Genomic DNA, 70,957 nt, shown 5'->3' with positions numbered 1-70,957 from the left:
GGTAGCAGGATCAGAAAGAGCATAACCAAGTGGAGCAGGGCCAGGGGTAGCAGGACACAGGGGAAGCTGGGCAAGGGGATGCAGGGCCAGGGGTGCAGGTTTTAGAGGAGCAGGGCCCAGGGGAGCAGAGCCAGTGGGAGCTGAGCCAGAAAGAAAAGGGCTAGAAGGAGCAGGGCTAGGAGGAGAAGGGCCCAAGGAGAGCAGAACCATGGTGTGCAGTGCCTGGGGGAGGTGGCCCAGGGGAAGCAGGGCAAGGGGATTAAGGGCTAGGGGGAGCAGGGCCCAGCAGAAAGAGGGACATGGGGAGAAGGGACTTGGAGAGCAGGGCCCATGGGGAGCAAGTCCATGGGGCACAGTGCTCAGGGAAAGAAGGGCCCAGCGGGATTAGGGCCCAGGAATACAGGGCCACGGGGAACAGTGCCAGGGGGAGCAAGGCCAAAGAAAGCAAGGCAAAGGGAAGCAGGACCAGGGGGAGCAGGGCTGAGGGGGAGCTGGGCCCAGTGGGAGGGGAGCCAAGGGGGAGCAGAACAAGAGGGAGCAAGTTCTGTGGGAGCAGGACCAGGGGGGAGCAGGATGAGAGGGTGCAGGGCCAGGAGGAGAGGGACCAGGGAATCAGGGCCAGGGGAGCTGTGCCAGAAGATTAGGTATAGGGGAAGAAGGCCCAGGGAATCAAGACCAGGTGGAGCAGGACCCAGGTGGAGCAGGGCCCAGGGGGAGTGGGGCCCAGGGAAATCAGGGCCCAGTGGGAGCAGAACCAGGGAGAGTAGGTCCCAGGGGTAGAGGACTGGGGGGAGTTGGTCCCGGGGGAGCAGGGCCTGGTGGAACAGGGTCCGGAGAGAGCAGGACCTGGGGGAGCAGGGCCCAGAGAGAGGAGGATCAGGGGGAGCAGGGCCCAGGAGATCAGGGCTAGTGGGAGCAGAGCCCACAAGGTGTAGGGCCAGATGGAACAGGACTAGGGAAGCAGGGCCCATGGGGAGCAAAACCAGGGGGACCAGGGCCCAGGAGCAGGATCCAAGCAAGCAGGGCCAGGAGGAGCAAGGCCCAGGGGAACAGGATCAGAGGGAGCAGGGTCGGGGGAAGAGGGCCATGGGGAACAGGTCCAGAGTGAGCAGGGCCTAGAAAACCAGGACCATGGAAAGCAGGCCCAAGGGGGAGCAGGACTCAGTGGGAGCGGAGCCCATGGGGGAGCAGAGCCCAGGTTGGAGCAGGGCCCAAGAGACCATGCCCATGAGGAGCAGGGCACATGTGAAGCAGGGATCAGGGGTAGCAGGACCCGGGGTAGCACCACCCATGTGGAGCAAGCCCATGGGGAGCAGGGACCACAGGGAGGAAGCCCCAGGTGGAGCAGGGCCCAGGGGTGAAGGACCAGGGGAAGCAGGGACCAGGAGAGCAGGGACCTGGGGAGCAGGGCCAGGGGGAGCAGGGCCAAGGGATTAGGGTTAGAAGGAGCTGGGCCACGGGAAGCAGGACCAAGTGGAGCAGGGCCCAAGGAGAGCAGGACCATGGGATCAGGGCCAGGAGGATCAGGACCCATGGGGAGCAGTGACAGGGGGATCAGGGACCAACAAATCAGGACCAGAGGGAGCAGGGCTCAGGGGAGCAGGGCCTAGACGAGCAGGCTTAGAGGGAACATGGCCATGGGGAGCAAGGACAGAGGGGACCAGGACTCAGGGAGAGTGAGTTCTAGGGTGACCAGGGCCCAGGAGGAGCAGAATCAAGGGTAGCAGGGCCCAGGGGAGCAAACTTGAGGGAGTAGGGCCCAGGGGAGCAGGGCCAGTGGAGCAGGGCTAGGGGGGAGCAGGACAAGGTGGAGCAGGACCAAGAGATAGGAGGATCAAGGGGAGCAGGGCCCAGATGAGCAGGGCTAGTGGGAGCAGAGCCAACAGGGAGTAGGGCCAGGGAAGCCGGACCCATGGGGAGAAGGGCCAGGGGGATTGGGGATATGGGGAAAGGGACCAAGAGGAGAAGGGCTCCGGGATAGCAATATCATGGGGAGAAGATCCAGGGAAAGCAGGGCCCAGGGAAGCAGGGCCCAGGGGAACAGGGCAAGGGGGTGCAGGTCCAAAGAGAGCAGGGCACAGGGAAGCAGGACTAGGAGGAGTAAGGTCAAGGGGGAGCAGGGCCCAGGGAAAATGGAGCCCAGGGTGGAGCAGGACCTAGGGGAGCAGGGCCCAGGGGGAGCAGGACCAGAGGGAGCATGGCCCACGGGAGCAGGGCAAGGGGGAGCAGGACACTTGGGTGCAGGGCCCAAAGGAGCAGGGCCTGGGGGAGTAGGACACATGGGGTCCTGGGCCAGGGGATCATGGCCAGGTTGAGCAGGACATATGGGAAACAGGGCCCAGCGGAGCATGGCCCAGGGGAGCAGGTCTCAGAAGACCAGGGCCCAGGGGAACAGAGCCAGGGGGAGCAGAGCCAGGGAGAAGAGTGCCAGGGGGAGCAGTGCCATGGGGATAATGGCCCAGGAAGAGATGTACCATGGGAAGCAGGCTCAGAGGGAATAGGGTAAGAGGGAGCAGGGCCAGGGGAAGCAGTTAACAGTGGGAGAAGGGCCCGAAGAAGAGGGCCCATGGGGAGCAAGACCAGGGGGAGCAGGGCCCAGGCAAAGAAGGGCCCAGGGGGTAGTAGAGAACAGGGGAGCAGGGCCCAGGAGGAGCATGGACCAAATGAGTAGGGCCAGGGGGAGCAGGGCAAGGGGATTAGGGCAAGGAAGAGCAGGGCCCATGGGGAGGAGGGCCAGGGGAAGAAGGACAAGTGGATGCAGGGTCCAGAAGATTAGGGCAAGGGGGAGTAGGGCCTGGGGGAGCATTGTCCAGGGAATCAGGGCCATGGGGAGCAGAGCCATGGAGGAAAGGGCCAGGGGGAGCAGACCAGGGGACAAGGGCCCAATGAGAGTAGTACCAGGGGCAGGAGGTCCCAAGGAGCAGGCCCATAGATTCAGGGAAAGGGGGAGCAGGGACAGGGGTATTATGGAAAGGAAAAACAGGAAACATAAGGAGAAGGGCCCTTGGGAGAATGTCCCATGGGGATCAAGACCAGCCGGAACAGGTCACAGGGGGATAAGGTCCCAGGGGGATAATGGACTAGGGGGATCAGGGTCAGAAGAGCAGAACCTATGGGGAGCAGGGCCCAGCAGAACAGGCCCAGGGGAAGCAGGGATCAGTAGACAAGGGCCCAGGGGAGCAAGGCCCAGGGGAGAATGGCCAGAGGATTAGGGCCAGTAAGAGCAGGGCCCACAGGGAACAGGGCCATGAGGACCAGGGTCCAGGAAAGAAAGACCAGAAGAATCATGGCCCAGGGGAGCAGAGCCAGGGGGAACAGGATCAAGGGGGAACAGCACCGAGAGGGAGTGGAGCACAGACGGGAGCAGGGCCCAGGGGGGAGCAGGGCCCAGACGTTTAGGGCCGGGGGTGGGGGGCCGTGGGGAGCACGGCACAGGGGATTAAGGCCCAGGGAACAGGGCCATGTGGACAAGGGCCAGGGGGAACAGGGCCCGGTGAGTAGGGCCCATGAGGAGCAAGACCAGGGGAGCAGGGCCCAAGGGAAGAAGGGCCAATGGAGAGTAGGGCACAGGGAAGCAGGGCCCAGGAGGACCATGGGCCAGGGGAGCAGGGCCAGGAAAAGCAGGGCCCAGGACAGCAGGGATAGGGCAAGCAGGGCCAGGGGATTAGGGCCAGGAAGAGCAGGGCCCATGGGGAGCAGGGCCAGGCGAAGCAGGACACAGGGGTTGCTGGGCACAGGGGTGCAAGGCCAAGGGGAGAAATTTTCAGGAGGAGTAGGGCCCAGGGTAGCAGGGACAGGGCGAGCAGATCGCAGAGGAGCAGGGTCCAGAGGAGCAGAAGCAGAGGGAGTAGAGCCAGGGATACAAGGGCCACGGGAGCAGGGTCAGAGGAGAAGGGTCCAGGGAGAGCAGTACCAAGGGGAGCAGGGCCTGGGGAAGCAGGCCCAGGAGAAGCAGGGAAACGGGGAGCAGGGCCAGGGGGAACAAGGCCCTTGAGAAGCACAGTAAGGGGTTACGGGACTGAGGGAACAGGGCCCAGGGAGTGAAATGGACCAGGGTGAGCAGGGCTCAGGAGAGCAGGGCTCAGCAGGAGCAGGGCCCAGCAGAGCAGGACCAGGAGAGGAGCGCCCAAGGGAGAAGGGCCTTAGGGAGCAAGGCCTATGACAGCAGGACCAGAGGGTGCAGTGCCTAGGTTAGCAGGGCCCAGGGGAGCAGGGCTAGGGGGAACACAGCCAGAGGGAGCAGGGCCAAATGGAGCAGAGTCCAGTGAAGCAGGACCAGAAGGAGCAGGGTCAAAGGAGTGCAGGGCACAGATGGGGAAGAGCCTATGGGGAAGCAGGACCAAGGGGAGCAGAACCATGAGTATCAGGGCCTAGGGGAAGCAGGACAAGAGGGAGCATGGCCTAGGGGAGCTGGGCCAGGGTATAGCATGGCCCAGGGGAGCAGGGCCCAGGGGAGCCAGACACAAGAGTAGCAGGCCCCAGGGAGCACGACCAGGGAGACAAGGTCCCATGGGAGCAGGGCCCAGGGGAGCAGAGCTAGGGGGAGCAGTGCCTAGGAAAGCAGCACCAGAGAGAGCAGGGGCCAGGGAGAGCAGGGCCAATGGGAGCAATGGCAGGGGGAGCCACGCCCAGGGAAGCAGGACCAGAGGGAGCAGGACCCAGGGAGGAACAGGACCCAGGGGAGCAGGGCCAAGGGGAACAGTGCCAGGGGAACAGGGCCAGAGGGAGCAGGGTGCTGTGCAGCAGGACCAGGGGGAGCAGGAACCAGGGTGTCAGGGGCCAGTGGGAGTGGAGCAAAAGGAAGAGCAGGGCCCAGAGGAGCAGGGCCAGAGGGGAGCAGGGTCCAGGAGAGCAGGGCTAGAGGGAGTAGGGTCTAGGGGAGCAGGGCCAGAGGGAGTGGGGTCTGGTGAAGCAGGACCAGGGGGAGCCGGATCCCGGGGAAGCAGGACCAGAGGGAGCATGGCCCAGCGGAGCAGAGCCCATGGGAGCAGGTCCTGGGGGAGCAGGACACAGGGGTTGCGGGGCCAGGGGGGCAGCGCTAGGGGCAGCAGGTCCCAGAGGAACAGAGTTATGGGGAGCACTGGCCAGGAAAGCACGACCAGAGGGAGCAGGGCCCAGGGAAGCTGGGCCCATGGGGAGCAGGGCAATGGAGAGCAGGAATAGGTGGATCAGGGCCCAAGGATAGCATGACCAGGGGATTAGGGCCAGGGGAACCGAGCCTATGGGGAGCAATGCTATGGGGAGAAGTGCCCAACAAAGCAGGACAAGAGAGAGCACAGCCCTGGGAAGAACATGGCCGGGGGAGCAGGCCAGATGGTGCGGGGACTGGGGAAGCAAAACCAGGGGGAGCAGAGCCAAGGGGGAGCAGGGCCCAGGGAGAGCTTAGCACAGGGAGGAGCAGGGCTCAGGGGAGCAAGTCCAGGAGGAGGATGGCCCAGGGGAGCAGGGCCGGGGGAGCAGTGCGCAAGAAAGCAGGACCATGGGGTCAGGACCAGGTGTAGTAGGTCGCAAGGAGAGCAGGACCAGGGGATTAGGGCCAGGGGGATCAGGGCCCAGGAAAGCAGGACCAGAGGGAACATGGCCTAGGGGAGCATGGCCCAGAGGTGCAGGGCCAGAGGAAGCAAGACACAGGAGAAAAAGGGCCATGGAAAGCAGGTCCCAGGGGAGCAGGTCCCAGGGGAGCAGAGCAAGCGGGGAGCAGTGCCAGGAAAGCAGGACCAGAGGGAGAAGGGTCTATAGGAACCAGGCCCAGGGAAGTAGAGCCAGGAAAAACACGGCCAGGGGGAGCAGGGTCAGAGGGAGCAGGGCCACAGTGAGCAGGGCCTGGGAAAACTGGACCAGGGGGACAGGGCCAATGGGGAGCAGGTTCCAGGGAGAGCTGAGCCCAGGGAGGAGCAGGGCCCAAGGGAATAGCACCAGGAGAAGCAGGGCCCAAGGGACACAGGACCAGAGGGAGTAAGGCCCATGGAGTATGGTGGGGGGGGAGTAGAGCCCAGGGAATGTAGGGTCTATGGAAGCAGGGCCCAGGAGGAGCAGAATCAAATGGAGAGTGCCCAGGGGAGCAGGACTGGAGGGAGTAGGGCCCAGGGCAGCAAGGCCCGAGTGAGTGGGGTCAGGGGGACCATGGCCATTGGGAGCTTGGCCCAGGGGAGCAGGGGTTGTGGGAGCAGGGTCCAGGGAAGCAGGACTCAGGGGATCAGGACCAGTGGAAACAGGGCCAAGGGGGAGCAGGGCTCAGGGGGAGCAGAGTCCAGGGGGAGCAGAGCCCAGGGTGAAGCAGGACCCGTGGAAGCATGGCAAGGAAGAGCAGAGCCCAGAGGTAGCAGGATCAGAGGGAGCATAGCCAAGTGGAGCAGGGCCAGGGGTAGCAGGACACAGGGGAAGCAGGGCAAGGGGATGCAGGGCCAGGGGTGCAGGGCCAGGGGAAGCAAGACACAGGGGAAAAAGGGCCCAGGTGAGCAGGGCCATGGAAATCAGGTCCCAGGAAAGCAGGTTCCAGGGGAGCAGAGCAAGGGGGGGAGCAGTGCCAGGAAAGAAGGACCAGAGGGAGAAAGGCCCATTGGAGCCGGGCCCAGGGGAGCAGTGCCAGGGGAAACACAACCAGGGGGAGCAGGGTCAGAGGGAGCAGGGCCACAGTGAGCAGGGCGTGAGGAAATTGGACCAGGGGGACAGGGCCAATTGGGAGCAGGGTAGAGGGAGAGCTGAGCCAAGGGAGGAGCAGAGCCCAGGGGAATAGCACCAGGAGGAGCAGGGCCCAAGGGACGCAGGACCAGAGGGAGTAAGGCCCATGGGAGCATGGCGGGGGGGATTAGGGCCTAGGGAAAGTAGGGTCTCTGGAAGCAGGGCCCAGGAAAAGCAGAACCAGAGGGAGAGTGCCCAGGGGAGCAGGACTGGAGGGAATAGGGCCCAGAGGAGCAAGGCCAGGGTGAGTGGGGCTAGGGGGACCATGGCCATTGGGAGCATGGCCCAGGGGAGCAGGGGTTGTGGGAGCAGGGTCCAGGGAAGCAGGACTCAGGGGATCAGGACCAGTGGGAACAGGGCCAAAGTGGAGCAGATCCTAGGGGGAGCAGAATCCTGGGGGAGCAGAGCCCAGGGTGAAGCAGGGCCCGTGGAAGTATGGCAAGGAAGAACAGAGCCCAGAGGGAGCAGGATCAGAGGGAGCATGGCCCAGGGGAGCAGGGCCACGGGTAGCAGGACACAGGGAAAGAAGGGCAAGGGGATGCAGGGCCAGGGGTGCAGGTCTTAGAGGAGCAGAGCTCAGGGGAGCAGAGCCAGGGGGAGCAGAGCCAGGGAGAAGAGTGCCAGGGGGAGCAGTGCCATGGGGATAATGGCCCAGGAAGAGATGTACCATGGGGAGCAGGCTCAGAGGAAATAGGGTAAGAGGGAGCAGGGCCAGGGGGAGCAGTTAACAGTGGGAGAAGGGCCCGGGGAAGAGGGCCCATAGGGAACAAGACTGGGGGAGCAGGGCCCAGGCAAAGAAGGGCCCAGGGGGTAGTAGAGAACAGGGGAGCAGGGCCCAGGAGGAGCATGGCCCAAATGAGCAGGGCCAGGGGGAGCAGGGCAAGGGAATTAGGGCCAGGAAGATCACGGCCCATGGGGAGCAGGGCCTGGGGAAAAAGGACAAGTGGATGCAGGGCCTAGTGGAGTAGGGCAAGGGGGAGCAGGTCCCAGAGGAGCAGTGTCCAGGAAATCAGAGCCAGCGGGAGCAGAGTCATGGAGGAAAGGTCCAGGTGGGGCAGACCAGGGGACAAGGGCCGAGTGAGAGCAGTACCAGGGGGAGCAGGTCCCAAGAAGCAGGCCCATAGATTCAGGGAAAGGGGGAGCAGGGACAGGGGTATCAGGGAAAGGAGAAACAGGAAACATGGGGAGAAGGGCCCACGGGAGCAGGGCCCATGGGGAGCAAGACCAGCGAGAATAGGGCCCAGGGGGATAAGGGTCTAGGGGGATCAGGGAGTAGAAGTGCAGAACCGATGGTGAGCAGGGCCAAGAAGAACAAACCCAGGGGAAGCAGGGATCAATAGATAAGGTTCCAGGGCAGCAAGGCCCAGGGGAGAATGGCAAGAGGATTAGGGCCAGTAAGAGCAGGGCCCACAGGGAGCAGGGCCAGGGGGAGAAGGGCCCAGGAAAGAAAGATAAGAGGAATCATGGCCCAGGGGAGCAGAGCCAGGGGGAACAGGATCAAGGGGGAGCAGCACCGAAAGGGAGTGGAGCACAGACTGGAGCAGGGCCCAGAGGAGCAGGGCCCAGGGGGGAGCAGAATAAGAGGGATCATGGCCCAGAGTTGTACGGCCGGGGGTGGGGGGCGGTGGGGAGCATGGCACAGGGGATTAAGGCCCAGGGACCAGGGCCAGGGGAACCAGGGCCAGAGGGAACAGGGCCCGGTGAGCCTGCCTGGCCCATGAGGAGCAAGACCAGGGGAGCAGGGCCCAAGGGAAGAAGGGTCCATGGAGAGTAGGGCACAGGGAAGCAGGGCCCTGGAGGACCATGGCCCAGGGGAGCAGGTCCAGCAGAAGCAGGGCCCAGCAGAGCAGGGACAGGGCGAGCAGGGACAGAGGATTAGGGCCAGGAAGAGCAGGGCCCATGGGGAGCAGGGCCAGGCGAAGCACGACACATGGATTGCTGGGCACAGGGATGGAAGGCCAGGGGGAGAAATACTCAGGCGGAGCAGGGCCCAGGGTAGCAGGGACTGGGCGACGAGGTTGCAGAGGATCCGGGTCCAGGGCAGCAGAACCTGAGGGAGTAGAGCCAGGGAAACAAGAGCCAGAGGTAGCAGGGTCAGAGGAGAAGGGCCCAGGGAGAGCAGTACCAAGGGGAGCAGGGCCTGGGGAAGCAGGCCCAGGAGAAGTAGGGAAAGGGGGAACAGGGCCAGGGAGAACAGGGCCCAGGAGAAGTAGAGTAACGGGTTAAGGGACTCAGGGAGCAGGGCCCAGGGAGAGAAGGGATCAGGGGGAGCAGGGCTCAAAGAGCAGGGCTCAGCATGAGCAGGGCCCAGCAGAGCAGGTCCAGGAGAAGCAGGCCCAGGAGAGCAGGGCCCAAGGAGAATGGCCTGAGGTAGCAAGGCCCAGGAAAGCAGGACCAGAGGGAGTAGGGCATAGATGAGCACGGCCCAGGGGAGCAGGGCTAGGGAGAACACAGCCAGAGGGTGCAGGGACAAATGGAGCAGGGTCCAGTGAAGCAGGACCAGAAGGAGCAGGGTCAAAGGAGATCAGGGCAAAGATGGGGCAGAGCCTCTGGGGAAGCAGGGCCAAGGGGAGCAGAGCCAGGGGTATCAGGGCCTAAGGGGAGCAGGACCAGAGGGAGAATGGCCTAGGGGAGCTGGGCCAGGGTATAGCATGGCCCAGGGGAACAGGGCCCAGTGGAGAAGGGCCAGGGGGAGCCAGACACAGGAGTAGCAGGCTCCAGGGAGCAGGGCCAGGGAGAGGAGGTATCAGGGGAGCAGGGCCCAGGGGAGGAGAGCTATGGGGAGCAGTGCCTAAGAAAGCAGAACAAGAGGGTGTAGGGGGCAGGGAGAACAGGGCCCATGGGAGCAATGCCAGGGGGAGCAGCACCCAGGGAAGCAGGACCAGAGGGAGCAGGACCCAAGGAGGAACAGGGCCCAGGGGAGCAGGGCCAAGGTGAACAGGGCCAGGGAAACAGGGCCAGAGGGAGCAGGGTGCTAAGAAGCAGGACCACTAGGAGCAGGACCCAGGGTGTGTAGGTCCCAGGGGGAGTGGAGCACAAGGAGGAGCAGGGCCCAGGGGAGCAGGGCCAGAAGGGAGCAGGGCCCAGGGGAGCAGGGCTAGAGCGAGTAGGGCCTAGGGGAGCAGGGTCAGAGGAATTGGGGTCTGGTGAAGCAGGACCAGGGGGAGCAGGATCCTGGGAAAGCAGGACCAGAGGGAGCATGGCCAAGGGGAGCAGAGCCCATGGGAGCAGGGCAACGGGGAGCAGGACACAGGGGTTGTAGGGCCCAGGGGAGCAGGGCCAGGGGGAGCAGGTCCCAGAGAAACAGATTTATGGGGAGCATTGCCCAGGAAAGCAGGACCAGAGGGAGCAGGGCCCAGGGAACCTGGGCCCATGGGGAGCAGGGTCATGGGTAGCAGGAAAAGGTAGATCAGGGCCCAAGGATAGCAGGACCAAGGGATTAGGGCCAGGGGAACAGAGCCTATGTGGAGCAATGCCATGGGGAGAAGTGCCCAGCAACGCAGGACCAGAGGGAGCACAGCCCTGGGAAGAACATGGCTAGGGGGAGCAGGGCCAGAAGGAGCAGGGACCGGGGAAGCAAAACCACGGGGAGCATAGCCAAGGGGGAGTAGGGCCCAGGGAGAGCTTAGCACAGGGAGGAGCAGGGCTCAGGGGAGCAAGGCCAGGAGTAGGATGGCCCAGGGAAGCAGGGCTGGGGGTGCAGTGCGCAGGAAATCAGGACCATGGGGTCAGGCCCAGGTGTAGTAAGACGCATGGAGAGCAGGACCAGGGGATTAGGGCCAGGGGGATCAGGGCCCAGGAAAGCAGGACCAGAGGGAGCATGGCCTCGGGGAGCAGGGCCCAGGGGAGCAGAGCCAGGGGAAGCAAGACACAGGGAAAAAAGGGCCCAGGGGAGCAGGGACATGGAAAGCAGGTCCCACGGGAGCAGGTCCCAGGGAAGCAGAGCAAAAGGGGAGCAGTGCCAGGAAAGCAGGACCAGTGGGAGCAGGGCCCATCGGAACTGGGCCCAGGGAAGCAGGTTCAGGGGAATCACGGCCAGAGGGAGCAGGGTCAGAGGGAGTAGGGCCACAGAGAGCAGGGTCTGTGGAAGCAGGACCAGAAGACAGGGCCAATGGGGAGCAGGGTCCAGGGAGAGCTGAGCCCAAGGAGGAGCAGGGCCCAGGGGAATAGCACCAGGAGGAGCAGGGCCCAAGGGACCCAGGACTAGAGGAAGTAAGGCCCAGGGGAGCAAGGCCAGGGTGAGTGGGGCCAGGGGGACCATGGCCATTGGGAGCATGGCCCAGGGGAGCAGGGGTTTTGGAGCAGGGTCCAGGGAAGCAGGACTCAGGGGATCAGGACCAGTGGGAACAGGGCCATGGGGGAGCAGGGCCCAGGGGGAGCAGAGTCCAGGGGGAGCAGAGTCCAGGGTGAAGCAGGGCCCGTGGAAGCATGGCAAGGAAGAGCAGAGCCCAGAGGTAGCAGAATCAGTGGGAGCATAGCCCAGGGGTGCAGGGCCAGGGGTAGCAGGACACAGGGGAAGCAGGGCAAGGGGATGCAGGTCCAGGGGTGCAGGTCTTAGAGGAGCAGAGCCCAGAAGAGCAGAGCCAGTGGGAGCTGAGCCAGAAAGAAAAGGGCTAGGGGCAGCAGGGCTAGGAGGAGAAGTGCCCAAGTAGAGCGGAACCAGGGGGTGCAGTGCCCAAGGAAGGTGGCCCAGGGGAAGCAGGGCAAGGTGGTGAAGGGCCAGGGGGAGCAGGGCCCAGGAGAAAGAGGGACATGGGCAGAAGGGCCTGGGGGAGCAGGGCCCATGGGGAGCAAGTCCATGGGGAGCAGGGCTCAGGGAAAAAAGGTCCCAGAGGGAATGGGGCCAAGGAATACAGGGCCACGGGGAACTGTGCCAGGGGGAGTAAGGCCAAGGAGAGCAAGGCAAAGGGAAGCAGGACCAGGGGGAGCAGGGCCCAGGGGAGCAGGGCCAGGGGGAGCAGGTCCACAGGGAGCAGGTCACAGGGAAGCAGGACTAGGAGGAGTAAGGTCAAGAGGGAGCAGGTCCCAGGGAAATTGGAGCCCAGGGTTGAGCAGGGCCTAGGTGAGCAGGGCCCAGGGGCAGCAGGACCAGATCGAGCATGGCCCATGGGAGCAGGACAAGGGGGAGCAGGACACTTGGGGTACAGGGCCCAGGGGAGCAGGGCCACGGGGAGCAGGACACATGGGGTGCAGGGCCAGGGGAGCATGGCCAGGTGGATCAGGACATATGGGAAACAGTCCCCAGAAGAGCATGGCCCAGGGGAGCAGGTCCCAGTAGACCAGGGCTAAGGGGTACAGAGCCAGGGGGAGCAGAGCCAGGGAGAAGAGTCCCAGGGGGAGCAATGCCAGGGGGATAATGGCCCAGGAAGAGATGTACCATGGGGAGCAGACTCAGAGGAAACGGTAAGAGGGAGCAGGGCCAGGGCGAGCAGTTAACAGTGGGAGAAGGGCCCAGAGAAGAGGGCCCATGGGGAGCAAGACCAGGGGGAGCAGGGCCCAGGCAGAGAAGGGCCCAGGGGGTAGTAGAGAACAGGGGAGCAGGGCCCAGAAGGAGCATGGCCCAAATGAGCAGGGCCAGGGGGAGCAGGGCAAGGGGATTAGGGCCAGGAAGAGCAGGGCCCCTGGGGAGCAGGGCCAAAGGAAGAAGGACAAGTGGATGCAGGGCCAAGGGGAGTAGGGCAAGGGGGAGTAGGTCCCAGAGGAGCAGTGTCCATGGAATCAGGGCCAGGGTGAGCAGAGTCATGGAGGAAAGGGCCAGGGGGAGCAGACCAGGGGACATGGGCCCAGTGAGAGCAGAACCAGGGGGAGGAGGTCCCAAGGAGCAGACCCATAGATTCAGGGAAAGGGGGAGCAGGGTCAGGAGTATTAGGGAAAGGAGAAACAGGAAACTTGGGGAGAAGGGCCAACGGGAGAAGTTCCCATGGGGAGCAAGACCAGTGGGAACAGGTCCCAGGGGGATAAAGGCCCAGGGGGATAAGGGCCTAGGGGGATCAGGGCGCAGAATAGCAGAACCTATGGGGAGCAGGGCCCAGCAGAACAGGCCCAGGGGAAGCAAGGATCAGTAGACAAGGGTCCCGGGGAGCAAGGCCCAGGGGAGAATGGCCAGAAGATTAGGGCCAGGAAGAGCAGGGCCCACAGGGAGCAGGGCCAGGGGGAGCAGGGTCCAGGAAAGAAAGACTAGAGGAATCATGGCCCAGGGGAGCAGAGCCAGGGGGAACAGGATCAAGGGGGAGCAGCACCGAGAGGGAATGGAGCACAGACGGGAGCAGGGCCCAGAGGAGCAGGGCCCAGGGGGGAGCAGGGCCCAGACGTTTAGGGCCGGGGGTGGGGGGCTGTGGGGAGCACGGCACAGGGGATTAAGGCCTAGGGACCAGGGCCATGGGGACCAGGGCCAGGGGGAACAGGGCCCGGTGAGCAGGGCCCATGAGCAGCAAGACCAGGGGAGCAGGGCCCAAGGGAAGAAGGGTCCATGGGCAGTAGGGAACAGGGAAGCAGAGCCCTGGAGGACCATGGCCCAGGGGAGCAGGGCCAGGAAAAGCAGGGCCCAGCATAGCAGGGACAGGGCGAGCAGGGCCAGGGGATTAGGGCCAGGAAGATCAGGGCCCATGGGGAGCAGGGCCAGGAGAAGGAGGACACAGGGGTTGCTGGGCACAGGGGTGCAGGCCAGGGGAGAAATACTCAGGGGGAGCAGGGCCCAGGGTAGCAAGGACAGGGTGAGCAGATTGCAGAAGAGCAGGGTCCAGAGGAGCCGAACCAGAGGGAGCAGAGCCTGGGATACAAGGGCTAGGGAAAGCAGGGTCAGAGGTTAAGTGCCCAGGGAGAGCAGTACCAAGGGGAGCAGGGCCCAGGGAAGCTGGGCACATGGGGAACAGGGCCATGGGTAGCAGGTAAAGGTGGATTAGGACCCAAGAATAGCAGGACCAGGGGATTAGGGCCAGGGGAACAGAGCCTATTGGGAGCAATGCCATGGGGATATGTTCCCAGGAAAGCAGGACCAGAGGGAGCACAGCCCTGGGGAGAACATTGCCAGGGGGAGCAGGGCCAGAGGGAGCGGGGAGCGGGGAAGCAAAACCAAGGGGAGCAGAGCCAAGGTGTAGCAGGGCCCAGGAATAGCTTAGCACAGGGTGGAGCAGGGCTCAGGGGAGCAAGGCCAGGAGGAGGATGGCCCAAGGGAGCAGGGCCGGGGGAGCATTGTGCAGGAAAGCAGGACCATGGGGAGCAGGACCAATTGAAATAGGGCCCAAGTAGAGCAGGACCAGGGGATTAGGGACATAGGGAGCTGTGCCCAGGAAAGCAGGACCAGAGGGAGCATGGACTAGGGGAGCAGGGCCCAGTGGAGAAGGGCCAGGGAAAGCAGGTCCCAGGGGAGCAGGTCCCAGGGGAGCAGAGCAAGGGGGGAGCAGTGCCAGGAAAGCAGGACCAGGGGGAGCAGGGCCCATGGGAACTGGGCCCAGGGGAGCAGGGCCAGGTGGAATACGTCCAGGGGAAGCAGGGTCAGAGGGTGCAGGGCCACAGTGAGCAGGGCCCAGGGAAGCAGCAACAGGGGGACAAGGCCAATGGAAAGCAGGGTCCAGGTAGAGCTGGCCCAGGGAGGAGCAGGTCCCAGGGGAATATCACCAGGGGGAGCAGGGCCAAAGGGATGCAGGTCCAGAGGGAGTAAGATCCAGGGGATCAAGGTTGGGGGGGTAGGGCCCAGGGGGTGTGGGGTGTATGGAAGCAGGGCCCAAGAGGAGCAGAACCAGGGGGAGAGGGCCCAGGGGAGCAGGATTGGAGGGAGTAGGGCCCATCCGAGCAAGGCCAGGAGGAGGATGGCCCAGGGGAGCAGGGCCGGGGGAGCAGTGCACAGGAAAGCAGGACCGTGGGGTCAGGACCAGGTGTAGTAGGGTGCAAGGAGAGCAGGACGAGGGGATTAGGGCCAGGGGGATCAGGGCCCAGGAAAGCAGGACCAGAGGGAGCATGGCCTAGGGGAGCATGGCCCAGAGGTGCAGGGCCAGGGGAAGCAAGACACAGGGGAAAAAGGGCCCAGGGGAGCAGGGCCATGGAAAGAAGGTCCCAGGGGAGCAGGTCGCAGGGGAGCAGAGCAAGGTGGGGAGCAGTGCCAGGAAAGCAGGACCAGAGGGAGAAGGGCCCATGGAAACCGAGCCCAGGGGAGCAGAGCCAGGGGAAACACTGCCAGGGGGAGCAGGGTCAGAGGGAGCAGGGCCACAGTGAGCAGGGCCTGGGGAAACTGGACCAGGGGGACAGGGCCAATGGGGAGCAGGGTCCAGGGATAGCTGAGCCCAGGGAGGAGCAGGGCCCAGGGGAATAGCACCAGGAGGAGCAGGGCCCAAGGGACACAGGACCAGAGGTAGTAAGGCCCAGGGGAGCATGGCGGGGGGGAGTAGGGCACAGGGAAAGTAGGGTCTATGGAAGCAGGGCCTAGGAGGAGCAGAACCAGAGGGAGAGTGCCCAGGGGAGCAGGACTGGAGGGAATAGGGTCCAGGGGAGCAAGGCCAGGGTGAGTGGGGCCAGGGGTACCATGGCCATTGGGAGCATGGCCCAGGGGAGCAGGGGTTGTGGGAGCAGGGTCCAAGGAAGCAAGACTCAGGGTATCAGGACCAGGGGGAACAGGGCCAAGGGGCAGCAGGGCCCAGGGGGAGCAGAGCCCAGGGGGAGTGGGGCCCAGGGTAATCTGGGACCAGGGGGAGCCGAACCAGGGAGATCAGGGCCCAGGGGTAGAGCACTGGGGGGAGTTGGTCCCAGGGGAGCAGGGCCAGGTGGAACAGGATCCAGGGTGGGCAGGACCGGGGGGAGCAGGGCCTAGAGAGAGGAGGATCAGGGGGAGCAGGGCCCAGGAAATCAGGGCTAGGGGGAGCAGAGACCAAAAGGAGTAGGGCCAGGTGGAGCAGGTCTAGGGAATCAGGGCCCATGGGGAGCAGGACCAGGGGGAGCAGGGCCCAGGGAGCAGGGCCAGGTGGAGCAGGTCCCAGGGAAGCAGGGCCAGGAGGAGCAAGGCCCAGGGGAACAGGATCAGAGGTAGCAGGGTCAGGGGGAAGAGGGCCAAGGGGAGCAGGGCCAGAGCGAGCAAAGCCTGGAAAACCAGGACCATGGAGAGCAGGGCCAAGGGGGAGCAGGACTCAGGGGGAGCGGAGCCCATGGGGGAGCGGAGCCCAGGTTGGAGCAGGGCCCAAGAGACCAGGGCCATGAGGAGCAGGACACATGAGAAGCAGGGATGAGGGGTAGCAGGTCCCGGGGTAGCACCACCCATGTGGAGCAAGCCCATGGGGAACAGGGACCATGGGGAGGAGGCCCCAGGGGGAGCAGGGCCCAGGGGTGCAGGACCAAGTGGAGCAGGGCCCAAGGAGAGCAGGACCATGGGATCAGGGCCAGGAGGATCAGGACCCCTGGGGAGCAGGACCAGGGGGATTGGGGATAGGGGGAAAAGGGCCAAGAGGAGAAGGGCTCAGAGACAGCAATACCAGGGGGATAAGATCCAGGGGAAGCAGGGCCCAGGGAAGCAGGGCCCAGGGGAGCAGGGCCAGGGGGAGCAGGTCCACAGGGAGCAGGGCACTGGGAAGCAGGACTAGGAAGTGTAAGGTCAATGCGGAGCAGGGCCCAGGGAAATTGGAGCCCAGGGTGGAGCAGGGCCTAGGGGAGCAGGGCCCAGGGGCAGCAGGACCACAGGGAGCATGGCCCAAGGAAGCAGGGCAAGGGGGAGCAGGACACTTGGGGTACAGATCTCAGGGGAGCAGGGCCAGGGGGAGCAGGACACATGGGGTGCAGGGCCTGGGGTGCATGGTCAGGTGGAGCAGGACATACGGGAAACAGTGTCCAGGGGAGCGTGGCCCAGGGAAGCAGGTCCCAGAAGAGAAAGGTCCAGGGTAGCAGAGCCAAGGGGAGAAGAGCCAGGGAGAAGAGTGCCAGGGGGAGCAGTGGCAGGGGGATAATGGCACTTACTGAATGGAGGGCCAGCCCAGAGGTTCTGGGACGAGGATCCGCCTTTCCTGAGGTACCCAGAAGCCTTCAGACTCCCTTGGTCTTCTTGCAGGCAGCTCTGCGCTTCCAGACCGCCCTGCACCCTTCGCGCATGCGCACGCCCTTCGCTGAAGGCACTTTGGCGCTTGCGGGCTGCCATCCAAGGGCTCCAGTGTCAGTTGGGGCTCTGGCGTCCGTTAGGGCTCCAGCAGGGCAAGGCGCAGGCGCGATCGCAGAGGGCAGTTTCCCAACGGCTGGCTGGGCTGCCATGGAGGCGTCCAGACTCAGTCCCATAGGCCCGGAGGTACTGGCCCCTGCGAACCTCTCCTGTCCACAGTGTGTCCCTGCCTGGTTCTGTGCTCCCAGGGCAGCCCAGGAGCCTGCCTTGCCTCCCCTAGGACGCGGACCATCAGCACCAGACCCAGAAGTGAGGGGTGTGTTGTCCAGTGCTACGTCGAGGCATCGTCCATTCATGTCCTTTACAGCCTGTGCGGTCCCTGGGTTTCAGGGCACCTGTGCGGTGCTTGAGAAGCAGGGTCTCAGTCAGCAGGTCCTCGACTTGGCTCCTGTCGATGTCAGAGGAAGTGGTGATGATCATCTTCTTGTTCCCTGTGAAATCTGTGAATGTTGGGGACACTGTCAGCTGACATCTGGGTTGTTAGCTGAAGGACACTCTTTTCCTGTGATCTTAGCGACTTTGCACAAGGGAAAATACTGAGCCGAGTTTTCTTAGTGGCATGTGGTCACACCGTGACTGACTTGCTGTCATAGTTTAGCTGTTGGTGCGAGCCTCTGGACAGAGCACCTGAATAATGATGGGAGAACAGTGTGACCACAAGTGGTGTACAATAAATAGAGTCATGTTTTATTATTATTAAATTTTGTGGTACTCATCTTTTACATGAGTAAAGTTATGTGTTCTTTTTTGTAAATGTTCATTGGCACTGAGGTGTCAGAGTTTGGTTTTGGGGATGCTAATACGTTTTGATTTTGCCTTTGCCTACTGTGTAAGAATTGTGGGGTGCATGGTTGCATCTGACTATATTGCAGACTTTTTTCCTTCTTGGGGATTGTGGAAATTTAGAGGCCATGAATTTTTGGTTGCATGTCCATTTTGAAGATGGTATTCCTAATGTGTTATTTGCATTTATAGTTTTGGGTTAGTTATGTTTCAAGTTGGCTGGTGAGAATATGAGATTTGTATGTGTCTGGATGGATTATTGAAAGTTGTATCTCTAATGAGAGAGTAGGACTGGTTACATTTGGAGGGTGTGGGAAATAATACATATAAACTCAGGGAGTTTGGTGTAGGTGTTTGTATTTTGGCTTTGGAGTATTTCACCTGTGGTTCTCTGCAGTCCCCCCTCCCCCCAGTGCTGCAATTTTTGTTTGTATCATGGGTTATTTGGAAAAGATATGTGTATGTGCATGTGCATATGGGCAATGTTAAGTAACATCATTGGGTGTATTTTTCGTGGGTATATAGTATATTTTTGGAAATGCAGTGGGAATGTTTGCCTATTCAGGATATCATGTATAGTTGTGGGTTTGCTTGTTGTTGTTTTATGGATTTTTGTATTTCCTTGTGTGAGGTCAGGTCTATGGCTAATCTTGAGTGGCAATTGAATATGTGTGATTGTGAAGTGTATGTTATTCTCCATTTTGGGAGATGGATAATTTATATCTTTGTGAATATCTGGAAAGGTGTGACTTTGTATATGCAGATAGTGTGAAATAATAGAATATTTGCATATTTATATGTAGCTATTTGATGCTTGTGGAGATTTACATGTGTATTGAATTTGTAGTTACTAGCATTCCTCAGGTGTCTGTGGGGTGTTTTAGGATCTGAGTTGTGTGAAGTAAGATTGTTCAGGGGACATGGGTAACAAGTATTCGAGGGGTCTGGCAGTTTTGATGAATATCTTCTGGGGGAATGTGTTTTAAGTGGGGACTTACTAGTATGTAACTAGGAAGTAAGGCTGTCTGATTCTGATGGAATGCTGGGCTTGTGCATTTATGCTAAAAAGTGGGAATTATTTTTGTACGTATTACAGGAATGTAATATGCTACAAGTATTTCTTACTATTTGGGGGATGTAGGAGCTGGTTTATATTTTTAAAAATAAAAATTTTTTAAAATTTATAAGTGGTTTGATGTATATTTTTAAGTGGCATGCTAGAGAATATTTTGGGTCTTTGGCATGTGTATTACTTTATGTATATTGATCTATGGGGTGGATGAATCACGTAAGTTTATTTTCAGAAATGTGGTTTTTATATCAAAGTGTATTTGTTTGGAGAATGCTGGGGTGTCTACATGTTTGTGGAAATATTTGGGGATAAGGTTTATGTTATGTTCTGAAGATGTGGAATGTGGAAGTGTTTGAGAGAGGTCTCTTATATTTCAGATATTGGGAATGTTTGTGTATATGTGTTAGTGTGTGGGAGTTATGTGTGTATTAGTCATTGTACCTTTGGACATGTGTTTGCTCTTCTGACTGTATTGTTTTGGTACTGTGATTTTAGCCCAGGGCCTCACACTTGTGTAATTAGTGTTTTTGTATGTAGGCATAAGAGTGTTTGGGTATGTTTGGGCTCAAGGGTCCTGTTTCTGTTTATTCTGGAATGTAATGTTTAGAGAGACTGGTGATGTTGCTTGAAAGAGTGGTCCTGATGTTTGTGTCTGGTCTTATGTATTTGAAACCTATAGGCTATTGGTGGTCATGTGAGTATTTTAACTCATGGATATTTGGTGAGTATTCTGGGATCGTGGGAGGTTCCTTGTGTGTGTTTAGAAATAGAGAAGCCATGTAGTCTGATTGTGCATTTGGAATAGCAGCTTGTAGGAATTTTAGAGCTTTAGGCTTTTGCTTCAGTCTTGGCTAGGGGTGGTGTGTGAGACAACTTGTGTATGCTAGGTGGTTTTCTGGAATCTGTGCCCATAGTATTTACACAGTGTGCATATGGACCATGTGTCTATTATATGTTTGTATCTAGTGCATGTGTATGTGTGTGTATAGTTATAGGAATGATGTGAACATTCAGGGTACTAGGGTTTTCTATTTTAGGTAGAAATGGGTAATTTGTCTATGTGTTGATGGTGCATGTGTCACCAGTGAAGGGTTTGAGAATGTCTTCAAAAATGTAGGATCATCTACTCAAACCTTCAGGTTTCTTGGCAGAGAAGAATTTAAGGCCCAGATTTTAGGGAAAGTGAAAGAGCTTGTTTGCAAAGCAAAAGTACACACTTGAAAGGCTGAGTGTGGGCATACTTAGAGGCCAAGTAGCCTCCCAGTCAGATGGTTGGTGGCTTATAATGTTCAGGGGAAGTAATATTTATAAGCAGGGGTTGAATATGAAGGGGATTCTCTTGATTTGGGAGGTCTTTAGTGGAACCCTGCTCAGTTTCATTAGCATCTATTTATGCAACCGACGGGTGTATACGTACATGTGTTAAACAGCCTCAATAAATAAAAAGGTGAAAATTAGGGTTAGGAATGTCTCTGGAGCATCTGCATGAGGAACAAACCTGAGCTTTCTCAAGATTGTGGTCACTTTGTAGTTAGGTAGAATACTGGCTCTGGGCTTGCTGTGTGACCTACCTTGCTTGGAGTTCTCTTTTTTTTTCTATCATTGACAAGAGGACATCATGAGGCTGATTGCTGGAGGATATGGCCTTGGGAGAGCTGCATGTCCCTATCACTTGAGTGAGGCCAGACTGGGGAAGGAGTGCTGTCTGGCAGAGCCATCCCTAATACTGACCCTCAGATGCCTTGCCTGAGAGGATAAATGCCTATCACTTTGAATTGCTGAATTTTCCAGTGTTTGTTAGTCTACAATATCGGTTCACTAGGTAACTAGGACTCCCCAAAATCAATATACACCATAAACTCAGATTTCAGGTATCAAGTGAAGAGAAAACCACAGAAATTGAAATCATTTTGTACAAGGCAATGTATTCTTCCTTTTGCACTTTTCCTCAAGCCTATATTTGTAGCTCTTACCTTCTTTCTGTAGAGACCCTGTCCTTTAATTGCTTACTGATTCTCTCCAGAAATTCCATGTGTGAATCCATAATACAAATATTTGTTTATTGTCTATTTTCTTCTGTGGGATGAAATATCCATAAGAGGGATGGTCTTTCAGTTTCTCTTGGTGCTTAATAAGTAATCATTGAAGGAATCAAAGAATGCTGCCTTATGTTGAGTTCCTTACAGTTCAGTCCCTGAGACAGTTTTGTAAGCAGGTTTTTTGTTTGTTTGTTCTTTTTTTTTTGTTTAAAGTAATATTCAAAGAGAGCATAATCAGGCTGAGGAGAAGTTGAAATATGACCAAGATCCCCAAACAGTCTCAGCTAGCCTTATGTGTCAGTGGAGGATTAATATTGTCATTAGGGGTGTGCTCAGCTTTTTCTTACCCATTTATCCATGAAACCACCCTAGAAAGTTGTAAGAGCTCTTGCGAGTACTCTCTATAGCTGACGCAGATGTCAAGGGAGCTGACAGCCAAAGCTGTTTCCAGCAGCATTCCCAAAAATTGGTAAAAGAGTCCCTTCATTGAGAATAGATCCAGGTTGCAGATGTCAGTATCCAACATAATCTACTTCTGTTCAGCTCAAATTCATTACTTTTATTTCCATTCTGAGGAAGGAAAAAACAAATGTGTGTTTGTGTTCAGGATTGTGGGAGTTTTTATGTATGTTCAGAGTGCTTTAGGCTTATATGTTTAGGTTTATATGTATGAATTTAGAGGCTATGAGAACTGTGTATGAAAGGGTTAAAAGCTAGCATGTATATATATATATATATATTATATATATATATATATATATATAATATATATATAATTTTCAGTTGTAGATGCACACAATTCCTTTATTTATTTATTTTTGTGTGATGCTAAGAATAGAACCCAGTGCCTTACATAAGCTAGGCAAGTGCTCTACCACTGAACCTCAGCCCTAGGCCCAGCCCCTAGCACATACATTTTTGATACAAAAGAATTTCAGGGAAAAATTTGCTAGTTTTTGTTGAGCATTTTACATCATATGTGTGTGTTTTTTCACTATACCCCAATAGAGTCAATGACTTGAGAAGTAGTTTGAATGAGCTTTATTAGCAACAAGCTGGCCTGATGGAATGGAAGATGGTAGGCTCAAAGAAACATATAATGGTCCTAGGTGGGTGCATCAGTTGTCTAGTGTTTCAGAAAAGGAGCCTCTTATGGAGTGTGGGCTGTGTATGTCTTATCTTATTCATGTATATCACCAAGAGTTCCAGTCCAGTAGGTCTAAACAAGACTTAATTGATCAGAGTTTATGTGTTAAAATTCTTGATTAGTTTGTGGGTTTTGTTGTGGTCAACATTTCTTTTCTGTTATTGGGGGGAGGTTATGGTTACTGGAGATTGAACTCAGGGGCACTTGGCCACTGAGCCACATCCCCAGCTCTAGTTTGTCTTTTATTTAGAGACAGAGTCATACTGAGTTTCTTAGTTCCTCACTGTTGCTGAGGCTGGCTTTGAACTCTCGATCCTCCTGCCTCAGCCTCCCTCTGAAGGTGCTGGGATTACAGATGTGCACCACCATGCCTGTCATGGTCAACATTTCTGGCAAGCATCTTTTCAGGTCTGACCTTCTCCCAAAACTTTGGACTAGGAGTTTCCAAGAAGGGAGGGTCTTGTGCATTTCTAGCTGGGTTTACAGTGTGCAGATAATCTGTGACAGACAGGGCAGGTATAAGCTAAGAGAATTGGATTTCCACTGGGTGAAGGGCTTATATGTTCTTTCAAGAGGTTTCTTTGATTATAATTATTATAAGAGAGCCATTTGACCAAAAGACATTTTGCAATAAAAATTTCTTATCAATTTTTGTGGTTCTTATGTATTGTGCAGTGAAATTGGCGATATGCTCTTATGTGGTATTTGTGGGCTGTTGGGCAGCCCTTGTGTGTATTTCTGGATGCTAGGAAGAATTCCTTTCATTTTGATGGGCATGAAAATTATGGGGTGGTTATTTGTATGAGAAAATGAGATGCTGTGCTTTTCTTGGAAGGATGGTAAGAATTCAGAGGGCTTCAGTGTTTTTTACTCTTTTTTTGTGGGTTGCTGGTTTCCCTAAAATGTTGATATGCATTCAAAGTTTAGGGTTTGTTTTGTTTTCAAATTACCCATAAGAATCTGATATATATTCACCGGTGTGTGTGATGGTGTCTGCGTGGCTGTTTGAGAACAAGGGAAAGTCATGGTGTCTTGTGAGACTGTGCAGGGTTTGGAGTATTTAGAGGGCTGTTGTTTATTTGTTTAGGCTCATGAATGCACCTTGGGATGTTTGGGTGTAATATGTGTGTTTGCGTATGGGCTATGTTAATGAATGTGTTTCGGTATATATCTATGGGTTTGTCATGTGATTGATATTGTTGGGAAATGGAGGAGTGGTATTTGTGTACTTGAGATATGGCATATACTTGGTTATGTGGGGTTTTATAAAAAATTTCTTTATTCATGTATATGTACTTGCGTGCTTGAAGGCTGGTCAGTTACTAATTTTGTGGAGTAGTAGGATGAATATGTTTAAGTGTGGTGTGGAGTTGGTAGGGTTCTGTATTTTTATAGACAAGGAGTTATTCATATTTAGGAGTGTGTGAACTTGTATATGAAGATAGTATAATATTTTGTGTATAATTTGATATATTTGCATATTTTTATGTAATGGGTAACTGTGTAGAAATTAGATGCCTATGGAGAATTATTTGTGTCTTCAGTTTGTATTAACTACCACAGCTCAGGTGTGTGTGGGTGTATTTGTGTCGCATGTATCAGTAATAGTTGTGAGAAGGAGAATATTTAGGTGTCAATTAGTATGTGTGCTTAAGGGACATGGCAGTTGATGTCTGCTTTCTGGGGCCATATATGTATGAATTAGAAAGTTATTTGTAACTGGGAGGTGAGGAATTTATTTGTAACTTCCTCTAGTAGAAAGTTATTTGTAACTGGTATGTGATGAAGAGGTGACATTGTGCATATATATGGGGATTATGAGAATTTTGTATATATGTTTTAGGGATACATGATACAGCTATTAGCATTTGAGTAAAAACAAAATGTGTTTTACTGGCCCGTGATAATTTAGATTTTGTAAGTGAGCTTATGTGTATTTTAGATGATATTCTTGAGATATTTTTTGTCTCAGGCATGCAAATTGGTTTGTGGCTTTGTAGATGGATGGTTGAATTCTATAAATTTCTTCATTGGGAATGACGTTGCTAGGAGTATTCAAAGTGTATGTCTTTGGAGAATGCTGTATCATTTCTAGGTGTGGATAGGAATGTTTGCAGGTTGCATTCTGGAGATGTGGAATACTGTGTAATGTTTCAAAGACACTCTATATTCATGATTTGGATATATTTATGTTCCTCTCTTTCCTTTCTTTTAATTATGGATCAATTATCTATATATTGATCCATAAATAGAGATTAATGTATGCATTTTTTTTATGTGTTGTGGTATTGAACTCTCTGTGTGATTGCATGCAAGACTAGCATTTTTGTGTTTTGTGTGTATGTAGGCACCCAAGTGATTAGGTGTATCTTCATGGATTTGTGGATGTGTGTATTTAGAATCTTTGTATACAGGATTCTCAGGAATTGTGTTTTGTGTTTATTGTGGCATGTAATTCTTGATGATTTTTGTGATGTTCGTAGAATGTGTGGTCCTGATATATAATTATGTTTAGTCTCATGCATTTGAGAAATATAAATTGTTGGTGGCTGAGTGTGTTTTGTATTCATTGGGCTCTTGTGATGTGTACTCTGGCAGATGTGAGAGGTTCATTGTGTACTTGAAAATATATTTGGATATTATGGAATGTGTGTGTTTTAGAACTGTGGGATTTCATGTGGGTCTGTTGTGTAGTTCAAGAGATGGCTGGTTGCACATTTTTGGTTTTCCAGGGTCTTTGCCTGTAAGATATTCATTGGGTATATATGAGCTGTGTATTTGTTGTACAGGTATGTGTCCAACTAATGTTGTACCTGTATGAATACTTGTAGGAATGTGCTTGAACATTTAGTTTGAATAGGGTATTTTTCTCCAAAAATTCATGTAGTAACAGGTGGTGTTTCTGTGCGTTTGGGATGGAGATATCTGATGTTCATCTGGTCAGAAGCCATGAGGTGTATTTTTGTCTAGAGGTGTTAATGAAGTTTTGTTTTTGTATTTGGGATTGGAATTCAAGTTAGTACCCTGGGACAGGTAAATTTTGTGCACATATTCTTTGTGTGCTGGAGCTGCCAATAACCAGCTATGGTAGCTGATGCTGCTCATCCCTTTCAGTTTGGTGTTCAGAAGCATCCTATTAGTTAGTGTACAAAGTATATCTGTCTCAAGAAGTTAGTCTTGAGATAGATATACTTTGTACACTAAAAGTTAAGGCTTTCTTACCTACCTCTTGATTATTTACTAGAATACTTCTATTGTGTGTGTGTGTGTGTGTGTGTGTGTGTGTGTGTGTGTTTACCATTTTTTTATGAGCAGGCATCTGTGTGAAGTAAATATATTCAGGCAACCATGTGTTCATATCTTACAGATTGCGCATACATTGTGAGTGGAGCATCAGGACATATCACAACAACTATAAAATGTTTGTGCTGCTTTTCTCTGCCTGAGACAGCCAGTAATGAAGAGGCAGAGAGGTAAGAGAAGAAAGGCTTCATTTTTCTAGAATCTTTTTTGTCAGAAATTAATGCCTAGCTCCTGATTTCATCTTGCTTAGTGCTGTTGAGTGAAATGTATAAAGTGTATTATACATTTGTTCTCTCAATATTGTTCTCTCAGTCTTGGGAAGGTGGGTCCACTTCACTAGAGTTGACAGAATGTCCTTTAGAGGATCTGGGGTTGTGTGGGTCTTATCTGGGTCGAGTGGACATTGAGCCATCTGTATCTGTGAATCTAAGATAATGTGATTGTTTAGATGTGTGCATTCTGAAGATGTGAGCATCTGGTTTCCCTTCTAGTCGGAATCTGCTCTACACTTCTGCCCTTGTCTTTTCATTTGGACATTTCCTATGACCTATCAAGGAGAAGTTCCCAGTACAAGGGTTAGTACTTTTAACTAACTCTATGGTTAGTCAATATGATATAGTGAGAGTGTGGGGAGAAAGAACGCTAAGTTTGTAAATCCAAAAGAAGAGACTAGAGGAAAAAATAACTTTTAATTTAGGGTTCATCATCACTGTGTTCCCTTGAGTCTCAGAGGAGACTTGGTATGAGGACTATTGAGAAAGGCAGGCACCATTGAGATTGGTGGGCTCTTTTAGATGGACTGAATGCTTTTTTTTTTTTTCTTGAGAGACAGATATGAGCTTTGGGACAAGGGGTAGATATTCTGGTATTGATCTTTAGTTTCCTCCAAAGATTCACCATTATACCTGTGTTTCCCACCTGATGGCACTATTGGGAGGTGTGGGAAGTTTTTAGAAAGTGGGACTCAGATGATAAAAGTAATTAATTGGGGATGTGCACCTAAAGGAATACTGGGATCTCTGTGCATTTGTCTCTATTCTGTTTTCTATTTTGTTTCTCTTTGCTTCCCAGCTCTCATGAGGGGAGCAGAACGTAGTCTCTTACAGATGTTCTGGAGTGTATATTTGGGATTGGCCCAGGAGAGCAGGGCTATGAGGAGCAGGGCACAGGGAAGCAGGAACAGAGAGAGAAGAGACCAGGGGAGCAAGACTCAGGTGAGCAGAGCCAGGAGGAACAGGTCCAGGGGGAGCAGGGCCAGAGGGAGTGGGTCCTGGGGAAGTAGGACCAGGAGGAGCAGGGCCAAGTGGGAACAGGGCTCTGGGGGAGTGGAGCCCATGGGGGAGCAGGGCCCAGGAGAGCAGGGCCAGATAGAACAGAGCCCTGGGGGAGCAAGACCAGAGAGAGAACAACCCAGGGGAGCAGGGCCAGGTAGAGCATGGCTGGGGGAGAAGAGCACACAGGGAGTAGGGCCCAGGGGAGCAGGGCCAGGGGAGCAGGCCACAAGGGAAGCAGGGACCTGGGGAGCAGAGCCAGGAGGAGAAGGACCTAGCAGGAGTACGGCCCAGGGGTTTTCCCAGGGGAGCATGGCAGGGGCAGAAGGGCACACAGGGAGTAGGGCCCAGGGGAGCAGGGCCAGTGAGTGCAGGTCCCAGGGGAGCAAGGCACAGGGGACAGAGCCAAGAGAAAAAGGCCAGGGGGAGCAGGGCCCAGGGGGATCTGTGCTTAGGGGGAGCAGAGCCCAGGGCGAGCAGAACCAGGGGGAGCAGAACCAGGGGGAGCAGAGCCAAGGGAGCAGGGCCAGGGGGAGCAGGGCCCAGTGAGAGCAAGGCTCAGTGGGAGACGGGCACAGGGGAACCAGGGCCCAGGAGAAGCAGAACTTGGGAAAGAAAGGCCCAGGGGTGCAGGACTGGGTGTGTAGGGCCAAAAGGAGCAGGGCCAGGAAAAGAAGGGCCCTGGAGGAGCAGGATAAGTTGGAGCAAGGCCAAGGGAGAAGAGGACCAGAGAGAGGAGGGCCAAGGAGAGCAGAGCTAGAAGGAGTAGAGCCCATAGAAAGTAGGGCCAGAGGGAGAAGAGCAAGGGGAGCAGGGCCAGGGAGAGAAGGGCCAGGGAGAACAGGGCCAGGGAGGGCAGAGCCAGGGAGAGTAGAGCCAGGAGAAAAGGGCCAGGGAGAGCAAGCCAGGGGGAAAAGGGCCAAGGGGGAGCAGCGTCCAGGAGGAGTGAAGCACAGGTGAGGACAGGGTCCAGAGAACGGGGCCCAGGGGAGCAGGGCCACATGCAGCAGGGCCCAGGGAGAGCAGGACACAGGGGGAGCACGGCCCAGCGAAGCGGGCGCAGGAGAAGCAGGGAAACAGGGAGCAGAGCCAGGGGGAGCAGGGCCAGGCAGTGCAGGACGCAGGTGGACTGGGGCTCATTGGAGCAGGGCCAGGGATAGCAAGTTCCAGAGTAGTATCACCCAGTGGAGAAGCACCAGGAGGAACAGGGCCAGAGGGAGAAGGGCCAGGGGGAGCAGGGCTAGAAAGAGAAGAACCCAGGGAAAGAAGTGCCAGGGAAAGCGGTGCCTCCAGGATCAGGCCCAGGGGAAGCAGGGTCAAGGGCAGGAGGGCCAGGGGAAGCAGGGCCCAGGGAAGCAGGACCAGGTGGAGCAGGGTACAGGGGGAGCAGGGCCCAGGGGGAGTGGGGCCAAGGGGGGACCAGGGCTTAGGAGGAGCAGAAATAGCGGAAGCAGGGTGCAGAGGAGTAAGAATAGGGGGACTAGGGCCCAGTGGAGCAGGGCCATGAGGAGCAGGGCCCGGGGGGAGCAAGACCAGTTGGAGTACTGCCCAGGGAAAGGAAGAACACGGGGAGCAGGGAACAGGATATAAGGGCTAGGGGGATCATAGGCTACAGGTGTAAGGCCAGGGGGAGCCAGATCAGGGGAGCAAGGCCTATGGGGAGAAGGACCAGGGGGAGCAGGGCCCAGGGGGAGTGAGGCACAGGAATACAGGGCAATGGGGGAGTAGAACCAGGAGTAGCAGTGTCCAGGGAGTAGGGTCATGGAGAGCAGGGCCAGAGGAAACGGGGCCCAGAGAAGCAGGACCAAGAATAGTAGATCCAAGGGGGAGCATGACTCAGGGGGAGTGGAGCACAGGGTGGAGCAAGGCACAGGACAGCAAGGCCAGGAGTAGCCGGGGCAAGGTGAAGCAGGGATCAGGGCAAGCATGGCCCAAGTTAGCATGGCCCATGTGGAGCAAGAGCATGGGGAGAAGGGCCCAGAGGGAGCAAGGCCCTGAGGGAGCAAGGCACAGGGGATCAGGGCCCAGGTTTAGAAGGGCCAGGGGGAGGAGGGCCCATGGGGAGTAGTGCCATAGGGAGGAGGGACCAGGAAAGCAGGACCAGAGGGAGCAAGGCCCAGGGAGCAGGGCCCAGGCGGAAAACGGCCAGGGGGAGCAGGGCCAAAGGAAGCAGGGCCAAGGGGGAGCAGGGCTCAGAGGAGCAGGGCCGAGGGGATTGGGGAGAAGGGAGTAGGGAACATGGGGAGCAGGGCCAGGGAGAGCAGGGCTCAGAGGAGCAGGGCCAAAAGGAGTGGGGACAAGGGAGTAGGGAACATTGGGAACAGGGCCAGGGAGAGCAGGGCATAGAGGAGCAGGGCCAAGGAGAGTTTTGACAAGGGAGTAGGGAACATGTGGAGCAGGTCCAGGGGGAGCAGGTCCAGGGGGAGTATGGCCCAGGGGGAGCCTGGCCCAGGGGAGCAGGGACAGAGGAGCAGGGCCAGGGGGAGCAAGTCATGGGAGCAGGGCAGGGGGAGCAGGGCCCAGGGAAGCAGGAACATGGGGAGCAGGAATCGGGGTAGCAAAGCCCAGGGGGAACAGGACACAGGAAAACTGATGCCCAGGCAGAGAAGAACCTGAGAGAGCAGGGCCCAGAGGAGCAGGTCCAGGGGAAGCAAGTCATGGGAGCAGGGCAGGGGGAACATGGCCCAGGGAAGCAGGAACATGGGGAGCAGGAATCAGGGGTAGCAAAGCCCAGGGGGAGCGGGACACAGGAAAACTGATGCCCAGGCAGAGAAGAACCAGGGAGAGCAGGGCCCAGAGGAGCAGGGCCAGGGGGAGCAAGTCAGGGGAGCAAGTCAGGGGAGCAAGTCATGGGAGCAGGGCATGGGGAGCAGGGCCCATGGAAGCAGGAACATGGGGAGCAGGACTCAGGGGTAGCAAGGCCCAGGGGGAGCGGGACACAGGAAAACTGATGCCCAGGCATAGAAGAACCAGGGAGAGCAGGGCACAGAGGAGCAGGGCCAGGGGGAACAAGAATGGGGGGACTGGGGCCCAGTGGATGAGGGCCATGAGGAGCAGGGCCTGGGGGGGAGCAAGACCAGTTGGAGCAGTGCCCAGGGAAAGAAAGACCACGGGGATAAGGACAGAGGATATAAGGGCTAGGGGGAGCATAGGCTGCAGGTGTAGGGCCAGGGGGAGCAGGACCAGGGGAGCAAGGCCTATGGGGAGAAGGACCAGGGGGAGAAGGGCCCAGGGGGAGTGAGGCACAGGAATACAGGGCAATGGGGTAGTAGAACCAGGAGTAGCAGTGTCTAGGGATTAGGGTCATGGGGAGCAGGGCCAGAGGGAACGGGGCCCAGAGAATCAGGACCAAGGAGAGTAGAACCAACAGGGAGCACAACTCAGGGGAAGTGGAGCCCAGGGAGGAGCAAGGCCCAGGAGAGCAGGGCCAGGAGTAGCAGGGCCCAGGAGAAGTAGGGATCAGGGCAAGCATGGCCCAAGTTAGCATGACCCATGTGGAGCAAGAGCATGGGGAGAAGGGCCCGGGGGGAGCAAGGCCCTGAGGGAGCAAGGCACAGGGGAACAGGGCCCAGGTGAGCAGGACCAGGGGGAGGAGGGCCCATGGGGAGTAGTGCCATGGGGAGCAGGGACCAGGAAAGCAGGACCAGAGGGAGCAAGGCCCAGGGAGCAGGGCCCAGGGAGAAAACGGCCAGGGGGAGCAGGGCCAGAGGGAGCGGGGCCAAGGGGGAGCAGGTCCCAGGAGGACCTGCGGCCAGAAAGAGCATAAGCAGGGGGAGAATGGCCCAGGGGAGCAGGACTGGGGAGAGTAGGATCCAGGGGAACAGGGCCAGGGGGAGCAGGGCCCAGGGAGAGAAGAAACAGGGGGAGCAAAACTCAGCAAAGCAGGGCTAGGGGTAGCAGAGCCCACAGGGAGTAGGGCCACGGGGAGCAGGGCATGGGAGAAGGGAACATGGGGATAAGGGCCAGCGAGAGCAGGGCTCAGAGGAGAAGGGCCAAAGGGAGTGGGGACAAGGGAGTAGGAAACATGGGGAGCAGGTCCAGGGGGAGCAGGCCCAGGGGGAGTATGGCCCAGGGTGAGCATGGCCAAGGGGAGCAGGGCCCAGAGGAGTAAGGCCAGGGGGAGCAAGTCATGGGAGCAGGACTGGAGGAGCAGTGCCCAGGGAAGCAGGAACATGGGGAGCAGGAATCATGGGTAGCAAAGCCCAGGGGGAGCGGGACACAGTAAAACTGATGCCCAGGCAGAGAAGAACCAGGGAGAGCAGGGCCCAGAGGAGCAGGGCCTGGGGGAGCAAGTCAGGGGAGCAAGTCAGGGGAGCAAGTCAGGGGAGCAGGGCATGGGGAGCAGGGCCCATGGAAGCAGGAACATGGGGAGCAGGATTCAGGGGTAGCAAGACCCAGGGGGAGCGGGACACAGGAAAACCTATCGCCAGGCAGAGAAGAACCAGGGAGAGCAGGGCACAGGGGAGCAGGGCCAGGGGGAAGCAGGGCCCTCAGGAGAAGGGCCAGGAAGTGCAGGGCCCGGGGAAGCAAGACCAGAGGGAGCAGGGCCAAGAGGAGCAGAGCCAGGGGGACCAAGGTAGGGGGAGCTTGGCCAGAGGTATGGGATTTAGGGAAGCAGGACCAGGGGAAGCAGAGCCAAGGGGGAGCAGGGTTCAAGGGGAATGGAGCCCAAGTGGGGAGCAAGGCCCAGAAGAGCAGGGCCAGGTGGAGCAGGGCCCAGGAGGGAACAGGACCAGAGGGAGAACAGCCTAGAAGAGCAGGGCCAGGCAGAGCAGGACACAGGGGGAGCAAGGCCTAGGGGAGCAAGGACAGGGGGAAAAGAGTAGGGCACAGGGAGCAGTGCCAGGGAGAGCAGGTCCCAGGGGAGCATATACCAGGGAAGCAGGGCCAGGGAGAGAAGGGGCCAGGAGAAGCAGGGAACAGGGGTAGCAGAGCCCAGGGGAGTAGGCCCAGGGGAAGCACGACCAGGGATAGCAGGGGCAGGGGAGCAGGGCCCAGGAGAAGCAGGGAACAGAGAGCAGGGAGGCCTACGGGGAGCAGAGCCAGGGGATTATGGCAGGGGGAGGAGGGCCCATGGGGAGCACGGCCATGGTTATCAGGACCAAGTGGAGCAGAGCCCAAGGGGAACAGGACCAGGGAATTAGGGCCTGGGGGAGCAGAGCCCATGGATAGCTGTGTGAGGCGGAACAGGGCCTGGAAAGTGGGACCAGAGAAGCAGGGCTCAGGGAAGTAGGGCCTAGGGGAGTAGGGCCAAGGGAAACATTGACAGGGGGAGCAGAGCCAGAAAGAACTGGGCCAAGGGACGCAGCACCAGGGGGAGCAGGGACAAGAGGTGCAGGCCCCAGATGGAGCTGGGCCCAAGGGGGAGCAGGACCCAAGGGAGTATGGCTAGGAAGAGGAGGGCCCAGGGGGAGCAGGACCACAGGGAGCACAGCCCAGGGGAGCACAGCTAGGGGAGAACAGGCCCCAGGAGAGCGGGGCGCAGGGGGAGGAGGTCCAGTTAGAGCAGGGCCCAGGAAAGCAGGCCTAGAGGGAGCAGAGCCCACAGGGAGTTGGGTCAGGGGTAGCAGGGCCAGGGGAACAGGGACCATGGGGAGCAGGACCAATAAGAGCAGGGCCTAGTGGGAGCAGACCTTGGGGGAGCAGAACCAGAGGGAGCAGGACAAAGAACAGGGCCAAGGGGGAGCAGGGCCCAGGGAATCAGGGTCAGAAGGACCAGGGCCCCGGGGGAGCAGGAACAGTGTGAGCATGGCCCAGGGGAATAAGTTCAAGGGAGGATGGGCCAGGGGAAACAGGGACAGGGGGAGCATGGCCAGAGGCAGTGGGGGCCAGGGAAGCAGGACCAGGGGGAGCTGGGCCAAGGAGGAGCAGAACTCAGGGGGAGAGGAGCCCAGTGGGGAGCAGGGCCCAGGAGGACAGGGCCATGAAGAGCATGGACTCGGAGGGGCAGGACAAGAGGGAAAATAGTTCAGGGGAGAAAGGCCAGGGGGAAAAGGACACATCGGGAGCAGGGACCAGGGGAACAGGGTCAGGGGAAGTAAAGACCAGGGGAGCAGGGCCAGGGGAAGCAGGGCCCAGGAGAGGAGGCTCATGGGAGCAGGACTCCGGCGAGTAGTACCTAGGGGAGCAGGGCCAGGGGGAGCAGGGCCCAGGAGGAGCCGGACCAGGTGGAGCATGAACCAAGAAGAGGAGGCCTACTGGGAACAGGGCCCAGGAGAGCAAGGCTAGGAGAAGAGCCCACAGGAAGTAGGGCCAGGGTGAGCAGGGCCAGGGAAAGCAGGGCCCAGGAGGAGCTGGACCAGGTGGAGTATGGCCCAAGGAGAGGAGGCCTATGGGGAACAGGACCCAGGAGAGCCAGGCTAGGGTGAGAAGGGCTCACAGGAAATAGGGTCAGGGTAGCAGGGTCAGGGGAGCAGGGCCCATGGGGAGAAGGACCATGGTGAACAAGGCCCAAAGGAAGCAGGGCCCAGGAGAGCAGGACACAGGGAAACCAGTGCAGGGCGAGTAGAACCATGGGGAGGAGGTCCCAGGGAGCATGGCTCGGGGGAGCTGGGCCTAGGCGAGCATGGTCAGGAGAATAAGGGCCCAGAAATGCAGGACCAGGGGGAGCAGGGCCCAGGGGAAACAGTGCCCAGGGGGAGCAGTATGCAGGGTAGCAGGGCTCAGGGATCATGGCCAAGGTGGAGCAAGGCCAGAAGAGCAGGGCCAGGAGGAGCAGGGCCCAGGAAAGCAGGACCATGGGGAGCAGGACACATGGGTGCAGGGCTCAGGGGAGTAGGTACAGGGGGAACAGTACACACTGATAGCAGGGCCCAGGGTAGTAGGGCCAGGGAGAGAAGATGCCAGAGGAGCAAGGCCCAGGGAAGCAGAGCCAGGGGAGCAGATCCAGAGAGAAAAGGGCCAGAGGCAGCAGGGCCAGGGTGAGAAGGGCCCAGGGTGAGCAGTACCAGGGGGAGCAGGGCCCGGGGAAGCAGGGCCCAGGGGTAGCAGAACCCAGGGGAGCAGGGCTCAGGAAGCACGACCAAGGGGGACCAGGGTCAGGGGGAACAGGGCCTGGTGAGCAGGGCCCATGAAGACCAAGACCAGAGGAGCAGGGCCCAAGGGAAGAAGGGTCAATGGGGAGTAGGTCACAGGGAAGCAGGGCCTGGGAGGAGCATGGCCCAGGGGAGCAGCGACAGGGGAAGCAGGACCCAGGAGAGCAGAGACAGGGCGAGCAGGGCCAGGAGATTAGAGCCAGGAAGAGCAGGGCCCATGGGGAGCAGGGCCAGGCGAAGCAGGACACAGGGGTTGCTGGGCACAGGGGTGCAGGGCCAGGGGGACAAATACTCAGGGGGAGCAGGGCCCAAGGTAGCAGGGACAGGGTGAGCAGGTCGCAGAGGAGCAGGGTCCAGGGGAGCAGAACCAGAGGGAGTAGAGCCAGAGATACAAGGTTCAGGGGGAGCAGGGTCAGAGGCAAGCGCTTAGGGAGAGTAGCACCAAGGGGAGCAGGGCCTGGGGAAGCAGGCCCAGGAGAAGCAGGAAAAAGGGGAGCAAGGCCAGGGGGAACAGGACCCTGTAGATGCAGAGTAAGTGGTTAACGGACTGGGGGAGCAGCGCCCAGGGAGAGAAGGGACCAGGGGGAGCAGGGCTCAGAAGAGCAGGGCTCAGCAGGAGCAGGGCCCAGCAGAGCATGTCCAGGAGATGCAGGCCCAGGAAAGCAGGGCCCAAGGGAGAAGGGCCTGAGGGAGCAAGTCCCAGGAAAGCAGGACCAGAGGGAGTAGGGCCTAGGTGAGCAGGGCCCAGGGGAGCAGGGCTAGGGGAAACACAGCCAGAGAGAGCAGGGCCAAGTGGAGCAGGGTCTAGTGAAGCAGGACCAGTATGAGTTGGGTCAAAGTAGAGCAGGCCACTGATGGGGCAGAGCCTAGGGATTAGCAGGGCCAAGGTGAGCAGAGTCAGGAGTATCAGAGCCTAAGGGGAGCAGGACCAGAGGGAGCATGGCCTAGGGGACCTGGGCCAGGGTATAGCATGGCCCAGGGGAGCAGGGCCCAAGAAAATAGTCCACGAGAGCCGGGCCAGGGGGAGAAGGACACATTGGGAGCAGGGACCAGGGAAGCAGGGCCAGGTGAAGTACGGACCAGGGGAGCAGGCCCAACGGAAGCTGGACCCAGGAGAGGAGGGTCCATGGGAGCAGGACTCTGGCGAGTAGTGCCTAGGGCAGCAGGGCCAGGGGGAGCAGGGCCCAGGAGGAGCCGGACCTGGTGGAGCATGAACCAAGAAGAGGAGGCCTACGGGGAACAGGGCCTAGGAGAGCCAGGCTAGGAGAAGAGCCCACAGGAAGTAGGGCCAGGGTGAGCAGGCCCAGGGAAAGCAGGGCCCAGGTGGAGCTGGCCAGGTGGAGTATGGCCCAAGGAGAGGAGGCCTACGGGGAACAGGACCCAGGAGATCCAGGCTAGGGTGTGAAGGGCTCACAGGAAATACGGTCGGGGTAGCAGGTTCAGGGGAGCAGGGCCCATGGGGAGAAGGACCATGGCGAATAGGGCCCAAAGGAAGCAGGGCCCAGGAGAGCAGGGCACAGTGAAACCAGTGCAGGGGGAGTAGAACCATTAGGAAGAGGGCCCGGGGAGCATGGCTGGGAAAAGCTGGTCCCAGGGGAGCATGGTTAGGAGAATCAGGGCCCAGAAATGCAGGGCCAAGGGGAGCAGGGCCCAGGGGAAGCAGGGCCCAGGTGGAGCAGAACCCAGGGTAGCAAGGCTCATGGAGCATGGTCAAGGTGGAGCAGGTCCAGTGGAGCAGGGCCAGGAGGAGCAGGGCCCGGGAAAGCAGGACCATGGGGACCAGGACACATGGGTGCAGGTCTCAGGGCAGTAGGTACAGGGAGAACAGTACATAGTGATAGCAGGGCCCAAGGGAGTAGGACCAGGGAAAGAAGATGCCAGAGGAGCAAGGCCCAGGGAAACAGAGCCACTGGAGCGTATCCAGAGAGAAAAGGGCCAGAGGAAGCAGGGCCAGGGGGAGAAGGGCCCAGGGTGAGCAGTACCAGGGGGAGCAGGGCATGGGAAAGCAGGCCCAGGAGAAGCAGGGACAGGGGGAGCAGGGACTATGGGGAACAGGGCCATGGTTATCAGGACCAGGTTGAGTAGGTCCCAAGGAGAGCAGGAAAGGGGATTAGAGCCAGGGGGAGCAGGTCACAAGGAGAGCAGGAAAGGTATTAGGGCCACAGGGAGCAGAGCCCTTGGGGAGCAGTGCCATGGGGAGCAGGGACTAAGAAAGCAAGACCAGAGGGAGCACAGCCTAGAGGAACAGGACCCAGGGGAGTAGGGCTACAAGGGAGCAGGGCCCAGGGAGCAGGGTCAGGAGGGAGTAGGGCCCAGGAGAGCAGGGCTAGGAGGAGCAGCGCCCAGGGAAGAAGGACCTGAGAGAGAAGGGCCCAGGGGAGCAAGACCCAGGTGAGCAGAGCCAGGAGGAACAGGTCCAGGGAGAGCAGGGCCAGAGGGAGTGGGTCCTAGGGAAGTAGGACCAGGGGGAGCAGGGCCAAGTAAGAACAGGGCTCTGGGGGAGTGAAGCCCATGGGGGAGCAGGGTCCAGGAAAGCAGGACCAGATAGAACAGAGCCCCGGGGAGCAGTACCAGAGGGAGAACAGCCCAGGGGAGTAGGGCCAGGTAGAGCAGGGCTGAGGGAGAAGGGCACACAGGGAGTAGGGCCTAGGAAAGCAGGGCCAGGGGGAGCAGGCCACAGGGAAAGCAGGGCCCTGGGGAACAGGGCCAGGGGGAAAAGAACCTAGCAGGAGTACGGCCCAGGGGAGAAGGACCAGTGAGTGCGGGGTAAAGGGGAGCAGAGCCAGAGGGAACAGAGCCAGGAGAAAAAGGCCAGGGGGAGCAGGGGCCAGTAAGAGCTGTGCCTAGGGGGAGCAGAGCCCAGGGCGAGCAGAACCAGAAAGAGCAGGGCCAAGGGAGCAGGGCCAGGGTGAGCAGGGCCCAGTGGGAGCAAGCCTCAGTGGGAGATGGGCACAGGGGAACCAGGGCCCAGGAGGAGCAGAACCAGGGGAAGCAAGGCCCAGGGGTTCAGTACTGCTGGTGTAGGGCCAAGGGGAGCAGGGATAGGGAAAGAAGGGCCCTGGAGGAGCAGGATAAGTTGGAGCAAGGCCAAGGGAGAAGAGGACCAGAGAGAGCAGGGCCAAGGAGAACAGGGCTTGAAGGAGCAGAGCCCATAGAAAGTAGGGCCAGAGGGAGCAGGGCAAGGGGAGCAGGGCCAGGGAGTGCAGGGCCAGGGAGAACAGGGCCAGGGAGGACAGAGCCAGGGAGAGTAGAGCCAGGAGAAAAGGGCTAGGGGGAGCAGGCCAGAGGGAGAAAGGGCCAGGGGGAGAAGGGCCAAGGGAGAGCAGCGCCCAGGAGGAGTGAAGCATAGGTGGGAACAGGGTCCAGAGAACGGGGCCCAGGGGAGCAGGGCCAGGTGCAGCAGGGCCCAGGGAAAGCAGGACACAGGGGGAGCAGGGCCCGGGGAAGCAGGCACAGGAGAAGCAGGGGAAAGGGGGAGCAGAGCCAGGGGGAGCAGGGTCAGGGAGTGTAGGACACAGGTGGACTGGGGCTCATTGGAGCAGGGCCAGGGAGCGCAAGTTCCAGAGTAGTATCACCCAGTGGAGAAGCACCCCGGGGAACAGGGCCAGAGGGAGAACGGCCAGGGGGAGCAGGGCCAGGGGGAGAAGGACCCAGGGAAAGCAGTGGCAGGGGAAGCAGTGCCTCCAGGATCAGGACCAGAGGAAGCAGGGCCAAGGGGAGGAGAGCCAGGAGAAACAGGGCCCAGAAATGCAGGACCAGGGGGAGCAGGGTCCAGGGGAAGCAGTGCCCAGGGGGAGCAGTACCCAGGGTCTCAGGGCTCAGGGAGCATGACCAAGGTTTAGCAAAGCCAGGGAGCAGGGCCAGGAGGAGCAGAGTCAAGGAAAGCAGGACCATGGGGAGCAGAACACATGGGTGCAGGGCTCAGGGGTGTAGGTACAGGGGGAACAGTACACAGTGATAGCAGGGCCCAGGATAGTAGGACCAAGGAGAGAAGATGCCAGAGGAGCAAGGCCCAAGGAAGCAGAGCCAGGGGAGCAGATCCAGAGAGAAAAAGGCCAGAGGGAGCAGGGCCAGGGAGAGAAGGGCCCAGGGTGAGCAGTACCAGGGGGAGCAGGACCCGGCGAAGCAGGGTCCAGGGGGAGTAGAACCCAGGGGAGCAGGGCTCAGGAAGCATGGCCAAGGGGGACCAGGGTCAGGGGGAACAGGGTCCAGTGAGCAGGGCCCATGAGGAGCAAGACCAGGGGAGCAGAGCTCAAGGGAAGAAGGGTCAATGGGGAGTAGGGCGCAGTGAAGCAGGGCCTGGGAGCAGCATGGCCCAGGGGAGCAGCGACAGGGGAAGCAGGACCCAGGAGAGCAGGGACAGGGCGAGCAGGGCCAGGGGATTAGGACCAGGAAGAGCAGGGCCCATGGGGAGCAGGGCCAGGCGAAGCTTGACACAGGGGTTGCTGGGCACAGGGGTGCAGGGCCAGGGGGACAAATACTCAGGGGGAGCAGGGCCCAAGGTAGCAGGGACAGGGTGAGCAGGTCGCAGAAAAGCAAGGTCCAGGGGAGCAGAACCAGAGATACAAGGGTCAGGGGGAGCAGGGTCAGAGGCAAGCGCTCAGAGAGAGCAGCACCAAGGGAAGCAGCGCCTGGGAAAGCACGCCCAGGAGAAGCAGGGACAGGGGGAGCAAGGCCAGGGGGAACAGGTCCCTGGAGATGCAGAGTAAGTGGTTAAGTTACTGGGAGAGCAGGGCCCAGGGAGAGAAGGGACCAGGGGGAGCAGGGCTCAGAAGAGCAGGGCTCAGCAGGAGCAGGGCCCAGCAGAGCAGGTCCAGGAGAAGCAGGCCTAGGACAGCAAGGCCCAAGGGAGAAGGGCCTGAGGGAGCAAGTCCCAGGAAAGCAGGACCAGAGGGAGTAAGGCCTAGGTGAGCAGGCCCCAGGGGAGCAGGGCTAGGGGAAACACAGCTAGAGGGAGCAGGGCCAAGTGGAGCAGGGTCCAGTGAAGCAGGACCAGAAGAAGCATGGCCAAAGGAGAGCAGGGAACAGATGGGGCAGAGCCTAGGGGGAAGCAGAGCCAAGGGGAGCAGAGTCAGGAGTATCAGGGCCTAGGGGGAGCAAGACCAGAGGGAGCATGGCCTAGGGGACCTGGGCCAGGGTATAGCATGGCCCAGCGGAGCAGGGCCCAGGAAAGCAGGTTTAGGGGGAGCCAGACACAGGAGTAGCAGGCCCCAGGGAGCAGGGCCAGGGAGAGAATGTCCTAGGGGAGCAGGGCCCAGGGAGGCAGAGCTTGGGGAAGCAGTGCATAGGAAAGCAGAACCAGAGGAAGCAGGGGCCAGGGAGAGCCGGGCCCATGGGAGCAATGCCAGGGGGGGCAGCGCCCAGGGAAGCAGGACCAGATGGAGCAGGCCCCAGGGAGGAACAGGGTCGAGGGGAGCAGGACAGCTTGAACAGGGCCAGAAGAACAGGGCCAGAGGGAGCAGGGTGTTATGAAACTGGACAAGGGGAACAGAACCCAGGGTGTGCAGGGCCCAGGGGGTGTGGAGCACAAAGGGGAGAAGGGCCCAGAGGAGCAGGGCCAGAGGGGAGCAGGGCCCAGAGGAGCAGGGCTAGAGGGAGTAGGGCCTAGAGGAGCAGGGCCAGAGGGAGTGGGGTCTGGTGAAGCTGGACCAGGGGGAGCAGGATCTCGGGGAAGCAGGACCAGAGGGAGCATGCCCCAGCAGAGCAGAGCCCATGAAAGCATCGCCAGGAAGAGCAGGACACAGGGGTTGCAGGTTCCAGGGGAGCAGGGCCAGGGGAAGCAGGGACCAGGAGAGGAGGGTCCATGGGAGCAGGACCCGGGCGAGTAGTGCCTAGGGGAGCAGGGCCAGAGGGAGCAGGGCCCAGGAGGAGCCGGACCTGGTGGAGCATGACCCATAAAGAGGAGGCCTATGGGAAACAGGGCCCAGGAGAGCCAGGCTAGGGTGAAAAGGGCTCACAGGAAATAGGGTCGGAGTAGCAGGGTCAGTGGAGCAGGGCCCATGTGGAGAAGAACCATGGTGAACAGGGCCCAAAGGAAGCAGGGCCCAGGAGAGCAGGACACAGGGAAACCAGTGCAGGGGGAGTAGAACCATTGGGAGGAGGGCCCAGGGAGCATGGCTCAGGGGAGCTGGGCCTAGGGGAGCATGGTCAGGAGAATAAGGGCCCAGAAATGCAGGACCAGGGAGAGCAGGGCCCAGGGGAAGCAGGGCCCAGGTGGAGCAGAACTCAGGGTAGCAGGGCTCAGGGAGCATGGCCAAGGTGGAGCAGGGCCAGGGGAACAGGGCCAGGAGGAGCAGGGCCCGGGAAAGTAGGACCATGGGGATCAGGAATCATGGGTGCAGGGCTCAGGGGAGTAGGTACACGGGGAACAGTACACAGTGATAGCAGGGCCCAGAGTAGTAGGACCAGGGAGACACGATGCCAGAGGAGCAAGGCCCAGGGAAGGAGAGTCAGGGGAGCAGATCCAGAGAGAAAAGGGCCAGAGGGAGCAGGGCCAGGGGGAGAAGGGCCCAGGGTGATCAGTACCAGGGGTAGCAGGGCCCGGAGAAGCAGGGCCCATGGGGAGCAGAACCCAGGGGAGCAGGGCTCAGGGAGTACAGCCAAGGGGGACCAGGGTCAGGGGGAACAGGGCCTGGTGAGCAGGGCCCATGAGGAGTAAGACCAGGGGAACAGGGCCCAAGGGAAGAAGGGTCCATGGGGAGTAGGGCACAGAGAAGCAGGGCCTGGAAGTAGCATGACCCAGGGGCACAGGGACAGAAGAAGCAGGGCCCAGGAGAGCAGGGACAGGGTGAGCAGGGCCAGGGGATTAGGGCCAGGAAGAGCAGGGCCCATGGGGAGGAAGGCCAGGTGAAGCAGGACACAGGGGTTGCTGGACACAGGGGTGCAGGGCCAGGGGAAGAAATACTCAGGGAAATCAGAGCCCAGGGTAGCAGGGACAGGGCGAGCAGGTCTCAGAGGAGCAGGGTCCAGGGGAGCAGAACCAGAGGGATCAGAGCCAGGGATACAAGGGCTAGGGGGAGCAGGGTCAGTGGCAAGTGCTCAGGGAGAGCAGCACCAAGGGGAGCAGGGCCTGGGGAAGCAGGCCCAGGAGAAGCAGGGAAAGGGGGAGTAGGGCCAGGGGAAACAGGGCCCTGGAGTAGCAGAGTAAGTGGTTAAGGGCCTGGAGGAGCAGGGCCCAGGGAGAGAAGGGACCAGTGGGAGCAGGGCTCAGAAGTGCAGGGCTCAGCAGGAGCAGTGCCCAGCAGAGCAGGATTAGGAGAATCAGGCCCAGGAAAGCAGGGCCCAAGGGAGAAGGGCCTGAGGGAACAAGGCCCAAAAAATCAGGACCAGAGGGAGTATGGCCTAGGTGAACCGGGCCCAGGGGAGCAGGGCTAGGGGGAACACAGCCAGTGGGTGCAGGGCCAAATGGAGCAGGGTCCAGTGAAGCAGGACCAGAAAGAGCAGGGTCAAAGGAGAGCAGGGCACAGATCTGGCAGAGCCTAGGGGGAAGCAGGGCCAAGGGGAGCAGAGCCAGGAGTATCATGGCCTAGGGGGAGCAGAACCAGAGGGAGCATGGCCTAGGGGACCTTGGCCAGGGTATAGCATTGCCCAGGGGAGTAGGGCCCAGGAAAGCAGGATCAGGGGGAGCCAGACACAGGAGTAGCAGGACCCAGGGAGCAGGGCCATGGGGAGAACGTCCCAGCGGACCAGGGCCCAGGGGAGCAGAGCTTGGGGGAGCAGTGCCTAGGAAAGTAGAATCAGAGGGAGCAGCGGCCAGGGAGAGCAGGGCCCATGGGAGCAATGCTAGGGGGAGCAGCCCCCAGGGAAGCAGGACCAGAGGGAGCAGGACCCAGGGAGGAACAGGGCCCAGGGAAGCAGGACAGGGTTAACAGGGCCAGGGGAACAGGGCCAGAGGGAGCAGCGAACAGAACAGAAGTATGAACCTGCACTGGGGTAACAGAACCCAGGGTGTGCAGGGCCCAGGGGGAGTGGAGCACAAATAGGATCAGGGCCCAGAAGAGCAGGGACAGAGGGGAGCAGGGCCCAGGGGAGCAGGGCTAGAGGGAGTAGGTCCTAGGAGAGCAGGGCCAGAGGGAGTGGGGTCTGGTGAAGCAGGACCAGGGGGAGCAGGAACCTGAAGAAGCAGGGCCAGAGGCAGCATTGCCCAGTGGAGCAGAGCCCATGGGAGCAGGGCCAGGGGTAGCATGACACAGGGGTTTCAGGGCCCACGGTAGCAGGGCCAGGGGGAACAGGTATCAGAGGAGCAGAGTTATGGGGAGCACTGGCCAGGAAAGTAGGACCTGAGGGAGCAGGGTTCCGAGAAGCTGTGCCCATGGGGAGCAGGGCCATGGGTAGCAGGAAAAGGTGAATCAGGGCCCAAGGATAGCAGGATCAGGGGATTAGGCCAGGGGAACAGAGGCTATGGGGAGCAATGCCATGGGGAGAAATGCCCAGGAAATTAGGACCAGAGGGAGCACAGCTTTGGGGAGATCATGTCCAGGGGGAGCAGGGTCAAGTGAGAGCTTAGCCCAGGGAGGAGCAGGGTTCAGGGGAGAAAGGCCAGTAGGAGCAGGGTCGGGAGAGCAGTGTGCTTGAAAGCAGGACCATGGGGAGCATGACCAGGTGTAGTAGGGCCCAAGGAGATCAGGACCAGGTGATTAGGGCCAGAGGAGGCAGTGCCCAGAAAAGCAGCACCAGAGGGAGCCTGGCCTAGGGGAGCAAGGCCCAGGGGAGAAGGACCCAGGGGACGTAAGACACAGGGGAAAAAGGGCTGAGGGGAGCAGGGCCAGGGAAAGCAGGTCCCAGAGGATCTGTTATATGGAGAGATTTCAGGACAATGTTTAGAATCAGGTTGCTAAGGTCAAGGGGGCAAGCTCTCTGGGATAGAAGACTGGTTTGTGCATTCTCCTAGGAACCTGACCCACCACACGTGACAGAACTCCCTCCAGCACTGTGTCCCAGTTGTACTTTTTGTATTTCATGAAGCAAATACCAAACTCCCAGTGCAGCAGCAAGAAACATTACGACAAGTAGAGGATGACCAAATGGCTTCACATCTGCACGGGGAGACACTTAGACTCCAGTGGCCACTGTTAACCTACAAAGAGAGAATTCAGCACTTCTCCCTCATGTTCATTGGAAAATCAGAAACCTTGTCCTCCAGGTCACATAGATGCAGACCCAGCTTTGATGGTCTTACTACAAAGGCAGCTAAAGCTCCTGACAACAACATATATTTCAAGTGCCCAACCTCAGAGGCAGTTTCTCACGAACTCTAGGCCAGCAGAGCTCCATGTTTGTGGAGTGTTTACCCTGTCCCTTCCTTATGGAAACTTCTCTACCACCTCCAAGGTTGTGAACTCTTGAGCTTTATCCATTCGGCATATGTATTCACTGCTTTTCTAACTCTTCTCCTGGAATTGAGTCTTAGTTGCTACAAAGGTACTGTCCGAGATTTTTGTGTAGTCCGTATTTGCATACACATTGGATTCATTTTCATATTTTCCATTTTAAAAACTAAATCTCTGACACTAACTTATACCCTACTAAACTTTGACTACGAATCCTAATATGATGGAGAAAAATAACCCAAACAGAATAGAAATACAAGCAGTTCAGAGGAGTCATGGTGTATAGTTGCACTTGCCTTTTGCATTATAAAAGGTAGGTGTTATAAATCTAGTCGAAATTAATAGAAATAGTACTCCGTTTGTTTTTAAGTTAACAAATATGTGAATTCCTGTCTCCATTTCTCTGTAGCCTATTAATCACATGTATTTTTTATGCACATATAGAATCCTACTTTGTATCCCACATACCTTCTTGTGAGTTGGCTGACTTGGAAGATACAAATTGTGAGAAGAAATCACTTCTCCTAAACGCTGTTGGAACTGAAAATTCTACCTTTGGGTGAGCTTTCTACTTGAACAACATCATACATAAATCCATGTTCAGTAAAATAAATATTTATGGATCGGTGGATGATATATATTTCATAGTGAATTTTCATTGGCATATATATTTCGACTTTTTAATGTCTGTGTGTGTTTTGTGTGTATATATATAGGCACACACACTCTCCAGATTTTGCAAAATATGAAATATATGTGTCTTATTATACAATCCCTAGATTTATTCATGTTCATATATGTGGATTTATAATCAATGTTTCACTAGACTATTTTCAGAAATATTCATCCACCTGAGATACATATTTGTTTCCTAGTACTGAAAACTAACTTCAGTGGATGGAGCATAGGAATCCTAATCTTTCTACAGTAACTAACCCAGTTTAACATCAATCCAAGTAGATTTCTATGGGACATGATATGTATTTTGACCTTCATTTTTATTCAACACTTGTACATTACAATTTCTTCAGTTGATGCACATCATAGGATATATATTTCATCCTCAAGTTCCAAAGTTCTAGGTATCTGGTTCACTTTCAATCACTTCCTGCTTCAGAACACATGTATTCCTCCATGTTTCTTGACTGGTTTGTTCATGGGACTTCTTTCCAAACACATTATTTTGGATTTCCATCATCACTTTTGAAGAAAAACTCACACACCCTTCATGGTAAACCATAACCCTAATATTGCCATTAGATGTATAACTGGTTAGAATGAATGATTGTGTATCAATATAAGATTTACGATATATTTTCAGATATCAATTCAATTCAATGCATTATTTATATTGGAAACAGTTATATTATTTATTCACTCTATGGTCTATTAATGCATTATCTCTATATTCATAGACCCAGGGTATACCTATTTGTACCCCCAAATACTAATTAATACAACTTCAACATATACCTCCAGGAAATAGGAGAAGAAATACTGATGTCACCTGATTTACGTATACATTTTACCACAGTGATATTCTGAATAAAAAATGCAAAGGTCACACTTATGATTGTACCAAAGCCTAATTGGAAAGTGAGCATGGATTACTAAAAACATCCTTGTCCAGTCCCTAATGCTCTCAAATGTCAATTTTATTGGTGACTAGATATTTTTTTCCTCCTAATATTATATATTCAACATCTACCTTGTTGAAAATGTCTAATCCTATCACTCACTTTATACTTTGCCTGATATCATAATGTCTTTATTGATATCTGCTTTCCTATATATTTTTCCCCAGTTCATCATTGTAACTGACTCTTCACATGTGCTGATATTTACATTCACTCTCTAAACTCTCTATTGCTAAAAAACTTTTGGTCCAAATTTTATACTCACTCTTCTTCCTAAACCTACTGACTATCTTCCTAATCTTACCTACTATCACTTTTTGACTGGATTTTCCCTTCTACATTATATCATCCAAGGTACAAGGTCCTATGCCATTGCAAATCAATTTATCTGAGACATCTGTGCAGAATGTCATTCAAAGCTAACTAACATATTCAAAGGCCCTATGCCCTTCTGGCCTTCAAATCTTACTTAGATTTCTTTTTTCATACATATATTTCACCTATATATTATTATAAATATTGCAGGTTCCCAATATCATTCTTCATCCAGCAGAATGATTCCTGACCCAAATTGAAAATGTCCTTAACCATAACCATACACTCTTTCCTCAATCTAACTTTGCCTAAGAGCAGGGACAGAGTTGAATGTCTTAAAATACAGGAATAGAGGGGATATCCCACCTGTTGAGAACCACAAATATCCATGCAGAAATGATTCCTGGAGAAGATGTAGGCAGCTATGAAAGACCGGAGAGAGCAAAAGTCATCTTCCATGGAAAACAACCTGGTCAGGATGAAGGGATGTGTCTGAATCAGCCTCTATCTTCTTAATGTAGACAAGATTCTCTCTTCTTAATGTAGACAATATCACAGGTTCCCAATACCATTCTTCATTCAGCAGAATGATTTGTAACCCAAATCGAACATGTTCTTAACCCCAAGCATTCACTGTTCCCTCAATCTAACTTTACAGAAGAACAGGGACAGAGTTGGTCTTACAATACAGGAATGTAGGGGATCTTCCACCAGCTGAAAACCTCAAAGGTCCATGCAGAAATGATCCCTGGAGAAGATGTAGGCAGCTAGGAAGGACCTGAGAGAGCAAAAGTCATCTTCCGTGGCAAAAAACCTGGTCAGGATGAAGGGATGTGTCTGAATGAGCCTCTCTCTTCTTAATGTAGACAAGATGGACCAAACCAGGCCTGTGTGGAGAGCTTTTCCTGGGTGCCTATGGTTGATATACCATTCTAACTTGTGAAAGTGTCACAGGAAGCAGGGGCTGCCTCCATCTCATGGAACCCTTGGAAGCAACAGTTAGGACAAAGTGGTTTCCAAGGCAGTGACCTCATTCAGTTCCTGAAGGAAGTGACCTCACCACACTTCCTTGGTGATGGAACTCTCTGAAATTGGGATCCAGGAAGCCAGGCACCCAGAGGCAGTCCCAGTGCCAGTCTCAGTGGGCTCACTTGTTTGGATTTACCAAGGACAGAGTCAGTCTTTCTTGGTACCTAAAGATGTGAGGATGGCCAATTTCCAGGAAAGCTCTGAAGGGGGTCTTTCCTGAGAAAGCAGGTAGTGGCTCACCCCTGGCTCCTGACAACTTCACAGAATTGGCCAAGGAATCCAGATCTGAGACAGGACAGGCCATTTTGGGGAAACATAGTATGGCCCACCAGTCAGAGGACACTGCGGGTAGTCACAGACCTCCTTGGGGGAAGGAGGTGGCTTTGTGGGTGTGGGTGTGGGTTTGTGGTTTGGTCTCATGTTCTGAGAAGAGCTAGAAAAGGCGGTTTGTTTGGTTTGGAGTGGACTGTTTCTAGCAAGTCTTTTGACAAGGTGAGTGTTGCTATGTCTGTGTATCGCACTGTGTCCGTGGTTGTAGACATTAGAAAAGAGAATGCATCAATGGATGTGTCCTGTCTAGAAGAAAGCTTCCAGCATTCATCCTGCCCAATTTATGAATGGACTGCAGCTTGCCTTATCCATAGGCAAAACCTACTATCTTCCTAAATTCCTGTTTTCTTCCTGAATTCTGGCCACTCTTCAGAATAGGCTCATGGTTTTGTGTACAAAATATGTACCACCTCCAAGCTTGGTGACAAGGCCATGTACTAGATAGCTGAAAGGAATGGCGAGCATCTCGGGAAACTCAGATATCAGTGGACCCAGTAAAGTCTCAGTACAGAAAACCTGCTTTGGGCCTTTTGCTTACCTATTATTCTGTTTCCCTGGATGTCAGCAAGGTCTTTGCCTCAGGACACCCCTTTGTGAATCCTGAAGAAAACAGTTTTCAAATGCAAACAAATGGGCATCAATTGTGGCTCTTTGCTTAATTCCTTTGCAAAGGGATGTGTCTGAATCAGCCTCTTGGCCCTGTGTGAGGCTGTGGCTTAGATTGTCAGCACCTGATGGATGTCAAGAAAGATTTTATATGTGCATCCAAAGCCAATATGGTAAAAATGCAGTCATTGTGGATGAAGTCTCTCGCCTTCCTCTGTAAGGTTCCTGACCTCCATCAAGAGAGAATAGGGATCCTTTGGGTCAAATGAGTTTTTCAAAGCCCTGCAGAGGCTCGCCATTATGTGCTTGGGTTTTCTCATGACTCTAATTCACACAAAGAATCTATACCCCACCATCAGGGGGCCTCAAAGTGGAGAAGCTGAGCAGTATTAAAGGCAGGCCTATTTGATCACTCCAGGTTCAAAGGAAGGGTGTGCAGGCATTTTAATGTCCCTGACATTAGGCAAATGAGGGGCAAGGGAGCTTATTGTGGACACTGTATTAGGCTGCGCCCCTCATGGAAACCTCCAGCCAGAGGTTATGAGGATTGTCTATATTGACGAAGATGAGGGCCTTGTGGCAGTGTTTTGGTTTGAATTGTGGTCATTTGTGTGGCTGTGGAAGAGATGACTGGGTCCGCCTGGGCTTGAACTCTGGTGTGATTTCCCTTGGAGACTGAGTTCAGGAACTGACCTCAGAGAAGTATTGCCATGAATTGAGTTGGGATTATCCACGGCCACGCATGAGAGTCTCCCATGGAAACTGAGATTGAAGCCCAGGATGACTTTCCACAGAACACTGGGAATCTCAGCCAGGATATCACATGATTTTATTCTTAAATACCTGGTAGCCATATTTGAGAGTCAAAACACACATGGACCTTACATTGTAGACCTCAATTGGCCTGGTTTCATGTGACAGTTTGACCACTCTTTGGGAAGCCTTGTTTGTGAGAGTTCTCCAGAGCTTTCATTGAAATGGTCTTCGTCACCATTTAATGGTTCCTGAATAAATGGAAACCCACAGTGCCTTCAACTTCATACTTTAAAAATGGCTAGATAAATACCATGCAATCTTTGAAATTCCCATGACCAGGTGGCACTGGAGAACCTTTGGATGTCCTGTTACTGATCATGAGTGTACCAGGCAGGTGCCTTGATTGACTGGGTTGCATGAAAATGGTCTATAACAGAGATGCCAGTAAGTTGGGCCCTGCTGAGTAGTGGGCCAAGAGCAGTCGTGTGCAGGTGTGTGATAAAACATCTGTGGTGAAGCCATGTGGATCTGCCATAAGATTCCAAATGACTTGTGACTGACATGGTGTCAGCCAGCAGACCCTTATATGTAAAGGCATCTTGTTATATGGAGAGGTTTCAGGGCAATGTTCAGAATCAGGTTGCTATTGTCAAGGGGCCAAGCTCTGTGTGATAGAAGCCTGGGTGGTGCAATCTCCTATGACCCTGACCCACCACACATGATAGAACTCCCTCCAGCACTGTGTCTCTGTTGAACTCTTTGTATTTTGTGAAGGAAATACCAAACTCCCAGTGCAGCAGCAAGAAACACCACGCAAAGTGGAGGATGACCAAATGGCTTCACAGTTTCCACGGGGAGACACTTAGCCACCAGTGGCCACAGTTTACCTACAAAGAGAGAATTCAGCACTTCTGCCTCATGTTCATTGGAAAATGAGAAACCATGTCCTCTAGTTCATATAGATGCAGACCCAGCTTTGATGGTCTCGCTACAAAGGAAGCTGAAGCTCCTGACAACAACATATATTTCAAGAGCCCAACCTCAGAGGAAGTTTCTCAAGAAGTCTTTAGGCCAGCAGAGCTCCATGTTTGTGGAGTGTTTATCCTGTCTCTTACGTATGGAAACTTCTTTACCACCTCCAACCTTGTGAACTCATGAGCATTTTTCATTTCACATATGTATTCAAAGATTTTCTAACTCTTCTCCTTGAATTGCGTCTTACTTGGGGCGAGGGTAATGTCAAGGCATTGTTCTGGATGAGAGTGGGAAGATTTTTGTGTAGCACATATTTGCATACACATTGGATTCATTTTCATATTTTCCATTCCAAATACTGAATCCCAAACACTAACCCATACCCTACTAGACTCTGACTACGAATTCTAATATGATGGAGAAAAATAACCCAAACAGAATAGAAATGCAAGCAGTTCAGAGAAGGCATGGTGCATAGTTGGACTTGCCTTTTGCATTATAAAGGGTAGGTGTTATGAATCTAGTCTAATGTAATAGTTCTCTATGTGTTTTTAAAGTTAACAAATATGTGAGTTCCTGTCTCCCTTTCTCTGTAGCCTATTCAGCATATGTATTTTTACATGCACATATAGAATCTTACCTGTTATCCCAGCTACATTCTTGTGAGGTGGCTGACTTGGCAGATACAAACTGTGAGAAGAGATCACTCCTCCGAAATGCTGTTGGAACTGAAAATTCAACCTATGGGTGAGCTTCCTACTTTAACAACATACTACATAAATCCATATTCAATAAAATAAATATTTTTGGATCTGTGGATGATATATATTTCAGGATGAAATTCAATTGGCATATATATTTCTACTTTTTAATGTCTCTCTGTGTGTGTTTTGTGTGTATATATATATATATATATATATATATATATATATATATATTTGTATATATACACACACACACTCCAGATTTTTCAGAATATAAAATATATGTGTCTTATTATACACTCCCTAAATTCATGTTCATGTATGTGGATTTATAATGAAATTTTCACAAGATTATTCTCAGAAATATTCATTAACCTGAAATACACATTTGTTTTCTACAACTGAAAACTAACTTCAGTTAATTGTGCATAGAAATCATAAAATTTCTACAGTAACTGACCCTCTTTAACATCAATGCAAGTAGACTCCTGTGGGACATGATGTGCATTTTGACATTAATTTTTATTCAACACGCGTACATTACTATTTCTTCAGTTGATGCACATCATAGGATATATATTTCATCCTCAAGTTCACAAATTTCTAGGCATTTAGTTCACTTTCAATCAAATCCTGCTTCAGAACACATGTATTCCTCCATGTTTCTTGACTGGTCTTTTCATGGGACTTCTTTACAAACACATTATTTTGGATTTCCATAATCACTTTTGAAGAAAAACTCACACACCATTCAGGGTAAAGCATCACCCTAATATTACCATTAGATGTATAACTGGTTGTAATGAATGATCGTGTATCAATATAAGATTTCCTATATGTTTTTAGATAATCAATTGAATCCATTTTTTAAATTGGAACAAGTTATATTCTCTATTCACAGTATGGTCTATTCATGCATTTTCTTTATACTCATAGACCCAGGGTACACCTATTTGTACACCCAAATGCTAATTTATACGTCTTCAACATATTGCTCCCAAAAATGGTGGAAGAAATACTCATGTCACCTGATATGCATATACATTCTATCACAGTGATATTCTGGACACAAAATGCAAAGGTCACACTTTTGATTGTACCAAAGCCTAATTGGAAAGTGAGCATGGATTACTCAAAACATCCTTGTCCAGGTTGCCTAATGCTCTCAAATGTCAATCCTATTGGTGCCTACACATTTGTTTCTGCCTAAGATTACATATTCAACCTCAACCCTGTTGAAAATGTCTAATCCTATCACTCACTTTATAATTTGCCTTATTTCCTAATTACTATATTCATATCTGCTTTCCTACATATTTTTCCCAGTTTATCATTGTGACTGACTCTTCACATGTGCTGACATTTACATTCACTCTCTAACAGCCACCCTATTGCTAAAGAACTTTTGGTCCAAATATTATTCTCACTCTTCTTCCTATAACTCCTGACTATCTTCCTAATTTTACCTACTATCCTTTTTGACTGGATGTTTTCTTCTACATTCAATCATCCAAGGTACACGGTCCTGTGCCATTGTAGATAGATTTATTGGAGACATCTGTACAGAATGTAATTCAAAGCTAAGTATCCCAATCAAGGGCCCAATGCCCTTCTGGCCTTCAAATCTTACTTAGATTTCTGTTTTCATACATATATTTCACCTCTATATTATTATAAATATCACAGGTTCCCAATACCATTCTTCATCCAGCAGAATGATTCCTAACCCAAATCGAACATGTTCTTAACCCCAAGCATACACTGTTTCCTCAATCTAACTTAACACAAGAGCAGGAACAGAGTTGGTCTTACAATACAGGAATGTAGGGGATCTTGCACCTGCTGAGAACCTCAAAGGTCCATGTAGAAATGATCCCTAGAGAAGATGTAAGCAGCTAGGAAGGACCTAGAGAGCAAAAGTCATCTTCCGTGGCAAAAAACCTTGTCAGGATGAAGGGATGTGTCTGAATGAGCCTGTCTCTTCTTAATGTAGACAAGATGGACCAAAGCAGGCATGTGGGGAGAGCTTTTCCTGGGTGCCTATGGTTGATATACCATTCTAAGTTGTGGAATTGTAACAGGAAGCAGGGGCAGCCTCCATCTTATGGGACCCCTGGAAGCAACAGTTAGGATAAAGTGGTTTCATAGTCAGTGACCTCATTCAGTTCCTGAAGAAAGTGACCTCACCACACTTCCTTTGTGATGGAACTCTCTGAACTTGGAATTCAGGATGCCAGGAACCCAAAGGCAGTCCCAGTCCCAGTTCAAGGGGGCTCTCTTGTTTGGATTTACCAAGGACAGAGTCAGTCTTTTTGGTACCTACAGATGTGAGGAGGGCCAATTGCCAGAAAAGCTCTTAAAGGAGGCCTTTCCTGAGAAAGCAGGTAGTGGCTCACCACTGCCTCCTGACAACTTCACAGAGTTGGCCAAAGAGGCCATATCTGAGACAGTAAAGGCCATTTTGGGAAAAAATTATATGGCCCACCAGTCAGACAACACTTTAGGTAGTCACAGACATCCTTGGGGGAAGGAGGTGGCTGTGTGTTTGGGTGTGAGTTTGTGGTTTTGTCTCATATTTTGAGAAAATGTAGGAAAGGTAGTTTGTTTGGATTTGAGTGGATTGTTTCTAGCAAATCTTTTGACAAGGCGAGTGTTCCTATTTCTGTGTATTCCACTGTGTTTCTGGTTGTAGACATTAGAAAAGAGAATGCATCAATGGATTGGTCCTGTCTAGTAGAAAGCTTCCCAGCATTCATCTGCCAAATTTATGAATATACTGTGGCTTGCCTTGTCCTTGGGCAACACCTACTATCTTCCTAATTTCCAGTTTTCTTCCTGAATTCTGGCCACTCTCCAGAATAGGCTCATGGTTTTGTGTCCAAGATATGTACCACCTCGAAGCTTGGTGACATGGCCATGTACTGGATAGCTGAAAGGAATGGCGAGCATCTCAGAAAATTCAGATATCAGTTGGCCCAGTAAAGTCTCAGGCGAGAAACCCTGCTTCGGGCCTTTTGCTTACCTATTGTTTTGTTACCCTGCATGTCAGCAAGGTCTTTTCCTCAGGACACCCCTTTGTGAAGCCTGAAGAAAACAGTTTTCAAATGCAAAGGAATGGGCATCACTTGTGGCTCTTTGATTAATTGCTTTGCAAAGGGATGTGTCTGAATCAGCCTCTTGGCCCTGTGTGAGGCTGTGGCTTAGATTGTCAGCACCTGATGGATCTCAAGAAAGATCCCATATGTGCATCCAAAGCCAATATGGCAAAAAAGCAGTCATTGTGGATGAAGTCTCCTGCCTTCCTCTGTAAGGTTCCTGACCTTCATCAAGTGAGAATAGGGATCCTTTGGGTCAAATGAGTTTTTCAAAGCCCTGCAGAGGCTAGCCATTATGTGCTTGGGTTTTCTCATGACTTCAATTCACACAAAGAATCTATACCCCACCATCAGCAGGCCTCAAAGTGGAGAAACTCAGCAGTATTAAAGGCAGGCCTATTTGATCACCCCTGGTTCAAAGGAAGGGTGTCCAGGCCACCCTGACATTAGGCAAATGAAGGGCAAGAAAGCTTATTGTGGACACTATCTTGGGATAAGCCCCTCATGGAAACCTCCAGCCAGAGGTTATCAGCAGTGTCTATATGGAAGAAGATGAGGGCCATGTGGCAGTGTTTTGGTTTGAATTGTGGTCATTTGTGGGGCGGTGGAAGAGATGACTGGGTCTACTTGAGCTTGAACTCGGGTGTGAATCCCCTTGGAGACTTAGTTCTGGAACTGACCTCAGAGAAGTATTGCCATGAATTATGTTGAGACTTTCCCAGGCCATGCATGAGAGTCACCCTTGGAAACTGAGATCGCAGCCCAGGGTGACTTTCCACAGAACACTGGGAATCTCAGCCAGGATATCACATGATTTTATCCTTAAAGACCTGGCATCCATACTTGAGAGTCAAAACACACATGGACCTCACATTGTAGACCTCAATTGGCCTGGTTTCATGTGACGTTTAGACCACTCTTTGGGAAGCCTTGTTTGTGAGAGTTCTCCAGAGCTTTCATTGAAATGGTCTTCGTCACCATTTAATAGTTCCTGAATGAATGGAAACCCACAGTGCCTTCAACTTCTTCCTTTAAAAATAAATAGATAAATACCATGCAATCTTTGAAATTCCCATGACCAGGTGGCACTGGAGAACCTTTGGATGTCCTGTTGCTGATCATGAGTGTACCAGGCAGGTGCCTTGATTGACTGGGTTGCATGAAAATGGTCTATAACAGAGATGCCAGTAAGTTGGGGCCTGCTGAGTAGTGGGCCTAGAGCAGTCGTGTTCATGTGTGTGATAAAACATCTGTGGTGGGGCCATGTGCATCTGCCATTAGATTCCAAATGGCTTGTGACTGACATGGTGCAGCCAGCAGACCCTTATATGTAAAGGCATCTTGTTATATGGAGAGGTTTCAGGGCAATGTTCAGAATCAGGTTGCTATGGTCAAGGGGCCAAGCTCTGTGTGATAGAAGCCTGGGTGGTGTAATCTCCTAGGACCCTGACCCACCACACATGACAGAACTTCCTCCAGCACTGTGTCCCTGTTGAACTCTTTGTGTTTTGTGAAGGAAATATCAAACTTCCAGTGCAGCAGCAAGAAACACCACGAAAAGTGGAGGATGACCAAATGGCTTCACAGTCCCCACGGGGAGACACTTAGCCACCAGTGGCCACAGTTTACCTACAAAGAGATAATTCAGCACTTCTTCCTCATGTTCATTGGAAAATGAGAAACCATGTCCTCCAGGTCACATAGATGCAGACCAAGCTTTGATGGTCTCACTACAAAGGAAGCTAAAGGTCCTGACAACAACTGATGTTTCAAGAGCCCAATCTCAGAGGCAGTTTCTGAAGAAGTCTTTAGGCCAGCAGAGCTCCATGTTTGTGGAGTGTTTATCCTGTCTCTTACATATGGAAACTTTTTTACCACCTCCAAGCTTGTGAACTCATGAGCATTTTTCATTCCACATATGTATTCAAAGATTTTCTAACTCTTCTTTTTGAATTGAGACTTACTTGGGGCGAGGGTAATGTCAAGGCATTGTTCTGGATGAGAGTGGGAAGATTTTTGAGTAGCACATATTTGCATACACATTGGATTCATTTTCCTAATTTCCTTTCCAAATACTGAATCCCTGACACTAACCCATACCCTACTAGACTCTGACTACGAACCCTAATATGGTGGAGGAAAATAACCCAAACAGAATAGAAATGCAAGCAGTTCAGAGGAGGCATGCTGTATAGTTGGAATTGCCTTTTGCATTTTAAAGGGTAGGTGTTATGAATCTAATCTAAAGTAATAGTTCTCCATGTGTTTTTAAAGTTAACCAATATGTGAATTCCTGTCTCCCTTTCTCTGTAGCCTATTCAGCACATGTATTTTTACATGCACATATAGAATCTTACCTGGTTTCCCAGCTACATTCTTGTGAGGTGGCTGACTTGGCAGATACAAACTGTGAGAAGAGATCACTCCTCCTAAATGCTGTTGGAACTGAAAATCAACCTGTGAGTAACTTTCCTACATGAACAACATGATACATAAATCCATGTTCAGTAAAATAAATATTTTGGATCTGTGGATGATATATATTTCATGATGAATTTCAATTGGCAATTATATTTCTACTTTTTAATGCGTCTGTGTGTTCGTTTTGTGTATATATACACACACACACTCTCCAGATTTTTCAAAATATTAAATATATGTGTCTTATTTTACACTCCCTAAATTCATGTTCATGTATGTGGATTTATAATCAACTTTTCACAAGATTATTCTCAGAAATATTCATCCACCTGAAATACATATTTGTTTCCTAGTACTGAAAACTAAGTTCAGTGAATGGTGCATAGAAATCCTAACATTTCTACAGTAACTGACCCTGTTTAACATCAATGCATGTAAAATCCTGTGGGACATGATGTGTATTTAAACATTCATTTTTATTCAACACTGCTACATTAATATTTCTTCAGTTGATCCACATCATAGGATATATCTTTCATCCTCACGTTCACAAATTTGGTTCACTTTCAATCAAATCCTGCTTCAGAACACATGTATTCCTCCATGTTTCTGGATTGGTCTTTTCATGAGACTTGTTTCCAAACACATTATTTTGAATTTCCATAATCAGTTTTGAAGAAAAACTCACACCATTCAGGGTAAACCATAACCCCAGTATTACCATTAGATGTATAACTGGTTGCAAAAATGATCCTTTTTCAGTATAAGATGTCCTATATATTTTCAGATGTCATTTCAATCCATTATTTAAATTGGAACCATTTATATTCTGCATTCACAGTATGGTCTATTCACGCATTATCTCTATACTCATAGACCCAGGGTACACCTATTTGTACCCCCGAATGCTAATTTATACATCAGCAACATATTGTTCCCAAAAATGGTGGAAGAAATACTCATGTCACCTGATCTACATATACATTTTATCACAGTGATATTCTGGACACAAAATGCAAAGGTCACACTTATGATTGTACCAAAGCCTAATTGGAAAGTGTGCATGGATTACTCAAAACATCCTTGTCCAGGTTGCCTAATGCTCTCAAATGTCAATCCTATTGGTGACTACACATTTGATTCTTCCTAAGATTATATATTCAACCTCAACCCTGTTGAAAATATCTAATCTTATCACTCACTTTATACTCTGCCTGATTTTCTAATGTCTATATTCATATCTGCTTTCCTACATATTTTCAGAAGTTCATGATTGTCACTGACTCTTCACATGTGCTGACATTTACATTCACTCTGTTCTAACAGACACCCTATTGCTAAAGAACTTTTGGTCCAAATTTCATACTCACTCTTCTTCCTAAACCTACTGACTATCTTCCTAATCCTACCTAGTATCAGTTTTTGACTGGATGTTCTCTTCTACATTGAATCATCCAAGGTACAAGGTCCTGTTCCATTGTATATGGATTTATCAGAGACATCTGTACAGAATGTAATTCAAAGCAAAGTATACCAATCAAGGGCCCAATGCCTTCTGGCCTTAAAATCTTACTTAGATTTTTGTTTTCAGACATATATTTCACCTCTATATTATTATAAATATCACAGGTTCTCAATACCATTCTTCATCCAGCAGAATGATTCCTAACCAAAATCGAACAAGTTCTTAACCCCAAAAATACACTGTTCCCTCAATCTAACTTTACACAAGAGCAGGGATAGAGTTGGTCTTACAATACAGGAATGTAGGGGATCTTCCACTTGCTGAGAACCTCAAAGTCCATGCAGAAATGATCCCTGGAGAAGATGTAGGCAGCTAGGAAGGACCTGAGAGAGCAAAAGTCATCTTCCGTGGCAAACAACCTGGTAAAGATGAAGGGATGTGTCTGAATGAGCCTCTCTCTTCTTAATGTAGACAAGATGGACCAAACCAGGCCTGTGTGGAGAGCTTTTTCTGAGTGCCTATGGTTGATATACCATTCTAACTTTGAAAAGTGTCTCAGGAATCAGGGGCAGCCTCCATCTCATGGGATCCTTAGAAGCAACAGTTAGGACAAAGTGGTTTCCAAGGTAGTGACCTCATTCAGTTCCTGAAGGAAGTGACCTCACCACACTTCCTTGGTGATGGAACTCTCTGAACTTGGGATCCAGGAAGCCAGGAACCCAGAGGCAGTCCTAGTGCCAGTCCCAGTGGGCTCACTGGTTTGGATTTATTGAGTACAGAGTAAGTCTTTCTTGGTACCTACAGATGTGAGGATGGTCAATTGCCAGGAAAGCTCTGAAGGGGGTCTTTCCTGAGAATGCCGGTAGTGGCTCACCTCTGGCTCCTGACAACTTCACAGAATTGGCCAAGCAGGCCAGATCTGAGACAGGACAGGCCACTTCGGGAAACATAGTATGGCCCACCAGTCAGAGGACACTGCGGGTAGTCACAGACCTCCTTGGGGGAAAGAGGTTACTTTGTGAGTGTGGGTGTGAGTTTGTGGTTTTGCCTCATGTTCTAAGAAGAGCTAGGAAAGGTGGTTTTATTGGTTTGGAGTGGACTGTTTCTAGCAAGTCTTTTGACAAGGCGTGTGTTGTGTGTCTGTGTATCCCACTGTGTTTGTGGTTGTAGACATTAGAAAAGAGAATGCATCAATGGATTTGTCCTGTCTAGTAAAAAGCTTCCAGCATTCATCCTGTCCTATATATGAATGGAGAGCTGCTTGCCTTATCCTTGGGCAAAACCTACTATCTTCCTAATTTCCTTTTTTCTTCCTGAATTCTGGCCACTCTTCAGGATTGGCTCATGGTTTTGTGTCCAAGATATGTACCACCTCCAAGCGTTTTGACATGGTCATATACTGGATAGCTGAATGGAATGGGGAGCATCTCAGAAAACTCAGATATCAGTGGGCCTAGTGAAGGCTCAGTGGAGAAACCCTGCTTTGGGCCTTTTGCTTACCTATTGTTCTGTTTCCCTAGATGTCAGCAAGGTCTTTGCCTCAGGACACTCTTTTGTGAAGGCTGAAGAAAATAGTTTTCAAATGCAAACGAATGGTTATCACCTGTGGCTCTTTGCTTAATTGCTTTGCAAAGGGATGTGTCTGAATCAGCCTCTTGGCCCTGTGTGATGCTGTGGCTTAGATTGTCAGCACCTGATGGATCTCAAGAAATATCCCATATGTGCTCCCAAAGCCAATATGGCAAAAAAGCAGTCATTGTGGATGAAGTCTCTCGCCTTCCTCTGTAAGGTTCCTGACCTCCATCAAGTGAGCATAGTGATCCTTTGGGTGAAATGAGTTTTTCAAAGCCCTGCAGAGGCTAGCCATTATGTGCTTGGGTTTTCTCATTACTCCAATTCACACAAAGAATCTATAACACACCATCAGCAGGCCTCAAAGTGGAGAAGCTCAGCAGTTTTAAAGGCAGGCCTATTTGATCACTCCTGGTTCAAAGGAAGGTGTGCAGGCCACCCTGACATTAGGCAAAGGAGGGGCAAGAAAGCTTATTGTGGACACTGTCTTTGGCTGTGCCCCTCATGGAGACCTCTAGCCAGATTTTATGAGGATTGTCTATATGGAAGGAGATGAGGGCCTTGTGGCAGTGTTTTGGTTTGAATTGTGGTCATTTGTGTGGCTGTGGAAGAGATGACTGGGTCCGCCTGGGCTTGAACTCTGGTGTGATTCCCCTTGGAGACTGAGTTCTGGAACTGACCTCAGAGAAGTATTGCCATGAATTGTGTTGGGATTTTCTGAGGCCACGCATGAGAGTCCCCCCTGGAAACGGAGATTGAAGCCCAGGGTGACTTTCCACAGAACACTGGGAATCCCAGCCAGGATATCACATGATTAAATTTTTAAAGACCTGGCAGTCATAGTTGAGAGTCTAAACACACATGGACCTCACATTGTTGACCTCAGTGGGCCTGATTTTATGTGACAATATGGCCACTCTTTAAGAAGCCTTGTTTGTGAGAGTTCTCCAGAGCTTTCATTGAAATGATCTTCCTCACCATTTAATGGTTCCTGAATGAATGGAAACCCACAGTACCTCCAACTTCATTCTTTAAAAATGGCTAGATAAGTACCATGCAATCTTTGAAATTCCCATGACCAGTTGGCACTGAGGAACTTTTGGATGTCCTGTTGCTGATCATGAGTGTACCAGACTGGTGCCTTGATTGACTGGGTTGAATGAAAATGTTGTAGAACAGAGATGCCAGTAAGGTGAGGCCTGCTGAGTAGTGGGCCTAGAGCAGTGGTGTGCAGGTGTGTGATCAAACATCTTTGGTGGGGCCATGTGGATCTGCCTAGGGCTTCCAAATGGCTTGTGACTGACATGGTGCAGCCAGCAGACCCTTATATGTAAAGGCATCTTTTTATATGGAGAGGTTTCAGGGCAATGTTCAGAATCAGGTTGCTATGGTCAAGGGGCCAAGCTTTGTGGGATAGAAGCATGGTTGGTGCATTCTCCTAGGACCCTGACCCATCACACGTGACAGAACTTCTTCCAGCACTGTTTCCCAGTTGAACTTATTGTATTTCATGAAGGAAAACCCAAACTCCCAATGTAGCAGGAAGAAACACGCCCAAAAATAAAGTATGACCAAATGGCTTCACTGTCTCGACGGGGAGACACTTAGCCCCCGGTGGCCACAGTTTACCTACAAAGAGAGAATTCAGCACTTCCGCCTCATGTTCATTGGAAAATCAGAAACCATGTCCTCCAGGTTGCTTTGATGCAGATCCAGCTTTGATGGTCTCACTACAAAGGAAGCTAAAGCTCCTGACAACAACATATATTTCAAGAGCCCAACCTCTGAGGCAGTTTCTCAAGAAGTCTTTAGGCCAGCAAAGCTCCATGATTGTTAAGTGTTTATCCTGTCCCTTACTTACGGAAACTCCTCTACCACCTCCAAAGTTGTGAACTCCTGAGCATTTATCATTCCACATATGTATTCAAAGATTTTCTAACTCTTCTCCTCGAATTGTGTCTTACTTGGGGCGAGGGTAATGTCAAGGCATTGTTCTGGATGAAAGTTGGAAGATTTTTGAGTAGCACATATTTGCATGCACATTGGATTCATTTTCCTATTTTCCATTCCAAATACTGAATCCCTGACACTAAGCCATACACTACTAGACTCTGACTACAAATCCTAATATGATGAAGAAATATAACCCAAACACAATAGAAATGCAACCAGTTCAGAGGAGGCATGGTGTGTAGTTGGACAGGCCTTTAACATTATAAAGGGTAGGTGTTATGAATCTTGTCCAATGCAATAGTTCTCCATGTGTTTTTAATGTTAACAAATATGTGAATTCCTGTCTCCCTTTCTCTGTAGGCTATTCAGCAATGTATTTTTACATGCACATATAGAATCTTACCTGGTTTCCCAGCTACATTCTTGTGAGGTGGCTGACTTGGCAGATACAAACTGTGAGAAGAGATCACTCCTCCTAAATGCTGTTGGAACTGAAAATCAACCTGTGAGTAACTTTCCTACATGAACAACATGATACATAAATCCATGTTCAGTAAAATAAATATTTTAGATCTGTGGATGATATATATTTCATGATGAATTTCAATTGGCAATTATATTTCTACTTTTTAATGTGTCTGTTTGTGTGTTTTGTGTGTATGTGTATATATATATATATATATATATATATACACACACACACACACTCTCCAGATTTTTCAAAATATTAAATATATGTGTCTTATTTTACACTCCCTAAATTCATGTTCATGTATGTGGATTTATAATCAACTTTTCACAAGATTATTCTCAGAAATATTCATCCACCTGAAATACATATTTGTTTCCTAGTACTGAAATCTAAGTTCAGTGAATGGTGCATAGAAATCCTAACATTTCTATAGTAACTGACCCTGTTTAACCTCAATGCAAGTAAAATCCTGTGGGTCATGATGTGTATTTAAACATTCATTTTTATTCAACACTGCTACATTAATATTTCTTCAGTTGATCCACATCATAGGATATATCTTTCATCCTCATGTTCACAAATTTGGTTCACTTTCAATCAAATCCTGCTTCAGAACACATGTATTCCTCCATGTTTCTGGACTGGTCTTTTCATGAGACTTCTTTCCAAACACATTATTTTGGATTTCCATAATCACTTTTGAAGATAAACTCACACACCATTAAGGGTAAACCATAAACCCAATATTACCATTAGATATATAACTGGTTGGAATGAATGATTCTGTATCAGTATAAGATTTCCTAAATATTTTCAGATATCAGTTCAATCCACTATTTAAATGAGAACTATTTATATCCTTCATTCACAGTATGGTCTTTTCATGCATTATCTGTATACTCATAGACCCAGGGTCCACCTATTTGTACCCCCGAATGCTAATTTATATGTCTTCAACATATTGCTCCCAAAAATGGTGGAAGAAATACTCATGTCACCTGATCGACATATACATTTTATCACAGTGATATTCTGGACACAATTGCAAAGGTCACACTTATGATTGTACCAAAGCCTAACTGGAAAGTGAGCAAGGATTACTAAAAACATCCTTGTCCAGGTTGCCTAATGCTCTCAAATGTCAATCCTATTGGTGACTACACATTGGTTTCTGCCTAAGATTATATATTCAACCTAAACCCTGTTGAAAATGCCTAATCTTATCACTCACATTATACTTTGCCTGATTTCCTAATTATTATATTCATATCTGCTTTCCTACATATTTTACCCAGTTCATCATTGTCACTGACTCTTCACATGTGTTGACATTTACATTCACTTTTTTCTAACAGCTACCCTATTGCTAAAGAACTTTTGGTCCAAATTTCATGCTCACTATTCTTCTGAAACCTACTGACTATCTTCCTAATCATACCTAGTATCCCTTTTTGACTGGATTTCTCTTCTACATTGAATCATCCAAGGTACAAGGTCCTGAGCCATTGTATATGGATTTATCAAAGACATCTGTACAGAATGTAATTCAAAGCTAAGTATACCAATCAAGGGCCCAATGCCCTTCTGGCCTTCAAATCTTACTTAGATTTTTGTTTTCATACATATATTTCACCTCTATATTATTATAAATATCACAGGTTCCCAATACCATTCTTCATCCAGCAGAATGATTCCTAACCCAAATCGAACATGTTCTTAACCCCAGGCATACACTGTTCCCTCAATCTAACTTGACACAAGAGCAGGGACAGAGTTGGTCTTACAATACAGGAATGTAGGGGCTCTTTCACCTGCTTAGAACTTCAAAGGTCCATGCAGAAATTATCCCTGGTGAAGATCTAGGCTGCTAGGAATGAACTGAGAGAGCAAATGTCATCTTCTGTGGCAAACAACCTGGTCAGAATGAAGGGGTGTTTCTGAATGAGCCTCTCTCTACTTAATGTAGACAAGATCGACCAAACCAGGCCTGTGTGGAGAGATTTTCCTGGGTGCCTATGGTTGATATACCATTCTAAGTTTTGAAAGTGTCACAGGAAGCAGGGGTTGCCTCCATCTCATGGGACCCTTGGAAGCATCAGTTAGGACAAAGTTGTTTCCAAGGCAGTGACCTCATTCAGTTCCTGAAGGAAGTGACCTCACCACACTCCCTTGGTGATAGACCTCTCTGAAATTGTAATCCAGGAAGCCAGGCACCCATAGGCAGTCCCAGTGCCAGTCTCAGTGGGCTCACTTGTTTGGATTTACCAAGGACAGAGTCAGTCTTTCTTGGTACCTACACATGTGAGGATGGCCAATTGCCAGGAACGCTATGAACGGGGTCTTTCCTGAAAAAGCAGGTAGTGGCTCACCCCTGGCTCCTGACAACTTCACAGAATTTGCCAAGGAGGCCAGATCTGAGACAGGACAGGCCATTTCATGGGAACATAGTATGGCCCACCAGTCAGAGGACACTGCGGGTAGTCACAGACTTTCTTGGGGGAAGGAGGTGGCTTTGTGGGTGTGGGTGTGAGTTTGTGGTTTGGTCTCATGTTCTGAGAAGAGCTAAGAAAGGCAGTTTGTTTGGTTTGTAGTGGACTGTTTCTAGCAGGTCTTTTGACAAGGCGAGGGTTGCTATGTCTGTGTATCCCACTGTGTCCGTGGTTGTAGACATTAGAAAAAAAAATGCATGAATGGATGTGTACTGTCTAGTAGAAAGCTTCCAGCATTCATTTTGCCCTATTTAAAATGGACTTCAGCTTGCCTTATCCATGGGCAATACCTAGTATCTTCCTAAATTCCTGTTTTCTTCCTGAATTCTGGCCACTCTTCACAATATGCTCATGGTTTTGTGTCCAAGATATGTACCACCTCCAAGCTTGGTGACATGACCATGTACTACATAGCTGAAAGGAATGGCGAGCATCTCAGAAAACTCAGATATCAGTGGGCCCAGTAAAGTCTCAGTGGAGAAACCCTGCTTTGGGCCTTTTGCTTCCCTATTGTTCTGTTTCCCTGGATGTCAGCAAGGTCTTTGCCTCAGGACACCGCTTTGTGAAGCCAGAAAAATACAGTTTTCAAATGCAAAAGAATGGGCATCACCTGTGGCTCTTTGCTTAATTGCTTTGCAAAGGGATGTGTCTGAATCAGCCTCTTGGCCCTGTGTGAGGCTGTGGCTTAGATTGTCAGCACCTGATGGATCTCAAGAAAGATCCCATATGTTCTTCCAAAGCAAATATGGCAAAAAAGCAGTCATGGTGGATGAAGTCTCTCGCCTTTCTTTGTAAGGTTTCTGACCTCCATTAAGTGAGAATAGGGATCCTTTGGGTCAAATGATTTTTTCAAAGCCCTGCAGAGGCTAGCTATTATGTGCTTGGGTTTTCTCATGACTCCAATTCACACAAAGAATCTATACCCCACCATCAGCAGGCATCAAATTGGAGAAGCTCAGCAGTATTAAAGGAAGGCCTAATTGATCACTCCTGGTTCAAAGAAAGGGTGTCCAGGCCACCCTGATATTAGCCAAATGAGGGGCAAGTAAGCTTATTGTGGACACTTTTTTAGGCTGCGCCCCTCATGGGAACCTCCAGCCAGAGGTTATGAGGATTGTCTATATGGTAGCAGATGAGGGCCTTGTGGCAGTGTTTTGGTTTGAATTGTGGTCATTTGCGTGGCTGTGGAAGAGATGACTGGGTCCGCCTGGGCTTGAACTCTGGTGTGATTCCCCTTGGAGACTGAGTTCTGAACTGACCTCAAAGAAGTATTGCCATGAATTGTGTTGGGATTTTTCGAGGCCATGCATGAGAGTCCCTCCTGGAAACTGAGATTGAAGCCCAGGGTGACTTTCCACAGAACACTGGGAATCCCAGCCAGGATATCACATGATTAAATTTTTAAAGACCTGGCAGTTATAGTTGAGAGTCTAAACACACATGGACCTCACATTGTTGACCTCAGTGGGCCTGGTTTTATGTGATGATATGGCCACTCTTTTAGAAGCCTTGTTTGTGAGAGTTCTCCAGAGCTTTCATTGAAATGATCTTCCTCACCATTTAATGGTTCCTGAATGAATGGAAACCCACAGTACCTCCAACTTCATTCTTTAAAAATGGCTAGATAAATACCATGCAATCTTTGAAATTCCCATGACCAGTTGGCACTGAGAACTTTTGGATGTCCTGTTGCTGATCATGAGTGTACCAGACTGGTGCCTTGATTGACTGGGTTGCATGAAAATGATGTAGAACAGAGATGCCAGTAAGGTGGGGCCTGCTGAGTAGTGGGCCTAGAGCAGTGGTGTGCAGGTGTTTTATCAAACAACTTTGGTGGGGCCATGTGGATCTGCCTAGGGCTTCCAAATGGCTTGTGACTGACGTGGTGCAGCCAGCAGAACCTTATATGTAAAGGCATCTTGTTATATGGAGAGGTTTCAGGGAAATGTTCAGAATCAGGTTGCTATGGTCAAGGGGCCAAGCTCTGTGGGATAGAAGCATGGTTGGTGCATTCTCCTAGGACCCTGACCCATCACACGTGACAGAACTTCTTCCAGCACTCTTTCCCAGTTGAACTTATTGTATTTCATGAAGGAAAACCCAAACTCCCAGTGCAGCAGGAAGAAACACGCCCAAAAATAAAGTATGACCAAATGGCTTCACTGTCCCCACGGGGAGACACTTAGCCCCCGGTGGCCACAGTTTACCTACAAAGAGAGAATTCAGCACTTCTGCCCCATGTTCATTGGAAAATCAGAAACCATGTCCTCCAGGTCGCTTAGATGCAGACCCAGCTTTGATGGTCTCACTACAAAGGAAGCTGAATCTAATGACAACAACATATATTTCGAGAGCCCAACCTCAGAGGCAGTTTCTCAAGAAGTCTGTAGGCCAGAAGAGCTCCATGTTTGTGAAGTGTTTATCCTGTCCCTTACTTATGGAAACTCCTCTACCACCTCCAAAGTTGTGAACTCCTGAGCATTTATCATTCCACATATGTATTCAAAGGTTTTCTAACTCTTCTCCTCGAATTGTGTCTTACTTGGGGCGAGGGTAATGTCAAGGCATTGTTCTGGATGAAAGTTGGAAGATTTTTGAGTAGCACATATTTGCATGCACATTGGATTCATTTTCCTATTTTCCATTCCAAATACTGAATCCCTGACACTAAGCCATACCCTACTAGACTCTGACTACAAATCCTAATATGATGAAGAAATATAACCCAAACACAATAGAAATGCAAGCAGTTCAGAGGAGGCATGGTGTGTAGTTGGACAGGCCTTTAACATTATAAAGGGTAGGTGTTATGAATCTAGTCCAATGTAATAGTACTCCATGTGTTTTTAATGTTAACAAATATGTGAATTTCTGTCTCCCTTTCTCTGTAGCCTATTCAGCACATGTATTTTTACATGCACATATAGAATCTTACCTGGTTTCCCAGCTACATTCTTGTGAGGTGGCTGACTTGGCAGATACAAACTGTGAGAAGAGATCACTCCTCATACATGCTGTTGGAACTGAAAATCAACCTGTGAGTAACCTTCCTACATGAACAACATGATACATAAATCCATGTTCAGTAAAATAAATATTTTGGATCTGTGGATCATATATATTTCATGATGAATTTCAATTGGCAATTATATTTCTACTTTTTAATATGTCTGTGTGTGTGTTTTGTATATATATATATATATATATATATACACACACACACACACACTCTCCAGATTTTTCAAAATATTAAATATATGTGTCTTATTTTGCACTCCCTAATTTCATGTTCATGTATGTGGATTTATAATCAACTTTTCACAAGATTATTCTCAGAAATATTCATCCACCTGAAATACATATTTGTTTCCTAGTACTGAAAACTAAGTTCAGTGAATGGTGCATAGAAATCCTAACATTTCTACAGTAACTGACCCTGTTTAACATCAATGCAAGTAAAATCCTGTGGGACAAGATGTGTATTTAAACATTCATTTTTATTCAACACTGCTACATTAATATTTCTTCAGTTGATCCACATCATAAGATATATATTTCATCCTCACGTTCACAAATTTCTAGGCATTTGGTTCACTTTCAATCAAATCCTGCTTCAGAACACATGTATTCCTCCATGTTTCTGGACTGGTCTTTTCATGAGACTTCTTTCCAAACACATTATTTTGGATTTCCATAATCACTTTTGAAGAAAAACTCACACACCATTCAGGGTAAACCATAAACCCAATATTACCATTAGATGTATAACTGGTTGGAATGAATGATTCTGTATCAGTATAAGATTTCCTATATATTTTCAGATATCAATTCAATCCATTATTTAAATTTTAACCATTTACATTCTTCATTCACAGTATGGTCTATTCATGCATTATCTCTATACTCACAGACCCAGGGTACACCTATTTGTACCCCCGAATGCTAATTTATATGTCTTCAACATATTGCTCCCAAAAATGGTGGAAGAAATACTCATGTCACCTGATCGACATATACATTTTATCACAGTGATATTCTGGACACAATTGCAGAGGTCACACTTATGATTGTACCAAAGCCTAATTGGAAAGTGAGCAAGGATTACTGAAAACATCCTTGTCCAGGTTGCCTAATGCTCTCAAATGTCAATCCTATTGGTGACTACACATTGGTTTCTGCCTAAGATTATATATTCAACCTAAACCCTGTTGAAAATGCCTAATCTTATCACTCACATTATACTTTGCCTGATTTCCTAATTACTATATTCATATCTGCTTTCCTACATATTTTACCCAGTTCATCATTGTCACTGACTCTTCACATGTGCTGACATTTACATTCACTTTTTTCTAATAGCTACCCTATTGCTAAAGAACTTTTGGTCCAAATTTCATGCTCACTATTCTTCTGAAACCTACTGACTATCTTCCTAATCCTACCTAGTATCCCTTTTTGACTGGATGTTCTCTTCTACATTGAATCATCCAAGGTACAAGGTCCTGAGCCATTGTATATGGATTTATCAAACACATATGTACAGAATGTAATTCAAAGCTAAGTATACCAATCAAGGGCCCAATGCCCTTCTGGCCTTAAAATCTTACTTAGATTTTTGTTTTCAGACATATATTTCACCTCTATATTATTATAAATATCACAGGTTCCCAATACCATTCTTCATCTAGCAGAATGATTCCTAACCCAAATCGAACATGTTCTTAACCCCAGGCATACACTGTTCCCTCAATCTAACTTGACACAAGAGCAGGGACAGAGTTGGTCTTACAATACAGGAATGTAGGGGCTCTTTCACCTGCTGAGAACTTCAAAGGTCCATGCAGAAATTATCCCTGGTGAAGATGTAGGCTACTAGGAATGAACTGAGAGAGCAAATATCATCTTCTGTGGCAAACAACCTGGTCAGAATGAAGGGGTGTGTCTGAATGAGCCTCTCTCTACTTAATTTAGACAAGATCTACCAAACCAGGCCTGTGTGGAGAGCTTTTCCTGGGTGCCTATGGTTGATATACCATTCTAAGTTTTGAAAGTGTCACAGGAAGCAGGGGTTGCCTCCATCTCATGGGACCCTTGGAAGCATCAGTTAGGACAAAGTTGTTTCCAAGGCAGTGACCTCATTCAGTTCCTGAAGGAAGTGACCTAACCACACTCCCTTGGTGATGGAACTCTCTGAAGTTGTAATCCAGGAATCCAGGCACCCATAGGCAGTCCCAGTGCCAGTCTCAGTGGGCTCACTTGTTTGGATTTACCAAGGACAGAGTCAGTCTTTCTTGTTACCTACACTTGTGAGGATGGCCAATTGCCAGGAAAGCTATGAACGGGGTCTTTCCTGAAAAAGCAGGTAGTGACTCACCCCTGGCTCCTGACAACTTCACAGAATTGGCCAAGGAGGCCAGATCTGAGACAGGACAGGCCATTTCATGGGAACATAGTATGGCCCACCAGTCAGAGGACACTGTGGGTAGTCACAGACTTCCTTGGGGGAAGAAGGTGGCTTTGTGGGTGTGGGTGTGAGTTTGTTGTTTGGTCTCATGTTCTAAGAAGAGCTAGGAAAGGCAGTTTGTTTGGTTTGTAGTGGACTGTTTCTAGCAGGTCTTTTGACAAGGCGAGGGTTGCTATGTCTGTGTATCCCACTGTGTCCGTGGTTGTAGACATTAGAAAAGAAAATGCATGAATGGATGTGTACTGTCTAGTAGAAAGCTTCCAGCATTCATTTTGCCCTATTTAAAATGGACTTCAGCTTGTCTTATCCATGGGCAATACCTAGTATCTTCCTAAATTCCTGTTTTCTTTCTGAATTCTGGCCACTCTTCACAATACGCTCATGGTTTTGTGTCCAAGATATGTACCACCTCCAAGCTTGGTGACATGACCATGTGCTAGGTAGCTGAAAGGAATGGCGAGCATCTCAGAAAACTCAGATATCAGTGGGCCCAGTAAAGTCTCAGTGGAGAAACCCTGCTTTGGGCCTTTTGCTTCCCTATTGTTCTGTTTCCCTGGATGTCAGCAAGGTCTTTGCCTCAGGACACCACTTTGTGAAGCCAGAAAAATACAGTTTTCAAATGCAAAAGAATGGGCATCACCTGTGGCTCTTTGCTTAATTGCTTTGCAAAGGGATGTGTCTGAATCAGCCTCTTGGCCCTGTGTGAGGCTGTGGCTTAGATTGTCAGCACCTGATGGATCTCAAGAAAGATCCCATATGTTCTTCCAAAGCAAATATGGCAAAAAAGCAGTCATTGTGGATGAAGTCTCTCGCCTTTCTTTGTAAGGTTTCTGACCTCCATTAAGTGAGAATAGGGATCCTTTGGGTCAAATGATTTTTTCAAAGCCCTGCAGAGGCTAGCTATTATGTGCTTGGGTTTTCTCATGACTCCAATTCACACAAAGAATCTATACCCCACCATCAGCAGGCCTCAAAGTGGAGAAGCTCAGCAGTATTAAATGCAGGCCTAATTGATCACTCCTGGTTCAAAGAAAGGGTGTCCAGGCCACCCTGATATTAGCCAAATGAGGGGCAAGTAAGCTTATTGTGGACACTTTTTTAGGCTGCGCCCCTCATGGGAACCTCCAGCCAGAGGTTATGAGGATTGTCTATATGGTAGCAGATGAGGGCCTTGTGGCAGTGTTTTGGTTTGAATTGTGGTCATTTGCGTGGCTGTGGAAGAGATGACTGGGTTCGCCTGGGCTTGAACTCTGGTGTGATTCCCCTTGGAGACTGAGTTCTGGAACTGACCTCAGAGAAGTATTGCCATGAATTGTTTTGGGATTTTTCGAGGCCATGCATGAGAGTCCCCCCTGGAAACTGAGATCGAAGCCCAGGGTGAATTTCCACAGAACACTGGGAATCTCAGTCAGCATATCACATGATTTTATTTTTAAAGACCTGGCAGCCATAGTTGATAGTCAAAACACACATGGACCTCACATTGTAGACCTCAGTGGGCCTGGTTTCATGTGACATTTTGGCCACTCTTCGGGAAGCCTTATTTGTGAGAGTTCTCCAGAGCTTTTATTGAAATGATCTTTCTCACCATTTAATGGTTCCTGAATGAATGGAAACCCACATTGCTTCCAACTTCATCCTTTAAAAATGGCTAGATAAATACCATGCAATCTTTGAAATTCCCATGACCAGGTGGCACTGGAGAACGTTTGGATGTCCTGTTGCTGATCATGAGTGTACCAGACAGATGCCTTGATTGACTGGGTTGCATGAAAATGATGTAGAACAGAGATGCCAGTAAGGTGGGGCCTGCTGAGTAGTGGGCCTAGAGCAGTGGTGTACAGGTGTGTGATAATACATCTGTGGTGGGGCCATGTGGATCTGCCTAGGGCTTCCAAATGGCTTGTGACTGACATGGTGCAGACAGCAGAACCTTATATGTAAAGGTATTTGTTATATGAAGAGGTTTCAGGGCAATGTTAAGAATCAGGTTGCTATGGTTGAGGGGCAAAGCTCTGTGTGATAGAAGCATGGTTGGTGCTTTTTCCTAGGATCCTGACCCACCACATTTGACAGAACTCCCTCCCGCACTGTGTCCAGGTTTAACTCTTTGAATTTCGTTAAGCGAATACCAAACTCCCAGTGCAGCAGGAAGAAACACCCCGAAAATTGGAGGATGACCAAATGCCTTCACAGTCCCCACGGAGAGACACTTAGCCCCCAGTTGCCACAGTTTACCTACAAAGAGAGAATTCAGCACTTCTGCCTCATGTTCATTGGAAAATCAGAAACCATGTCCTCCAGGTCACTTAGATGCAGACACAGCTTTGATGGTCTCACTACAAAGGAAGCTAAAGCTCCTGACAACAACATATATTTCAAGTGCCCAACCTCAGAGGCAGTTTCTCAAGTAGTCTTTAGGCAAGCAGAGCTCCATGTTTGTGGAGTGTTCATCCTGTCTCTTACTTATGGAAAATCCTCTACCACCTCCAAAGTTGTGAACTCCTGAGCATTTTTCATTCCACATTTTAATTCAAAGATTTTCTAACTCTTCTCTTCGAATTGAGTCTTACTTGGGAAGAGGTTAATGTCAAGGCATTGTCATGGATGAAAGTGGGAAGATTTTTGAGTAGCACATATTTGCATACACATTGGATTCATTTTCCTATTTTCCATTCCAAATACTGAATCCCTGACACTAACCCATACCCTACTAGAGTCTGACTAGTAATCCTAATATGATGGAGAAACATAACAAAAAACAGAATAGAAATACAAGCTGTTCAGAGGAGGCATGGTGTGTAGTTGGACAGACCTTTTGCATTATAAAAGGAAGGTGTTATGAATCTATTCCAATGTAATAGTTCTCCATGTGTATTTAAA

The 70,957-nt window shown here is 51.5% G+C and overlaps 1 long non-coding RNA gene across 1 annotated transcript; it reads left to right on the top strand.

Moving 5' to 3' along the window:
* The first annotated feature begins 16,822 nt into the window (after positions 1 to 16,822).
* Positions 16,823 to 43,345, top strand: LOC144365314 (uncharacterized). Its single transcript, XR_013423622.1, has 3 exons — positions 16,823 to 16,939; positions 25,222 to 25,327; positions 43,236 to 43,345. It is a non-coding gene; the product is annotated as an uncharacterized LOC144365314 (long non-coding RNA).
* The last annotated feature ends 27,612 nt before the right edge of the window (positions 43,346 to 70,957 follow it).

Source organism: Ictidomys tridecemlineatus, chromosome 7 (assembly GCF_052094955.1).
Source record: "Ictidomys tridecemlineatus isolate mIctTri1 chromosome 7, mIctTri1.hap1, whole genome shotgun sequence".
Taxonomy (NCBI): domain Eukaryota; kingdom Metazoa; phylum Chordata; class Mammalia; order Rodentia; family Sciuridae; genus Ictidomys; species Ictidomys tridecemlineatus.
The sequence above is the reverse complement of the archived record's forward strand: the minus strand, read 5'-3'. Positions and strand labels throughout refer to the sequence as shown.